This window comes from Cyprinodon variegatus, unplaced genomic scaffold, assembly GCF_000732505.1.
Source record: "Cyprinodon variegatus isolate N-32 unplaced genomic scaffold, C_variegatus-1.0 Scaffold51, whole genome shotgun sequence".
NCBI lineage: Eukaryota > Metazoa > Chordata > Actinopteri > Cyprinodontiformes > Cyprinodontidae > Cyprinodon > Cyprinodon variegatus.
Window position 1 is genome coordinate 955,554 of NW_015150504.1, and position 72,089 is coordinate 1,027,642.

Sequence of the window (72,089 nt, forward strand, 5' to 3'; positions counted from 1 at the left end):
TCTGCAGTGACTACTAAAGCCTTTCTGTCTGGAAAACTTAAGGAAGAGTTGGAGTTTAGCAGCTGAATTGAGCACAGCACCTGCTCTTCCACCATGTGACGAATGAAACGCTGATGCATGAAGGGTTATGGTGTGGGGTTGTATTTCTGCAGTTGGGCTCAGCCCTTTAGTTCCATTGAAAGGATCTTAATGCTAAAGCAGACTCAGGACCTCATAAGACCAGAGCCAGGCCCTCTGGCCCCACATCAGCGTCTGACCTTACAGGTGTTCTGCAGGGATGGTCACTAAGCCCCCTACATAAACCCTTAAACCCTTCTCGGAGGAGGTAAAACTGTTAATACTGCATGGGCGGGAGTACATCATATTAAACCTAATGGATTAAAACTGGGATTCAAATCGAATTAATATGCGTGTGAAAGCAGCCTATGGCATTCCTCTGTAATCCTTAAGGACACAGAGTTGAATCTGTTTTACAGCCCAGCATTGATTCTGTTTGGTTGGAGCTTGGGCTGCAGTGTAAGCCCGACCTTTGGATCTCTCTGCACATAATACAAAATTTACATCTTTGTGCCTGAAAGCAGTGCTACCTCAATCTTCACCCACCACACACTCTGCAGCAGCTCCCTGGATTTCAGTCCTGCCTAAAACTACCAGCCAGGACTCCTTCTGAGACGAGCTTTGCAGACAGACTGAGAAGGAGCTGAATTGTAGATAAACCAACACCCTGACAGTTACTAGAAGCTTCTTGAAGCCCTGAAGAAGATTTACATTTTGCACTTTCCTCTCCAGCATGAATGGGAATTTAGTCATCCTCCTTTGTAACACAAGAAAATGTCTCTAAAGTTGTTTCGGTGCGGGCCACGAGCGCTTTGTTTCACCGTGTTGCTTGAGCTTCACACCTCTCATAAATAATGAATGAGGACTAACTGTTTGGCTTGTAAAAAATGTCTCCCAGTAATGTAAGCACCATGCTCGGGGGTGTAGTCAGTGAGGGAGGAAAGTATCTGCACTTCTTTCACCTTTAGACCAGCTGTTCTCAATAAATGTTTCTAAATGCCTCTTTTAATATGCCTCTCCTCCCTGTTGCATCTGTGAATTAAACATTCTGTTCAGCTAGTTTGGTCTTTCTTTAAAAAAAAGCCGAACATATGTAGCTGCAAGTGCTTTTCAAGTGAATACAAATGAACTCCATTTGGTATTAACTGCAGCTTGCGAATTAAAAAAACAACAATAACAAAAAGACCCCAGAAGCTCATTACAGAACCAGTGAGGTAAAGCATTATGTTGTTTTGACTGAATTGTAGTTATCAGTGGGCCACCGTGATGAAGCACAATTAGAGCAGCATGCAGCGAGCTGAGAAAAAAAAGGTAAATCTCTGGGAGGACGGCAAATGAACATGGATGAGGAAGTTATATTCACACCGAACAGGAGGAATCAAGGGATTCGCTGAACGACCCGGAGTCGTGGAGAGCAGCTAATGAGCCTACATGATTCACGCTCGGTCTGCCCCCGCAGGGAGCCTGGTCCTGGGCAGAGTGGAGGTGTAGTGTTTGGGCCAACACATTCCATGACGCAGCCTGCTGGAGCCCAGAAGATGAAGGGGAATGGGGGGGGGATGCTTGCTGATGCAGGGTGAACTGAGATCTTCTGCATATTGCAGAAAAAAACTGCTTGTCTGTGAGCACAAAAAGACCATTGGGTTCATTAGGCCATACAGAGTAGTTAAGAATGTTCTACAAAGTCTTTGGAAGAAAGTTAAACTATCCTGCATTGTAGCACTACTTGTTAAACTTCTTCACATTTTGCATCTACAACCATCAATGTGTTGGGATTTGATAGATTATCCCAAAGCAGTGTGTGGAAGTTAAATAAATGGTGTTTTCTTAATGTTTTTTTTAACGTATAAAATTCAAAGACATGTAATGTTTTTGGCAATATATCTACTACCTAAGCAACTTTGAAGATTGACACTTTTACTCAGTCTGACCTAATAGAGATTATCAGTGAATCTCCTTATTTGAAGTCTTGCTGAAGTCTCAATGGAATTACATCTAGACACTGATCCAGGCGTCACTTTTAAATTCCTAAATCACTGAAAGTACCTCCATAGCATCATACTGCCACCACTGTGTTTTACTGTGGGGAGGATGTGTCCTCCAGTGTTATACAGGGAGGTTTATTTATTTTCTTTGGGTTGTATCCAACTGTGCAGGTATTCTCTGCCCCCTAATTGGCTTGTTACAAACTATGCATGTTAAAATGTTTTTTCTCTTTTAATAATGACTTTATTCTTGCCACTGTGCTATGAAGGCTGGATTTGTTGAGTTAACCACTTGAGCTGTAGGTTTTTGCAGCTCCTCCAGAGTACAGGCTGAAACATTTTCCATGTGTTACCTCTCTCAGAAAAGGAAGCTATAACATATGGTATCCGGAACCTGTGTGTGACTGAGGAACACTTGGGGTGGACCTCAATTAAGCAAAAACTTTGAAAAAGATTTAATTCTGCTAACATGTTTGAATCCTGGCCACTTTTAGTACTTGAGGAGGTGATTGCAGTTGATTTTATTTAGGAATGTCAGACCAAAGAGGCCCGAAAGCACAAAGCGTTTTCACAACAATTTTGTGAAAATTTGGAAAAATCAGGCAGCTTGCTTTTTAATTCACAACAATGCACTAGTTTGCATTAGTTGATTATATAAATGAGCATTTACCAAATGATCTAACATCAATTAAATAATTAAAGCTTTTTGTTTTTTTTTTCTGGGGGGGCAAGGTTCAATTTAAGTAATATGTCTCGTTTTGTTGCACTTTTGACATACATTTTGTTTACTCCGCTGAGCGTTGACACGTGGTTTAAGATTTTGCTTTATTTTAGTTCTTTTAGTCTTCTTTTTGGCTCTTTAAATCCAAGTTAAATAAACTTCAAAAACACATTAAGTTCTTCAACACAATAATAATTAACTATATCTTAAATTGTAGCCTCTCAGTCTGCAGGTCGTGAGAAAGTGTGGCTTAGAGGACAGCTTTGTCACATATCTCTAGAAGTTATTAAAATAGACGCTAAATATCCATGTAGACTTTTAAACCTTTGCGCGCGCTGATTGGCCAGCGCCGGTCACGTGCAGTCGGTCGCTGTGCCGTGCCTCGAGCCAGCTCTGAGTGGAGCCTGTCTGCCAACAGCTTCAGCAGCGGCTCTATCTGGATTCTACTTCACTCACTGACAATTAAAGGAGGCCCCCTTTTTCTTCTCATTTTCGAGGATTATTCGTCACCATGGGCGACAAAAAGAGCCCTACCAGGTAATGCGACCACCCTCGGTCGGTTTAGTTTCAGTTTCTGCCTTCTGGAATCGAGGTTTGGATGCGTTTCTCTCACGCAGGGATCGTTTCTCCCCTTTTTTTCAGTTGGTATGCCACAGCTAGCTAGAATAGTGCAGTCACTATGGCGGCTCGCGAGCCAGTCACTTAACAGACAAAGAGAATTTTTTCCGAGGAAACGCCTGGCATTCCCTGTAACGCTCCTCTGGTTCGATGAAACCTTTCGGAGGGTCACTGTCGAAATGGGCTTTGTTCTGTATGGGTTTCGCCAGCCGACCCACTAAGCTTCGGTACCGAATTTTTTTTTTAGCAGCGCTCCTCAGCCCGCTGCTAGCCTAGCTGGCGATACAGTTGGACGATGAGGACAGTCGCCCGGCCGGCTGTGGATCCATATAAAACTGCCCGGGACTCGAACCCGGTGTTAATGACAACCCCCGCCATGCTTTGTGCCGTTCCGAGCAGCTCGTATAACCGAGCAGCAGGTTCCATGTGTCACATCCTCCTCTGTGCTTTAATTACTGAAACACGTTAGTGGCATTCGTTAACCCTAATTTGACCTTAATCGTCTGTTTCATTTGTAAGGCCGAAAAGACAAGCCAAACAGAGCGCAGACGACGGCTACTGGGACTGCAGCGTGTGCACCTACAAGAACACAGCCGAGGCTTTCAAATGCAGCATCTGCGATGTGAGGAAGGGCACATCCACAAGGTAACCAAGCGCTCCGTCTTTCCTCTCGTTTCAGCCTCTATTCCTTTTCTTTTCCCTTTCTCCTTGCCTTGCTGCTGCTTTGCATCGCTCTCCATGGGAATGGCAACTTTGATCGACATGAGCGGATACTTGTTGATTGCAGAAACGATCCATCTACAGTTTGTCAATTTTGCAGAAAATCGCACCGATGTGATGCTTGCATGGCACAGTAGAGATGGAGGGGATCATATTTTTCAATGAAATCTGGAGCAGCATGAGAAAGTAAACAGTGAATATTCACCTGTTAAATTGCAGGGGTTGTTCAAATGGTGCGATTTATTGGATAATTGTCCGGTTATAGCCATGCATGTCCTTATTGGCATGTGGGCACTCAGTGAAATACTTTGAAAATCTAAATTTGAAGCCAGTAGTGTTATTGGAATCCAGGACAAGACCTTATTACTTTTGTAACATTCAGAAAATATGGATATTTTGAAGGCAAAAATGAATGTCAATGTAATGCCAACTTGTCATGTATAAAGAAAAATAAAAAGTGAAAGAGAGTGAAAAAAACACTTTTTCTTGGCATAACATAACCTTAGAGGCATTAAGGCTGATGCTTGCAATAACATTTTTTAGTTTATAAACCCAAATATAATGTTTAACTTTACTTTTCAACTTTGCGATTAGTTTTTTACCTTTTTTTTCTTTGCTTGTTATTTTTTTCATTTTTACTTAATTTACAATAGGTTATATATCATTCAAGGGTTCATCTAATTGGTCCAATTCCAAAATAAGATGTATCATGTAGCATTATCTTTGCTGGATGGCTGGATATAGATCTCACGATTTGTAAGGGGAATGCAACTGATCCAAAACAGTAACTTGCCCTATAATGGGTTAAACTTACATCTTCATGTTGCAGTCCTGTTTTTTTTTTTTTTTTTATAATGTTGTAGTCCCTTTATTCTGTCAAGTGCAGAGTGTTGTTTTAAGTTATATCACTGTCATGCACTTTCACTGAGGGGTTTTACTGAACTCTGAAGAGTTACAAGCTGTTTAAAAGGAGTTTTTTTTGTTAAGCTGTTTTCCTCACAGCTGTGCTGTTTACAGTCAAGGCTGGCTTAAAATGAACTTTTCCTTTTTAAAAATCTGATTTTAAGACTTTTGTTAATAATGAAAACGGGAGATTTCAGTTTCTAAGTATTATCTGAAATGGTTTGTTTATGGTAAAATTTCAAGAATAGTTATGCTTGTTGTGATTGGGTGATGCATTTTTACTTGTACATCTCATGATAATGATATGTTTTTGTGGTACCTATCTGCACAAGTGTAGTGTTATCACATCATAATCTCATTTTTCTGAAAACCGGTCATATTCCCAGAACTGCATGTGGTTACAGATTTATCGCCATATTAACTCAGCCTTGGATGTCCCAGGCTTTTCCCCTGAACTTGATGCAGAATACATGTCGTGTGATGTTAGCGTAGCGCCTTCTCTTATGGGAAACAGCTTAGAAAGCAATGCTCATCATGACGGGATTCCCTTTCAGTTTTGTGTACGGTGACACCTACTCCTCCTCTGGGGAATGTTTTTGGTGACGAGTTGCTCGTGGCTCGGTTTGCTCAGATCATCAATCGGATGGTGAGAGAGAAAAAAATAAGACAGATGACTCATTTGTGGTTTCGTCAGCAAGTCCCCCTTGCACTCTAACCTTTTTTAGCTGTGGTTTTTACAATAAGTGGCTTGACCTACGAGCCTGACAACATCACACAGATGGGAGACACCCACACAATTCTACTTCACGGCGAAAGCAAAAGATTGAGTTCAATCTTATTTGTCTGGCTCCCCTCCCCCTATGATCTCTTCCCAGCAGCGTGTAGCTTAAGACCACAGCTGACAGCGTTGGCTGAGCACGCTGCAGGAAGCATAAACTAGCGAGTCGTTGACATGTCGTCCCTGCGATTTTGCACCGGCCTTCTCCTTATTTTGGTTAGTGGGTGCACATGACATTATCGGAGCGCCTTTCAAAAATTCTGGTTTGATCTGAATTGTTAACTTTGGATTAATGCGGTTGTAAGGCTGCCTCTTATTCTAATGAGAACTAATTAGCCAGCTTTTCCTCACTGTTTGATGTATTCAGTTTAAGCAAGGTGCTCTCAGCTAAATGATTCACACTTAAGGCAGTGCATGTGGATTTTTTGTCCCCCTGCTCTTACATGAGGCTCCTTTTTGATTATGAATGTATGTATGAGAGCCACAAGTGAGCGCTGATTAAACTTTGTCGTGATCAATAGAGTCTGAATATCAGGAATATCTTGGTGGGAGTTTTCCTGCAGGTTGTCTTTGATATTTAAATAAATCGTCTTCATTCATGCCTAATGTTTGCAAGCTTCTCCACAGTCTCTATAAGTGGAACTGCACACGAAGGAGGAAGTTGTCTTTTGTGTCCTGTTAAGTTATTAAAATACACTGAGCTGTAGCCGAACTTTTGGCCACATCAGTCTTTAATTCGCCTCGATCTGTTGCTGTTACATCAGCTAGCATTTTTCATGTAGAGATCGTTATCCTGTGTCTGCCAGTCTCTCTCTCTCTGGTCATCAGCTGAATGTTTTGCTCTCTTTACCTATCAGACTTATTCAAACACCATGTGTTTCCAAAGCTGTTGATGCTGATGAAAAAAGCTGAAAAGATGCACGTTTATTAACACCTAGTAGCTTAAACTCTGAGGCTCCAATGATGCCTCCTGCTCTGCCAGCACTAGGTAAACCAGGTAAGCAGCAGGTATTACTTGATTTGTGCTAATGAAAGCACGAATGCGTAGGAAGGAAAGATGAACACTAACTGTGCATCAGCATGCATGAGGCCCCCTTTTTCTCCCAAACGCACCTGTTGACCCACTACGACTTAGTGATGAAACACGATACCCATGTCGGCTGAATCCAGCCTTTTGGACTTTTAAACCAGAGAAGTGCTTTGATATGTTTTTTGCCTGACTCCATGCAGTCTGGTTGTGCAGTTTCAGCCTTCAGAGGCTGCGTTTTTGTAGTTAATGAGGAAAGGAGCATGTTTACATCCCCAGTTGGGATGAATCATATTCAACTGTGTGAATGTGACGCTGCACTGTTTGGTATGCACCTCTGGCAGCTTCGGGGCAAGAGATGAACCATTAGGAGAACTTTAAAAGTGATTGATTGTGGAGATCACAGCATGTTTAGATGGACCTCAGCCTTTGACTGCTGGCTCTTATCTGCCCTCTGTTGCTTTGTCATTAGTCAGATCAAGTAGCTGACATCTGGAAAGTATTTTAAGCGGAACATGTTTTGTTTTTTCTTCTCATCTCTGTCCTTCGAGTGAGAAAATGTTTTAATTCTGGATCTGGTCGACATTTTCATTATGTCCATCAGTTTCCTCGGGTCATCACTGATATGTTGCTGCAGCAGCATAGCTACAGTACCCATCTGATAATCTATTGCCTTGAAAATGCAGATATTTATAAACATCTCCCTGACTATGGAAGTACAGCTGTAGCTCTCACAATACCGGTACATGTTTTTATGTACACCACTTTCCTTGATATTGATGATTTCACTCCATTTCAAAAATGACTCATTGTTGATGTGGCTCTTACCATATATGAATGTGGTTCTGGTTATATATGTGGAGAAAAAATTGTCAGAGGATTTGTTCTACGCCATAAACTGATCAATTCCTGTAAAAATTAAAGGCGAAAGCTTTTGTTGTCTTTGGTTCTGGGTGCTGAGGATATATATTTGTCACAAACAGAAACCTGTGGCTGCTACGGTTTCTTCTTTTTGACCGACCTTTTGTTGGATGAAAGATTTATGCATTTTTAGGGAAAACATTTTTTTTAGAGCATTTGAATATAATATGTCCATTATGTGCACACAATCTAGGCGGTTTTTAGAAAACTGCCCACTTTTAGCCAGAGCTGCTCATACAGGTCTGGCTGATACTTTGGATTGAATTCATGCTTCCCTAGATATTATCCTTCCATATATGTTCTAAGCTATGATCAGGGACAGGTAACGGATTCTAACCCACTAGATCTGAATGGTTACCTCCATAATAAAACAATCTCCAAAACAAAAAGTAATGAAGAAACCTAATAGTTGACCTCTTTGCCTCCTTCACTCCATTTGTTTTGTTGTTTGTCTGTGGCCTAACAAGAACCACGCTTGTGTTTTCCAGGAAACACCTAATGGTTCTAGTTCAGCTCTAACTGCAGACGTGGCGGGATTTAGATATGCTTTGATATTAAAGATGAACTCCGGATGACTTCCTAAAGGAGGCAGAGGTGTGAAGGAAGCGAAGCTCAGACAAACTCAGGATCATTTTAACGGCTACACAGTGAAGCATTACATGAGGCTTTTTGCCTGATGAGCAAACATTAAGGTAAAGACAACAGACACATCAGGTCTGAAGAGTTATTTCAAGGCAGCAACAGATAAATCGACGTTAAAGCCCACGTTTTCCACAGACAGAAGGAATAATAATAGACACAGTCCTGTTGGCTGTGAGTGAAAATGTGTCCCGACACATTTTACAGTTAGAAAAGTGGGTGAGTGAGTATAGTACAGAAATGAGGGGAGGGTGAAAATATCACGTATATAATAAGGCTGTATCAATATTTAAAGCCCCTGCCAGCACATTGCTTCGCATACAGTTTATCACCACACGCATTCATAATTAAGCAACTCAAGCTTTTTCCGAGCTTAACATTAGCAAACAATGTACAAAAAAAGTTAATTACCTTCTCACAGATGAACAACCAGTTGCTCATGTTTATAAATGTCTTGTTGAGCTACTCATGCTGTCAGCAGCAGCATTTTGTTCATGTTTCACATTTTTAAACACTCCTTTAAGCTCTGGAGATAGAATTTACTTTGTTCCATCCTTTAAATACTTCATGTAATGTGACTCTGATTTGCATATTCCCCACTGAAAACATTTAGCATTTTATTATTATAATTTTTTAAAAAAAACAAAATTCCCATGTCTGCTGTACCTTCCTAATGCATAATCCTCGTAACTGTCAGAGAGTGAGCCTGCAGTGAAAGGCCGTTTCACTTTAGTACAAATTTAAACCACTGATTAGTCCGTTGCTGACAAACGTCTAAGATTGATTGACAGCTGATGTGATGAATATTGAGCTATGCAACTTGAATAATTTAAGTTAGTCTGTGTCTTTATGCGAGTGAAAATAAGCCTCTTATTAGGTCAGCTGCTATGTTAGCAGTAGGATGAACCTCTAGAATCCAGATGGAAGACATGTAGGTCACCTTTAGTCTTTTACTATATTTATCAATATCCATGCTTCTTTTCTTTCACTTGTTTCTCTTCGTCCAACAGAGATGCTTCAAATGTGTATATGTGTTTGCAATCTGTCTTTTGCATTAATATAATAGTCTTTATAATCTGTGGATTTCACCACTGTCACAATAAGGCAGATTGTCTGGGGATAATGGAATTACATAAGAGGGACAAGCTGGCTCTCAATCTATATATGCACTTCCTACACCCACCCCCCTTTCAGACAGCAGCCCCCACTTAGAGGAAACGGCTTTTGCTTATCCAGCATTATCAGCATCTGCACTACAGTCCTGAGCACGAGCGGGTTGGCCTAATCTTTGTGTTAATTGCTGGCTTTAAAAGTTCTTAATTACTTCATGAGATTTGGCAGTATGTGAGTGATTAAATACAATAGCCAATTTGGCAATCTGACAAAACAAAAGGAATGTTGAGCGAGCTGTTGTATCGGGGCTCCACCCATTTAGGGAGGAAAAAATGAGACAAACGAGTGAGTGTGACAGGCAGAGAAGGGAGTCGAGGAAAAAAAAAACAGAAGGCGGCACATGAGGACAAGGAGAGAGGGGGTGAGGGTTGTTTTGAATGTGGACTGAAGGCTTTTGAAAGTGTACAGAAAGTAGGACAAAAGAGGAAAACCTGGAACGTGACGGGAGCGGGGCAGAGGCGTCTGAATCCCTACTGTTGAAGAGAGGAGGGGAGATGTGGGGTGCTCACTCAACCAAGAGTCCTCAGGGGCTAAATCATTGCTTCTCTGATCTCCTTCAACACCTCAACCCAACCATAGCTAAACAGGGACTTTTGCATGTCATTTGCTCCAGATGAGATATAAAAATAAACATAAGGTTCAGTATTACAGAGAATGCACTGTTAAGAATTAATCAAATCCCTTTGGTGCATTTGGATCATGCAAGTAGTAACAAGCACTTAAGCTCTCGGATTCAGGTTTCCTCCCATCTTACTTCAGCCTCTAGCCGCCGTGTGTAGGTGCCTGCTGTGATGGCACAGTGTCTAATGTAGCTCTGCATCTGGATTATTTGTTGAACAAATTCCAAAGCAGAAATAGTAAACAAATGGGCAAGAGCGCTATGAAAGTACAGCAGGATGGAACCATAGAGTTGTCTCTTTGACAGAAACACTGAAACTAATAGGGGCAAAAGCAGCAGGATGAAAGGAATATGATGATAATGATTCTGGAGAAGAAATGGTGAATGAAAATATGGGCGAGGCTGAGTAGCATGATGGCCTACGGAAGTCGTCCACAGGCGAACATTTGCATCATTACTGGCTATCCAGACGTCCTTTCTTTGCCTCACATCAGCCTCACTGAAATCAGACAGTCTGACTCCATCTCTACTCTGGAGAAGCACAGATAATGATCCTAGCAACCAGCATGTTGAATGGCTCTTACAGCCACACCATAAAACTGGCATATCTTTGAGAAATCTTATCTGTGTAAATATATTTGCTCGGTCCTGTGCGCCGTGTTACAGCAGAAACTAAATGCTACATCTGGATGTTCATATTCCCATATTTCCCTTCTGTTTATTTTTTATCTTAAAACTGCATGCAGAATATTTACCCCTATGGAGGTTAACACACATGTAATGGGATTTGCAATAGAGCAGCATAAATGAGAGTTATTTATGAAAATTTCCTTCTCTTGACCAAATGATTTAGTAGCTGCCTTACAAATGGTAATATTTCTTGCCTTCTGTGAAGTCCTAGGTATGGCGGTAGAGAAGTGACAGTGATATTAAGCCATCTAAATCCTGACTGCAAGGGGCAGATGAAGAGAAGTGTGTTTTAATGCCTCTGGGCAGTGGGAACGATTGAGAAGGGCTTATAGCCCCAGGCAGCTCTTTAGGTGCTGTACTCAGCCAGCCTCCCCGGGACTCGCTCACGTTCTCCACGCATGGCTGGAGCTGACAATACAGCTGGTTTGACCTTTCAGAAATGCGCTCGCGGAGATCTGAAGTGTCATAGCAGTACTTTGATATGGCAGTTTTCATCCTTTTTAATATTAATACATTAATGACAGGTTCAGATGTAGATGTTTTACTTTGACAAAATAAGTTTATTAATTGTAAACTTGACCTAGCGTAAGAGTTTTGTGCTTTCTTAATCAGATATGAGTTTTAGGCTGTTAAATAAGTTTAAATTTTGTTCGAAGTTTTAGAAATCTGTAGTTTATTTTAGGACTTGTTAGCGGTATACAGATGTTTTCCCCCTAATATGTCATTCAATCACTCCCTCTGTCTCAAGTTTTTCTTTTCTTTTTAATTAAATGCCAGAGGAAAAGCTGAAGCAGCTGGATAATTCAGCAGCTCTTCAGATCATTTTGTAAAAAGAAAAAGCATGGCCCCTCCCCCATTTGTTGCTATATGGTTGTTGTAATCCTACCTGTCCATCCCTGAACAGATTAGGGTTGTAACAGGTATGGACATAAAGAAATGACAAAGATTTGAAGACATAAATAAGAAAATAAAAATAAACGCAGTACAAATTGATCATATTTGAGGTATTTTCTTGTCAAAATTTATTATCAATAGTACCATGCCAGATTTTTATTGTTTCGGTATACAGAGTTTGAGAATTGATACTCCTTTTGGAGTATCAATATTTTTGGCAATCCCAGTAGAGAAAAGTTAAAGCACATTACTGACCAAATACTCAAACCATCACGTTGTTTTTGTCGTGTTTTATCTGTTCACTGTTTCTACACGTTTCTATAGCATTTTTTTTTTAAACTAAGCTAATACTAAAAATTTCTAACATTGATGTTTTTAGTGTTTAAAAAAAAAGTTTAAGGATATGTTTAATTAATATTCTGTCCAAATAAATAAAATAATTGAGCTCTCGTTCTCTAACTGTTCTCATGTCCTGCTCCAGAACAGTGGAGTGTGCGGATAAATGTACCAGCTGAGTAGTTAACAAAATCCGAGTGGGACAAGCTGCTCTGGGCTCTGCTCCATTATCCTCCTCGCCGTTGGAGGGGGGAGGGGAACACATCATGTGTTTCTACATATTGACCGAGGCGTAAAGCAAGTGTTGACACAGATGAATGCATGTTGATAGTCAGTCAGAGGGGCTGCCAGCGCGTCACAGGGAGCTGCTGTGTTCAAACTGATGCCCTGCGGCATTCTCACATGGTAGAAATGAGACATGTGCTCCAGGCTGAGGCTGCATTGTCTTCAACCGGCATGAAGCAGATTCCTCCAGATTTATGCAGACGGAGCTTGTGCTGCTAGACAAGTGTTACTTATTTCTATTTTTTTCCTCAGAACTTTCAAGATGGAGATGATTCTTTTTGTGCAAATTAGCTTTTTTTGGGGGGGGTTGTTGCTTCATTGGCTGTCCTCATGTGGAGAACATTAGCCCCCTTTTTTCTTTGCCACAGGATTTCAAAAGCCTGGGGCTTTTTCAAAACCCTGATAGTTTACTAAAGACATTTGCCCCAATAAATTCACTTTCCCATGGCTTTGATTTCTTGAGGCTTTGGACCCTCAGGCAGCCCAGCGCTTCATTCTGCTTTCCTGGGGCTTGTTGTCTTCTGTTTTGCCTCAAAAAACCGTTTCCTCAGAGCCCAAACGAGGTTTTAAAAAATGTTTTAAATTTCCTTACATTTATTGTAGCAGTGAACTTTAAAAAAGAGAAATTTTAAGTTTTCTATATAGTTTTTTTTAAAACAAAATGTAAAAAAGGTAATCTATCAATGCTGGTTTAAAATTATAAAATTAATGAATGAATGATACACAGATTTTTTTTTTTTTGCCAAAAAGCTGCTTTGCATATATACATTGTTTTTGCTGAACCTAAAGTTACAAGTGTGTCTCCATCCTTTCTTTAAAACCTTTATAAAGGCAGATCTTTTTACAAGTGAATACTCACATCTCTTAATACTATTTAAATCCTTGCTTTTAGAGTCACCAGAAAATTTTTTTTTAAATTAAAAGCCTATAGTCTGTAGGTGACACATTTTATTTTATTTTTTTACATGACATAATCACGAGGGACGCAATGGTTTTGAGGTGTGAACTTTATTTATGTACACTCACAGAAATCCCCAAATCTGGCCTTATTTTAAAGCAATAATGCTAAAACTTTTTCAAGTAGAGACCCATACAAAACTTGACAGTTATGTGGAAGAGTCGGCAGATATATTTATACTGCAGAGTTCACATACTCTTAGAGGTGGGCGTGCATCAAGCCCCTTAATCTTCACATTAGCAGACACCGCAGGGTCACACATATGCTACACAACAGTGGTAGATCAGCTCTCCATGAAACCATCCCTATTCAAATCTGCCATGTTTAGAAACGCAAAGCAAGCAACAACTATAGATTGGTTGTGGACAGATCACAATCATTACATCTCAATAAGCAACACCACCTGCCCTCTAATGTCCAAAAGTGCATTCTGCTGCTATTCTTTCTTTGGTTGTCTTGTTATTTTAGGCCAGCTACTGTAAGGTAAACCTTCCATTATCCATTAAGGGAATCACCAATAAGGTAGTATTTCATCCATTCCCAGAGAGGTTTTTTGCTTCATGATTCTGATTAACCCTCTATCCGCACCATCCTTCAGCCCAGAAAGCAGTAGCCTGCCTGCTGCTCCAACAGAAATATTCTAAAAGAGTACCGTTCCATACATTGCTGCCTGGACTATGATCGAGTACCACCCCTCATGATTAAAGTACTCTGTAGTACTAGTCCGGGTGAAGTATCGGAATCAGGGGCCCTCACACATTGTGCTCACATTCTGAATTAAAATATGCTACTATTTCCTTTTTTTCTCACTGCTTGGTTTTCCAAAGCAAAACAAAACCTAAGCACACCATGGCCATACCAATCCCAAACAAACTGGGAATGCTAAGAAAATGAATTGGTTGCCTGTTTCCATAGTGCCATTGCAATTCTTTTGGGCAAATTGACACAAACATGAAAGTCACTTTTCTGAATTTCTGGTTTCAAATGGCAACACAATTCAGGCATGTTCCTGGAGAATCAGAAGTTCTCCATCCACTGGGCCTCTGTCAACCAATGACAGTGGTTTCCCATGAGTCGATTGATCTGTTCCTCATCCACACACACACAGGGACACATGGCTTGACCTGTGCTCCTACATCTACACTGCAGAAAATATTACAGCTGGATATCTGCTGTTACCTTAACCTTTGTAATGAAACATTTCTTGATCTTGTCGTCTATCTCTAAGGGGAACAGACTCCACAAAAGTCTTTGTAACCTTTCGAGACGTAGTCAACTGATTGCCTGCAACTTCTCTCTCACAGCTCGCTGGGTTTTGGAGAAAGGGATATAAAATCACATGGCGAAAGCTTGCCTCATCCATCTTGCTAGTAAACAAAATGACCAGATGATGCGTGAGGGTAGTCAATGGGACTTAACTATAATACCGCAACCATGTTGCCATGGTGATTTGCACAACTTTCCTTGGGCTTTTGAGAGAAATGGAAAAAGCAGATGCAGAATTACCCTGGATTCCTATAACCCAGGTAATACAAATCCTGACACTTTAAATCCTGGGGTTTTCAGTGGAAAAGGGGCCGTAGTTCACCGTCAGCTGTCTCTCACTCTTCTCCTCACTCATCTGTCTGGGACTGAATTCATTCAGCCTAGTAGGAAATAATTGCTCGTCCTCCACACAGCACTTCAAATAAAAGAGCCCTCTTAATGTGGGCTTTCCTTCGTCGCTCTCTCTTGCTCTATATCACACTCTCCATCGCTCATTCACACTCCTCATAACTGTGTTTCCCAATGAAGCACTTGAGCTCATTGTTATGGGCTCAGTAGAAAGAATTCCCTCTGAAACAGCAGCTTCAGCTTTCACAGCCAAGCTGACGAAGAGAAGCGACAGCTAAGCAGAGGTACATCTGCCTGGGTCATGGCTCAGGCAGAGAGGAGCGCTTTAACCATGGGTGTCAGGCTGACTGAATTAGGAGCTTTTAAGCATGATGATAGTTATTTCAAGAGCGTCCTGCGGAGGGAGTCTCCCCACTCCTCTAACCCCTAGTTGGTGGGAATTTAGGGGCATGCATTTGAGGAGCTGTCAATCATGGCCTATTGTTGTGCAAAGGGAGAGGTAATACACTGTAATCCTTCACAGTGGGAATGATTCAACGCACACAAACACACACATTCTCCAGTAATATTTTGGCAGCAGTGGGAGGCTGGAGCAATTTCTGCAATTGTACACTTGGGTTCACTTCTGCTCCTGTGTCATTTCCAGCACTTCATTTGCTCCATAGGTAGCTCTTATTTGATTTGGCTTTATGAAAAAAGGAGGATTTTTGCTCTACGGCGAGTTTCTGTTAAACTGCAGCCTAATTGGTACATGCTTAGCTACACAGTGTTGGGATATTTTGGTACAAACTGTGATTTTCCTTTGTGTAGCCATGACTATTTTAAAGAGAAAAGAGCCACAGTTTAATAAAGACAAAGTGGAACACACATGCAGGGCAGGGTAATCAAGCTGTGGTAATGACTCACAGGCTAGTACTGTGCAAAGCCATTAGACGTGGTCACTTAATAAATATTGGTGGCTTTATCATGGGAACTGCAACTCGTGGCTAACTTGGCACTGAATCACTGCCCAACTAACAACAATTTCTCCACCACCCCCGATGCCTGCCGACACAAATCTTAATCCCTGGTCGGGCTTCTGGTTATCAATCACTTATTCACCCGCTGCCTCCTCTGCGCACAGCTCTTACTGCCAAACAAAATGATTGCTGGTCCGCTCGGCTGATGTGTGTTTATTCACAGCTGTGATTATTTATTGTTCTAGTTGGGCTTTTTTTTGTTTTTGTTTCCCAGAAACATTTGTTTTTTTACGAGGTGAACTCAATTAGAACTAGGGTTGTCACAGCACAAACATTTCAAAGCCAATGCTGATATTGAAGAATATTTGATGGCAGATTTGATACTGCACAATGTGTGTGTTGTTTTTTCCCCTCTTTTTTCTTGGGCTTTACTGGACATGTTTGCAGATTTTAAAATTTCCAACGTTTTTATGATCTGAAGTTGCAAAAAGTGGAGAGGCTGAGCCTCTGCTGATATATTGTGACAGTTTGGCAAAGAGCTTAGTTTATATACAAATAAGTATCTTACCTGATTAGTTTTTATAGAAACATTTATATGGCAGATTTAGAGAACTTATAATCACAATTGTAGCGTTTCCTGTTGCTCAGGCCACCTCTTTAAAAAAAAAGTTTATGCTTTCTAATATAGAGTTTAATATTTTTTTATCCTTCCATCTATTTTATTGCTCTTATCCATCAGTTGATGCTGATCTCCATCAGTGCATAGGCAAACGGCGAGGAACATCCTAGACAGATTGCTGCTTCTTTGCAGGGTAGAGACATCCAACCGCGCACACTTACTCACACCTATGGCCAATCTGGAGATGCCAATTCAACAGTCACGTATTTTTTGGACTGTGGGAGGAAGCCAGACTACCCAGAGAGACCTCAGGGATGCACGCACCCATGCACAAAGACCCTCGGCCAAGAATCAAAGCCAGGATATTCTTGAAGTGCCAACTTCAACTTCAACTCATGTTTTTATAAGTTCAAACTAGTTAATAATTAAGGTTTGGTTACTATTATTCATAACTCAAGGGTATTGTTTACTATGCCTTAAACAAGTGTTTACACCATTTTGTCCTCCATGAATTTAAAGGTATTTCAAAGTTTAGTGTCATTAAAACAGCTTATTGTTCATTTTTTAAGTGGAAATTAAAACAGTTAATTGTTCATAGCAACCCTTTTAGAAATAAGAATCTGAAAAGTGTAATCTGTATCTGGTAGGGGTGGGAGTATTTTAACTACTTTATGAGCTGATCCCAAAGCCAAAGATTACGATGCCACAGTAAATCTGACAATCCCTCTCAGCCCCCATTTCTCCCACACCCACCCAACTTTATCCCCATGCACCTTTTCCTACAACAAAATACACGGATTAAAAGCCTCAGACGAAAGAAAAACATTGGTTACTGAATACATGAAAGCAAATCTTTGCCAAGAGCCCTGAAGAATTTTGGACCTCTGCACATTCAGAGCTCACAAACAGCTGACCATATTCATGAGTTAATGAGTACAAGATCTCTGGCACCTGGAACTACTCATGAAACTAAAGATTTGGTGATGAACGCCGGTTCTCTGCCCGATTTCTGTAAAACCTATTAATATTTAGACTGGCAGGATTTTTCTCTTGCTAAGAAACATGAATTATTACTATAATACTTTAGTTTAACTTTTAAAATTGTCCATGTTTAAATCCTGATGCATGAAAAAAACCATCTGCCAAACTGAGCTTGGTGTGTTGAAGATTGCAAAGACCTAAAATGTGAAGGACATTGGTCACTAAGGATAGGATTATCTATCTAAACCATCCTGAATATATTTGTCATCACTGTTCAGCTGTAATAAAAAAACAAGGCACTGCCTTACGTCCTGTGCAGCAGTATTTCCTGGATTTATGCTATACTTTAGAGTGGCATCATTTCTCAGGTAATAATGCTCTACTTTCCCTCTTGTTGATGCTCTTATTCTCCGTTATTCTTACATGGACGCTTGTGCACAGTATTTCTAGTAAATAAAAGACATCTGGCTTTATAAACACTAAGATATAACATGGTAGACAAATGGTTAAAGTAGAAACATTTAACCCCTTTTGAGCTGAACAGGAGACATCTTGAATGCAAAAGTTCCAACTAGGATATTTAGCTCTGCGTTAGTTCGATCTGTCTTTATATCATCTCTGAATAGCTTCCACGTCTCTCCTGATCTTGATGTGGACTTATCCATTCTTTTGCTGTGCTGCTTGCATCCTCCACCGTGATCCTAGCTACCTTGGTCAGCTGAAGCCTCTACCCGTCATGGCACTGTTTCCCCAGTGCGCTTATTCAAACTTCTGCTGTGCTCCTTCGCTCTCCTCTTGAGTGCTGGGCTACTGGGGCTGCTACTGTCTACTCCTCTGGTTCCTTAGCTACAGAGGACCACACTGCTGGCCACTGTTCTCACACTGATTCCCTGCTGATTCTGTCAGAGCTCAGAGTCTGAGCTTAGAGGCTGTCTCCTCTTCCCTCTGTGGTACTTGTGATTCGTCACCTGTGTTAGGGAATTCTGACTAAACCAAACATGGAGCAAACCCAGGAGAAAGGTGTCTGACTCCGCTCAGAAAAAAACCTCAACAACACAGTCTGTCTTCATAATAACCAAACGGTTGCTGATCGTGGCCGATCACGTGAAAATAAGCGGAGGGGTGGTCTCAAGGGAGAGGCATGGTTGTGTATGTTCAGAAATATAGCTTGCTGGAACCATTTTTCTAAGATCTCCTACGGCACCTTTAAACATTTGGTAGAAGTATGTTTGCAAAGTTATAGAGGTCTGTAATAAATCGGTATCAGTTTGATGAAAATGAACATGAAACAGAAGAAAATCTCAATATTTCATTCTCATATCCCTTTTCCACAATGTTGATACGTTCCAAGGGGGTTTCACACAGAGCAACAGGTAGATAAACCCCTGAGGGCAGCATCTAATGGCTCAGCAGCAAAAGGCTCATTAGTATTCCCTACATCCCATGTATTGATTTTTGTGCAGTGTGAGTAACGACATGATGCTCTATTATACTCCCATTGATTACCTTCTGATCAGACGTGTCTCCCCTCCTTCTCTTAAGGAGGCTCTTTTCCTTTTGTGTGTAACAGAGGGGGGCTATCAGATAAGCGGTAGGGACCACTTTTTGGCTGGACTTTGAAATAAATGAGCTCAAAGAGGCAGAGTAACAAGAACAGTTTGTAAAAGAATTCATAAAGCTGAGAGTAAATTTAGTGTGCTGAACTGGGAAACTGGACAGCTAGTTCAACATTACCAAATCGAAACACAGAGGCTAACCACTTGAACAGCTGTTTTAATGTAACTCTCCACAGAAAACCAATTAACCACACAGATTATAGAGCTTTAGTTTGTTTAGCATCAGGCTTTGCTTGAGTTGGACAAGTTTCTTCAACTTCCAGCTCTTTGTTTGACTGCCTGTAGTTTAGGTGAAGCTGACTACATCAAGCATTCTCCTCTGCTCACATGGGTGATAGAAAAGTTCTTACTGATTACTAAACATAGAAATGGCTTCGCAAGGATTTGTTATAAACAGCTCCACATTTAGTTCCCCTGATAAGAGACAGCTACTTCGGCAGCCCAGAGGTGTTTGTTTGCATGCCAAACCTTTTTAAGTGCATGTTTTCATCATGCTTTCCCAGTTACTGGCTGCAGTTTGGTCTGTGCAGTCATCCCTTTCTCTCCCCCGAGGATCTCCACAGATGTTGCCAGCTGGTGTCCATTATGTTGCAGGTGTGTGTGTGTGTGTGTGTGTACGCGCGCAAGCCCAATTTCTGGATTAGATACTTGCAAAACTATTCCTAACTAGAACCTTTTTTTTTTTTTTTTTACATATTGCCATGTTACATCCTCAAACTTTTGTGCTTTAATGGGATTTGCTGTGATAGACCAACGTAAAACATACACATGACATGTAAAGAGAGGAAAACAATGTTTAAAATGTGTATAATTGTACATTAAGAAATGTCCTTGGCACATAAGTGATCAAACGTTATCCTGAAGACTAAGACGAACAGCAGACAGAGGATGATATCCCAAAACCTTTAAGCTTCTGATAGAACAATGCTCATCCCATCATCTGTAAACGGTGCAGCTGCAGACCTAAAAACAAGGTGATAAGTAACTAGGGAAATGGTTAAGCATCACATGGAGATTCTAGTGAAATTGACCTTTTATGCATTGCAAACTAAAAGATGTGTGGAAGGTAGCTAACAGTGTCAATCACCTTGTTGTATTGGCAGCATCATGTGGAAAAAGGTATTTGAAATTAAAATAATCTGTTTGTAAGTTGGAAAATATTTAATTTCTTCTGCCAGTATCATAGTAACTCCAGTCAATGCGAAATAAAACTAAAGGAGCTAAATAGATTCATTCGTCACACTTTAGGTCTGCAGTTATGCAAAATGTTTAAAAACATTCATTTCCCCTCTAATTCTCACTTAGACACTGCTTTGTGTTATTCTACCAGATAGAATCCATATTTATGCTAAGAGTGTTAAAAAAAAACCTGTTGGATTAGCAACGTGTTACATACTTTCCAAGCATAAGTCATCTCCATTGTGGGGCTGCAAGAGGGTGATGTCTTTACTTGTTTGTCTGGAAATGATCGGTGCATCGGCAGAGACGTTTGTGATTAGAGCGCTCTGTGGTTGCTCGAAAGCAAACACTACTTCTGACTAAATGCAAGTCTGTAACAAATGAGGCCAACCCTGTAGTAATCAGATTAGAGAACCTTACCGACATGCTCCCAATGTTCCACCTTGTGATCCTGAGCATTTATTTTATTACAGCCATGCTTTAATGAGATTAGTCTAGAAACAGTGATGCACCGCTAAGAACAGACTGTGCAAATCGCTGCAGCAGCTCCCTCTGTGTTTGTTCACCTTTGTTTGCTGTCATGCAACTGTATTAATGCATCGCAAGGGTCACCTCATGGTTCCACTGCACGAGTAATCCATGTTTGTGCCTCGAATCCTCTCCACAGGAAACCAAGAATAAACTCCCAGCTGGCCGCTCAGCAGTCGGCTCAGCAGTACACAATGCCTCCCCCACCCAAGAAGGATCGGAGAGAGAGGAGCGAGCGCACGGACAAGGAACGTCCACACAGCGAAGGAGAAAGAGCCGGCGCCGAGGGACGCCCTGAGGGAGAACGCCCAGAGAGAGTCGGGCCAGAGGGAGAAATTCCTGAGAAGGACAAGAGTGAGAAGGAGCAGCCCATCAAAGACAAACCCGACAGGGAAAAGGAGATCACCCCAGCTGTAACAAAGAAACCCAGCAGCAAAAAGACCAAGTCAGTGTCAGAATCACTTCTTGCTTGTGCCTGGAGGTTTTCTGTAATATCCTAACCCTCACCCGTTCTCCTTTTCTTGCAGACCCAAATCAGACAGCCATCAGAGTTCACCAAGTGACAAACAGAGCATACAGTCTGGGAAATCAGCAACCAAGTCTAACAAGAACTCCCATATTTCCAGGTCAGTAGATGTCCTCTCTTACGCTGCATTTTTCTGACACAACACACGACTCGCATCACTTTTTGATAATGCTAACTCATCTAGTAAAGTTGTGGAAAACCTCAAATGAATCACAATTGATCTTTTACACCAAACGCCCACTCTGTTTTTCATGCACTTGTTCTGACTCTTCATGTGTCACCCAGTACAGCCTGCGTAACGCTGGTAAGCTCCCTCTCATGCTCTGAGACTAGACGTGCTCCGGTTAGATTTTATGGCTGATTTAGAAAAGCTTTTCTCATTTCCATTAAAAGAAAAATACCATAAATTACATAAATCATAGAAAGTACTCCAAAACATTAAGCAGAAATAAGGAGACAATCTCATTTACTGAAATAGCAGAAATAGTGAAGTTGCCATAACTCAGGTTTCTATTTGTTTCTCAGAAAGAACATACTTGAGGGTTAAAAAGCTCAGGTTTGATGCAGGATATGTTAAATTCTTCAAACTATTAATTAATCCTAAATATAATGAATCCTTTCTGTGTTTATTTTTGTTTTGTTTTTGTGTAATCTGGACATTTGTTTTACCATGATGCCAGTGTGTATGTTTGAGAGAACAAACTCATGTCTCAAATGGAAGACAGCTGGAATTTAGTGGTGACATTCCAAAATGCCTTTAGCATCTCAGCTTTTAGTGGGTCACACTGAGCACCAGTCTGTGTGCACTTCCTGTTCAATGGGTAGACCTCTACTGTACGTTTTCCAAGGGCTGTCAGCATTTCTCAATCCAGCCGCTCCCAAGCCCAGTAGACTAGGATTAAAACTGAGAATTTTACCCGCCTAATTAAACTTCTACCATGCCTCTGTAGAAAATAGGTTTTTTCTAGAAGCTTCTTATACCAAGTAGTTGTTTGTTGGTATTTATGTGCATGTGTCGCTGATTTTCTGTTTTATAAATCTTGTTTTAATAATTTGTTTGGATTTTAAATCTGACCTGCAAACAGACTTTAGATGTTAATTAGTTTAAAGCTTTAAATTGTTTGGTTTCTTATACGGTTACGCCTTGGTGTTTCCAAATATATCCAACAGACTATTGATCTTTAGGAAACTTAACCACTAAAGGGTTTTATTGGTTGATCTGTTAGAGCTTTGGTAAAACATGACTGGTGGTCGGGTTCCACTCATCAGCCGATTTCACTGTAAAACTCTTGTTTGTAAATTAGTCTTTTTTTTTAAGTGTATTTCTTTTTCGTTTTTTCTGTTTGCACTCAGGCCCAAACTGAAGAATATCGACCGAAGTACCGCCCAACAGTTGGCCATCACCGTAGGTAACGTGACGGTGATCATAACAGACTTTAAGGAGAAGACCCGCTCCTCATCCACATCTTCGTCCACCATCACATCCAGCGCAGGCTCTGAACAGCAGCATCAGAGCTCTGGCTCCGAGAGCATGGACAAGGGCTCGTCACGCGCCTCCACCCCTAAAGGGGATCTCTCGGTGGGGCACGACGAGTCATTCTGAGCGCCATTGTTTGTTTTCGTTTTTTTTTTTTTGGCTGTCGTCGTTTAACCCCGTTCCCTTCCAATTCTTCACTCCCCTCTCCTCTCCGCCCATATTTCTGGACACTGTGGATCCCATGGGGGGGAAGAGTCGTCACCCTTTGCCATCGATGCCCTGCCCTTCATTCCATGTCCTCCCCATGATGCTGAGCAGAGCTGGCCGGATTAGAGACACAGCTGGCACCTTTTTAGGGGAGCACACTCCCTATGTAGTCTTGCCGGGGAGAGCTGGGCTAAAGGGAATAAGACCCTACACCCCCCCCCTTACGGTAGCATCCAGACACTTGTACGTATTGTTTTATATTTGTATGTGGATGTGAGACCAAGTCGACCTTTTTTTTTCTGTTTTTGTAAAGAAGAAATCTCCGCTGGGCACAATAACGCGCCATAGGAATTAACTATTATTCCCCTTATTTATTTCCTGTTGCACCTGTATACTTTGATATTTTTTTCTTCTTCTCTTTAAGTTCCGGCTTTGCAGTGTAGCTCTGCTGATTGATCGTTCCTTCAGTGTTTTCACTACAATGAAAATGTTAGGATAACCTACATGCACACACACTGGTGCTAGATACACTGTGAAGTGGTTCTGCAGATTGGGGACTGCCCACTTTCTCCATGTGACAAAGTTCTTCTGAATCAAATTCTGCTTCATGTTCCTCGATGACACTGCTTGACCACCTCCAGATCGGACCTTTTTTCCTCTCCAACCGGCTCCACTCTGATTTCGTATGCTCTCGCAGGTTGTACAGTCCCTCCCTGTCCTTTAACTGTACAGTGTAGGCTGTTGTGTAAAACACTAAAAGCTGTCCATGTTCTGCATTCCATGCTTCAAATGTTGAGTTTTCCAGGCTGCAGTTGGGAGCTGTCCTCTCAGCTCGGCAGCCATAGTTTTCGTTTTTTTTTCCTCAACGTTCTTATTCTGTGACTGAAGGATGCAGTTCTGCTTGGTGAAACCAAGTCGCTCTGTAAAAAAAAAACAAACAAAAAAAACACACACCTTGTGTCAAACTGTTCAACATTTTTTGTTGTTGTGTTCCTGAAGACAATGTTGAATCTTCGTTCTCTCCACACAGAAAATGCATGCAACGAAAATGACAAATTTTCAAAGATTTGACAATTCAATTGACTTGTTTTTATATGTATTAATTGAAAGACTCCTGTCACTGAAGGCAAAATATTACAGTACTTATTAGAATGCAATTGAAATTTTTATAACAGCGAGGCTTATGTAAGGGTTTTAATTAACTTTCACCTTAGCTGAGAATAGACCAACATAATTTCCTTTAAATGTAAGAAATTGTATAAAGAATAAATGTGTATATGATATCTTAGTTTTATTTATTGAAGGACCAAAGGAATTTCTTAATGACGTGATACATAGACAGATGGATAACAATTTGAAATGCAATTATCTAATGTGTGAGATGAAAAACAGTTTAAATAAAGTTTAATATAATCCATGTAAATGGTGTTCTTATTGTACACTCAGTGTCTCTGTGGGTGGCTAAATCAGGGCACAGGCTGCTGTACTGTGAGCGGAGTCTGAGTGCGTGGGGTGGGGGGGTGGCTAAAAGGAGCTCTGCCTCCAAGACTTTGGCCTCAGTAAAATAATAAAAAGTCAAATAAAACCTTCAGTGCCGGACTAGCACAGTACAGCAGAGGTACCTCCTCCAACAGAGCAACAAAAATCACTTTAGCTGAAGGGAGGAGGGGGGGGGCGGCTGCTAACAGCCTTCACTCCTCCCTTCCCAGGCACCATAGAAAGGAGGGTGGAATCTGTTTTAGCAGATTCACACGTAGGGACGATAATCATGTTGTGAGCAATGTTTTAAGTCCAGGAGTTATGCGTTAACCTTTCATTTAGTTTCCCCTCCATTTGAGCTCCGGCTCATTAGTTGCTTTCTGGCTTACAGATCCAGAATCAGTGTTAGACGCTGAGGAAAGGGAACCGAGCTGCAGAATAAGAGAATGAGGGGAGAATTGAACCCAGTCTTATCTAAAGCAGCAAGCCGTCTCCTCCACCCTGCCTGTGCTCTACGTTCACAGGTCTGCAGAGCTTTCATTGTTCAATTATTAACAGAAGGCCATTTGTTGGGGATATGAATTATTGCTTGTAAATAGAATTTTAAGAAGGTGCAAAGGTAAACACTATGAGTAATGACGTCAGAGCTGAGGTCTTTTATTATTGTTTTTTTTTTTGTTTATTTTCCCTAAACTTTTGTTTCCTCCCGCGCAAGCAGTTCTGTTCTTGTGTGCGACCAGTAACCTTAATTTACTGTGTAAAGATGGTTACATTATTTAGCTTTGTTTGTTCAGAGACCCAAATGGTAGAATGCTTGTTTTATTTACTGTATAACCTTAAACGTGAACTTCCAGTTAAGTGTATTATACAAACAAATTTTCTTCCTATAACAATGTCTTGTACAATGCTTTTAAAGTTAATGCTTGGTTTAAAAATGAAAAAAAAGCGACATAGATAAACATTTAGGGACAGTTCAAGTATCCATTGTTTGTTTAATCCAGTTTCCTTCCTTTTGTTTGACTTCCAGCTGATGTGTCATTGTTTCTTTGTGAAATGGTCACCTTATGTTCCTGGTGTGGAAATGTGTACGCAGCATTTTCAGCAGATCACGGCTCCTCATCTAGCTAATGATGTTGACTAATACATGTTTCTGGCATGTGCACGACTTTGCGCTTCTAGGCTAACCTGATCATTTTCCTCCGCTTCAGATAGAAATGTCTATTTATGAATTTTGCTTGTAGTTTTTCACAAATAAAACTGTCAAAGTTATCTGTCCTCTGACTGCCTCTTGCCTCTCATTGTTACCTCTCATATTGCATGTATGGAACGAGTTCTCTAAACATCAGGTTAATCATGATTAATCAATAATTGAAATAATTGTCAATTAATTTAGTAATAAACTGGTGTATAGAAACTCTAAAACATGCCTTTAGCTGACAGAGCAATCCACCTTTAGCACCAATTAAACCAACATTGAAAAATAAGTAATAAGATTTTTTTTTAAAAACGTGTTTGTCTGTCAATATGCTCTATCCAGACAGGAGTGGAAAAATTTAGGTTTCACCTGGTTTAATTTGATGAAAAAATCTTTAAGGAACCTTCTGCAATAGTTGCAGCCCTAAATCAGGTTCTAATTGAGGATAAGTCAATATTATGCATTTGGATGAGTTTCTTTGCTCAGATCACAGTAATTGCTGCACTGGGGTTTCCCAAAAAAATCCGAGCAAGTGTTTGATAAAGAGATGGTTAACTTCTTTTAGTAGAACAACACTGCAAAAACAATTTAGAAATAAGTCAAAATGTCTTAAGTTTATTACCCTTAATTTGAGCAGATAAATAAGATAATTTGCTAATGGAGTTAGTTTTTTACTATTACCAATTAAACTTTTTTTTTTTCTATTTTAGGTGTAAATTGTCATGTTTGATTGGCAAAGTGTCTCACTTACCTCCTCAATTCAAGAAAAATGCATTTTAAGAAAAAAAAAACACTTATTTAGATTTCAAATTCAAGTAATTTCCCTCTGGGATCATTAAAGTATTTCTGAATTTCTTGCAGTGGACTTGAAGACAAGATTTTTCTGTGATATCAGTGATCCACATTTTTTACAATTAAATTCTTAAATAAGATTTTTACATTTCTAAGTAATATTTCTGCAGCTTTATCTTTTGATGTATATTTTTTTAAATGTGCATTAGATCATTTTTGTTTATTGTTGCAAAAAAAAACAACACAGTTTCTAAAAGGATTGTTTGATTAAAATGCCTTCTACAAAGTAAACTTTAAAAACTTCCTAACAGAAAAGTTTAGATAGTAACCCTGCTGTCTCTTATATTTGAATGTTTTTATATATTTTCTTTTTTCAAAATTATCAGCTTTGATATGTTGACTTAAAATTTCCTTTTTTTTTTTTCAAATAGAGTTTTTCCAATACCTTTTACAGATTTACTTCAAGCCCAATACGAATGCTTGCTCTTGACCAATAAAAGTGTCATCACTCCTCACTATAGAGGAAAGCCCGCTCCCAGAAGGAACGAGAATTTGACCTGCGAAACACAATTTGAAAAGAATGCAGTTTGTTAAAACTCCATCTGAAAAAGAGAAATTTGGCATAGTAAAAATCTGTTGTTTTTTGTTAGTTTTTTTTTTTAAGGGAAAAAATTAGTGCTGCATGGGGGAGCAGTGGGTAGAACGGTTGTCTTGCAGCAAGAAGGGAAAATTTAAATCTGACAAACAGCATACTTATTCTCAAAAAACTAAAAATTTCCAAAGGTTTTCCTGAATTGCATTTCTTTGTCTTAAAATTTCCGTTTAAAAAATGTGCACTTTATCAGATTTTCATTTAAAAACCTTGTTCTTTGCTGCAATAATAATGAAGCAGAAATTACTTCATAAATGTGCAGCATATAGGATAATGAACTTTGGGCTTTTCAGCAACTTTTTTACCAAATAATCCAGGGCTTCAGCGTCAATATTGGGACCTTTGCTACATGTCTTAGTACTTTCAATAAAAGCCACAATTGCCAAAAATGAATAATCTGACAGGGGAAACAGAAGTATGTCTTCTACTGTAAAAACTCTCCTGAGAATTTTACATGAATCATCTACTCTATATAAGTATGTAAAATGAAAGTCATCCTTTTTTGCTGTCCTTCAGCACTGCGGTTTTGAACCAGGAGCTGCTTCATGTTTTGATCTCAGTAAATGTTCTTCTGATGAATATTATTAGTGGGACCTCCTAATTTCAGTATTTATGTCAGATTTTGTGTAGACGGCTCCCCAAAGCAAAAAGTTCAGAAGTTCATAAATATCATATCGGAGATATCTAATGGCATTTTTGATGTTGTTACTTTCAGCCTCCCTGACAATGAATTTAAATGTCTACTGAATAAAGGTGCTCAGGGGAATATTAGTTTACACCAAGAGATATTGAATAATTGTATTTAACATAACCCTCTAAAACTCCTTTAGATAATGTGAGGGGTCTATAGATTTGACCTCCTATGGATTGGGATGTTTCAGGCTGCCTCTGTGGAGGGATTCCTCTCACTTTCTTTAACAGTTTCCCTTCCTCACAGGCAAAGTTTCAGAAGCTTTTATGGGCAAGTATATCAAATGTGCACAAAGAGCCAGTCTTCCTCATAACTTCTATCAGACCCTCTGAATATCAGCTTCTGGATCTGGTCCTGATTGGATCCGTTCTGTCATGTTCTGAAGGTTTACCACAGTTAGTTTCTGCCTATTCACTCACATGTGGAGAACTGAGCTCATGTTTTCAGTAGCCTTAAGACCTGGAACGTGGTCTAAGATTTCATTGTTCTGGTCTTTAAACCACTTCAGCCTTCTGACGCTGTGCCCATCTTATGTACAAAGCTTATCAGAAAGTTGTACCCTTAAGCGTTGGAAGAAGATGTTCTCACAGGACATGTTGATCCCACTTTTTATATTAAAAAGCAAAACAAATTGGTATTAAGCTCAGTGGTTAAACAAAGAGCAGCCCCAAACAGGATCTGTAACTGAATTACATAATTAGTGTTCAGCTTTATTTTTAAGATGTCCTCAAGAATCTAAAGGAAGTTTAATCCCAGAGAGAGAGAGAAAAACCCAACCATTAACCTCCTTTTAATCCCTGATGAATTGCAAACAATAATCTTTTTCTAATTTTTAAACAGAAGTTGCTTTCTTAGGGTCCTGTTGGTTATAAAACAGTGTTTGCTTAATTCTGCTCTCTCATCTACTGAGTTTCAGGAAGCTTTGCTGGTGGAAACATCTGGACTGAAACTGAGTTGGACTTGAATAGGAAACTTCACATGTGTTGATAAAATAGCTAACCTAAAGGTAAGTTGGTGGAATGTTTTGTGAAAAGGAACAGTTTTTAAAAAGGCATGATGGAGTTCTCTATTGATACTGCCACCCGTGACCAAAACACATTTCAATCCGAAAAACCCACACGAAGAGAAATTTATTTATACAATTACTTTGTCTTTGGCGCCCAGACCTCAGCTGGAAACATAGTGCTTAATTCTGATAGATATGCATGAACAGGAGCAAAGAACATGGCAGTTTCCCCCCCAGGCCTGAAACTGGTGGTGGAGTGGAGATAGATGAAGTTGGTCAGTCTGTAGACTGCTGATTAGCGAGACGGTATGCTGAGCTTTATATGGAGATCCAGTGGACTGCGTGAGCTGATACTAGAGCTTCACTCAGGGACCTGGAAGATGGAAGTCCAGTTGGATAACACAGGTTAAGAGGACCTGTCCATGATGAGCAAGCATGGAGCGACAGTGGAGAGGAAAAACTCTCCGTTGGGAAGAGACCTCTGGCAGAACCAGGCTCAACATGGCGGTCTTCTGCCAGACCGGTTGAGATGAGAAAGGAACGCAGTAAGAGTCCAGGAGGAATGACTCTCTGATGAAGCTTTAGCTACAAAGGTGGAGGAGGGCCTGGAGGTGGGTTGAAATGCAGTCATCTGAATGAAGTCACAGCGCATCCACAGCCTGCGCACAGAGCAGACGAGTTGCAGATCAGAGGCCTTTTAGGATGAACTTTGGATGCCGATTGGCTTTCGTGGAGGAGTGGTTCAAAGCTGATTGGCTGTGTCACAGGTGGATGTAGGAGACAATGAGTTTCTTCAGCTGAACTTCTGCCTACGATCCATAACTGCAGCACTCTTCAACATGTTATCGTAGCTCACGCTCGTACTTGACAAAGTTCTACTGAGGTGTCAGTCTGCTCATCAAACCATGTTTTAGTTGTAAAGGCTTCAATAAAAAGGCTATTTCAATTACTTTTTTTTGTAAAAATGTACATAATGTATCTTTAATCTAAAGCTCTCTGGGATTGTTTATAAATAAGGTTGATTCTATTAAAATATAGATCATTAGCACCCCTCTAACTATGATTGGTTTATCCCTGGAAGGTGAGGCTACCCTTTTAGAACTGTGCCGAGATCGTTCCGAGCACGGTAACCCAGATAACCGTTACTGTACTGATATGTGTGATTCAATTTGGATTCAACACAGTAACCATCTGGAAAGCCTCCTTTGGAAAGTGTTTGCAAAAAGGAAGGAGATTCAGTGCAATTCTTTAAGCTGATTGGTTAAATCACCATGTGGCAGCTACCTGCCATGTTAAGCTTTTAGTCAATGGCAGCAGCAGTAGCAGCTGTGATGCATCACGATCATGATTTGTTTCACAACTAGCTGAGGTAACTGATAAAATCAAACTCTTAACAAATCAAGTTGGGAGAAATGTGCAAACATCTATTGCATCCACAAACACACAAATCATACCCGTTTGATTATTATTCAAAAAGAAATAGAGGTTATTCCAGCTAAAACCAACGCAGCCATCTTTGTTTTGCCTCAGCTGCTTCTGGTTGACATTATACCAACACTGCATTTCCTTGGTCCAAAACATTTCTCTATCCAGGCCAATGCATCTATTGGCTCCTGAAGTTCGGGAATTCAAAAATCTGAAGACAATTCATCTTGCTCGCAAGGTAAGTTGATTGCAGCCACTTTTCTGAAGCCCTTACACATCTTCAAGCTGATTCTTTGGCTCTATCTATAATTGAGTGATTAAAATTATTATGTTTTTTGAGATGATGTAGATCAGTAGTTCTTCTGCCATTATTGGGTACGCACCTCTGTATGATGAAGGAAGGGGTGCTTAGGAGATTGTGGGCAGGAACCAAGAAGGGGAATGAATATAAGAGACAGATTTCTTTGCAACAGCAGCTTCAATCTGGGCTCCATTTGGGAAGGTGATATACATACTATGTTCTATTTGAACACCTTGATGCAAAGACCTGTAATCTCTAATGGTGGGCATCTGCCATTTATTTATTTTTTATAAGGTGAATATTGAAATTTGATTGAAAATTAAAATAAGATTTTTTGGTTCAGATTACATTTAAAAGCTATTTTTTTATGAGAAACCAAGTTAAATAATGTTTTTTATTCAACTAGACTTCTCAGCTGATAAAATGTCAGAAATACTTAATTTAGCCGAAGACACCCATTTTTTCACCGCCAACATAAGTCACATCCTCAGTTTTAGTAATAAACAAAAACAAATCCAAGCTCTTTTTTTATTTTTATTGGAATAATAGGATTGGAAGTTATAATTAATAATTTATCCGTATACTAAAAATTAAATCCAAGAAAATAAGTTATTTTTGATATTTATGAGTATGAAAATTATATTTTGGATTATCAGTTAACAATTAATTTACCAATAAATGTGGACATTTAAAAAAAATTATGAGCCTATGTTTCAATTAACCAAACCTCAAAGAATGTCTTTATATAATCCAGCTGTTCATTCATATGAAAAACAGATAAATTATTTAAAATAACCCAAGACATCAACACTTTATATAGGCTTGGATTTTTTTTAAACAAATAATTCTGTTAAGAGTAATTCTGTTCTATAATACTACTAAAACACACCAAACGAATGAAAATTGGTGTTGTCAATCTATATGCTTTAACCGAGAGATAAGGAAACTAAGGACGCTGCATGCATGCTTGTTGGGACAATGACTTGATGAATAAGCTGGTTTTCCTTAGATTGAAACTTTAGACCAATCTGATTGTGTGATCTGACTGAACTGTCTGTAAAGTACCGTGAGATGAGATGTTTTGCAAACTGGCTTTCTATAAACAAGCAGTACTGCAGACAATCTGTTCATGCACGCTCCAAGCTTAAACAAGCTTCTTCAATGATGAAGGGGTGGTTTAGAGCGGTTACCACCTGCAAAATGCAGTTTGTTTCCAACTGAGTGGCATCCCACCCGGAGCAGTTCAGTTTATCATCTCTGGTGTGACGTCAGAGCTGAAAGTAGTAACAATATTTCTTTGGCACAGCAATTTCCTGCTATCCCTGTCTGTCTGTCTGTCTGTCTGTCTGTCTGTCTGTCTGTCTGTCTGTCTGTCTGTCTGTCTGTCGTTGGTTCCTAAAAACAATGCAACTCAGTTAGAGACATTAGAACAGACTCTTTTAGTTTAGAGAACACTCACTCAAGGAAAAATGTTATGTAACAAAAACACTTCAGACTGCTCCTGCTGTTGTTGGAATTGATTTCCTTATTGCTTGTTCCTTGTAGAGCGGGCAACACATGCTAACCTGCTTCTGTTGGTCTCCGTCCTCAAAAAATTAACGTTAAACTGGAAATGTGTGTTTTTTTTTTTTACAGTGTTCTCCCAGACAGTGTTACTGTTCTTTAAAAACAATTCCCCACCCCTTTATATTTTCAACATGTTTTATACACCATCAGAAGCATTGTATTTATTCTATGTGGTGCAATGTTCTAATTTCCTTTCAGTGAGCTTGCTTTCTTATACACCCACTTCTACTATGATTTACCTAAATAAGGTTGGTTCAGTTTTTTTCTTCAGATGTCACAAACTGGCAAATAAATTGCTCATATGTGTGATTCATTCTCACTGACGGTTATGTTAAGGCCTCAGATGTTTGCAAGATAATATTAGAGAACAAATCATCTAAACGGAGGAGCACAGAGGACTGGCTATGGGTAATATTACGCTGAACCATCTACAGCTGCAGAAGGCAACGTATCACTGAGTCAGTTTATATATTTTGCATGTTAAGTGGAGTTATGAATGGCCCCACCCAAAAGGAGAAATTAATGAAAGCGAGGGAGTGGGCTGATTTAGCATAAAATGCTAAGGAGAAAGAGATGATTTGAGCAAAGGAAGCCTGTGCGGGATGCAGCAAAATTGAAAATGCAAATGTCAGCATGACTAGAGGCAGACAGGGTAGGGAACAACACCAGGACTGAGCAGCAGGTTAGCAAAAACTCTAGATGTCCCTGTTAACACATCCCACTTGGTACAATACATGGAAAAACAGCCTATAAGCAATGTTACACCATAAATGCATAATTATTTAATGTGCTTTATCTATTATATGAGGGTAAATTCTGATAACTGATGATGTTTATCATCGTTATTGTTATTATTAACCGAAAGGCCAGTGTCAGTCTCAGTCATGGAGTCAATGCAGAAGGACAGGAAGAAGTGATAAGAGTGAGGAGATGGAGGAGTAGAAAGAGGAAGAGAAGGATGAGGAGGAGAAGCAGGAAACTAAAATAATCAGTGCCAGACAGAGGTTTGGTTTGTAGGTCTGGATTGGCAATAGATCTCTGCATTATATTGATCCCTTGAGATTTGAGGATTGTATATCAGATCCCTGGACTCTCTGAAAACAGAGACTAGCTCCAGTTTCAGGACTAGCCAGTATTTCAGGATATACCTTTGGTTTTTGTAACTTGTTGAGTTGCTTAGCTTTTTTATATTTGGAACTTCAATAAATTGAGAGAAAACATTTTTAGTTCATTCATTTAATACATTCGCTCACATGGTTTTTAATTGTTAAAATAAAAAAAACTTTCTCAGACTGTAAATAGTGTTCATATTATTTATTATAGTTCCATCATCCATGAAGTTCAACCTCACCCCTGGGTAGAGTCTAAGGTTACCCCAAAATACACGAAGCTGCCACTGCAGCAAATGTTTATGCTGCATAGAGTGCTGAAGTCAAAAGTTCCCACTTCTTACATTTTTATGTGTGAAGTAAAATGCAAAAAACTCCACACATGCAAATCCTTTAACATCTATTCACTACCTTCTGTTTAAAAGTTTAAATGCCTTGCCTGTGGCAGTGGTCATAGTCTGTTGGATGTTTAAGCTTAATTTGGTCAGTTTCATCTGCCTTGTTTTCAGTTGTTACTCCTCAGCTCCTCAGGTCTCTGCTCTACCACAGCTGTTCCTCATCACATGTATAACATTTCAGTAATCAACCTCACCGGCATAAATACTTCTCAGTCTGTTCAATCAGTGTTGGATCCAGTGACTGTTGCTTTCAGCCTGGTTTCCTCTTCTCCTTATAAAATCCTGTTTTCTGGATTTGGGTCCATTATTCGCATCAACTGGAGCTATTGTAAAGTCAACGAAGGAGAAGATGTTAATGAGGTGTTATTTCTTTTACAAGACACTAGATCTACAGTCAGTTGTTATTTAGATTATTATGTTCAGCCAACACTGAGCTTGGTCTTCCATAACCTTACAGAAAACAGGCAAGAGATAAGAACTTTACAGTGAATATGCACTCTAAGGTAAGAGGTAATTGATTGCTTATACCTGTAATAATATGTTGTTTGATCCTACTAACTGTGTTAGTCTGATAAAGCCCAAAGGGAGCTCTTGGAAGCCGTCGGAGCTTTTTCAGGAAGCCATTGCTTCAACTGTGATTACTCCCTACATGAGTGAGCCTCGCTCACCCACGAACAATATCACACTGATGCGATGACAGGCTTTAGGTTAACTCGGTGTACAGTGCTACATTTGTTTGCTCAGAGCCAAGGCAAACACAGAGGGGATCTTAAATCCCCCCCACAAGCTCACAGCATCTCTCTGCTGAGATCAGATCTCCCTATAAAAGCACGATGATAAAGGATTTATTGAGCAGCAGCCTCCCTGCTCATAAAGTGGAACAGTGAACTGCTGCGGCTGAAGTTTACTTGCCTTTATTTTTATTTTTTCAGATAGTCCAGGTGGGAGGGGGTCCTTTTTCTTACAGCTGCTGCATATTTTTTCCCATTTTCTGCCAAGAACTTTCCAGAAGAGGGAATGCTACTTGCAGTTGATTCTATGCATCTCTGCCCATCGAGGAGCCACCGCGTTCCTTTCAAGTGCAGCTCTTCAAGAAGATAGAAGTTAAAGAGAACTCAGTTTTTCGCTGCGTTCTTTGTGAGCTTGTAGAGGCGTACAAACCTTAACACACTTGTACAAACTGGACTAACATTATATATAATGGTAGAATGACCATTATTCAGACGTACGATGTTGAGAGGAACTACATTTCCTGATAGGCACTGAAATTATTAAAAAAAGTCAGTCCTTGTAAATATAGAAGAACCTATTATCATTGTATGGGTGTGGGTGTGTGGTTTGGGGCTACATATTAAGTGAAGTCTTAAGGACAGTGTTAACATGACTGTTGGTGCAGTAAATTAGAGTCAGAATCCTGGGGAGGTTTATAAAGATCTTCCACCTTGAGGTCAGAAACCTCATCAGCGTGCTGCTTCCTAACAGCATTCAGAAAGAATACAAATGTTGAAGAAAATCAAATTTCATGATTAGTGCAGGATTTTCTTCTTATTTCAGATCAGCACACACACATTAAATACTAAAGCACACACTTTAACTGAGAAATTAGACAATTACGCTGTCCTGATTAAAATAAATCCCTCTGTATGCATGCGGGATGCTGTGTCTGCAGATTTACCCCTCTGCCTTCCATCCCTTAATGTGGGTGTAATACTTTATCATTTGGGCTAATTACAGCTGAATAAATGGTTTCCCGCTGCCTGTCAGCCCGTATTGTGTAATCATTCTCGACCTACTCATTGAACTCCATGTTTTAAGCATGCAGTCTGTAAAGTACTGGCGCTGCTTAATTATTAATAGGATCAAACAGTGTGGGATGAGCTACTTATTTAATTTACTCTCGTAATAACTGAACTTCCTTACCCCATTTTCCCTCTGTTATCAGACATTTGCATTATTACCTCACAAATTTTATACATGAACAATTTAGATAAAAATCATCATCAAACATCTGAGAAATTCTTTTTGCAGTTTTCTGTAAGCATTGTAGGGGAAGGAGCAAACATCTAGAAGAAGGATCTCTGGTCTGATGAAACCTAACCTGACCTTTTTGTGTTACAGGTGAGACCATCAATCCGTAACACCCTTAAACACGTAAAATTAATTTGTTGGTGGCAGCATTATGTTGGGAAAAGGCTTTTCTTTTGCAGAAGAAACTGCCAGAGCTGCCTTACAGGGCAGGCGGGGGGAAGCACTGGGCCACCGGTGTCCAGGCTACCATCACTGGGTTGGGTTCGGTCGCTCCATCCCCAGCCCCGGAGCTCACGGCGTGGTTCTTCTTCACTGTAGTCGACCACAATCCCGGACGATTTTGAAATTCCCTGCTGGAAATTTTTTTAGGTATGAAAAGTAGGACATGTCCGGGAAAAAATTGACGTCTGGTCACCCTACCATATCAACAATTTCATGTTTCAGTGAGTGAGTGCTTGTTGCTATGATGCGTCGTTGCTCAGCAGCTTCGCTCAATGTAAACCAAACCAACAGTGCACAGCTCATCTAAATATTCATGTTCATACCATAAAACGAAAAAAACCTGCCTTTCTATTCTAGGGCTTTTAATCAGGCTTGCATTAGGGCTTATACAACAGCAAATAGGCCATTTTCAGCCCAACCATTGTTGCACACCCTATTCAGAGACCTTAAGGACCAGTACCAAATACCCTATATAATCATTCTATGACCCCTTTGAAGCTGCTGACGTGTCTGCACATCTTATTGCTGCTTGGAACATATGTGTGTCAAGCTTAAGGAAGCCTTTAGTTAGAAAACTGTTAACCAAACTGTCTGTTTGATGAATTGACTGTAAAGAGCCTTGAGATCATACATTGCATAAAATGAATGGATGTAATTTCAACCGGTGCTGCAAGCAAGTCTTGTGAATAGAAAATATTTTAAAGAGGCATTACAGGGTTTTGTAATGATACTGCCACCTGTGGCCAAAACACAGAACTGCAGCACCCTTCTGCTCATTCTCGTAGCTCGTGTTTGTGCTTCACCAGGTTTTTTATTTGTATTCTTTATTGATCTTTTTTATTTTTTAAGTTTCCTGTCTGGCAATGTGGCAATGAGAATAATTGTCTTGATGCCAAAAAGAGCCCAACAGATTTCACTTTCTCAAGTGGAGCAGTACGGCTATCGCCATAGTGTTCCGCTTGATTTACCCATATAAATAGCTTTATAATAATTATGCAGGGAGTTTTAGAGATTATTTGGACACTGCATTTTAAATAAAACAGGAAACGAAAAACAGGAAAAGGAGATAAAAGGGAGATGATGATAAAACCTTTTCAGTCCGCTTCATCACCTGCAAAGAGATGTAAGAAGAACAGCACAACCAACAGACATGGTACAAGACATACAATAAAGTCACATCTTGATACTATTGCTGAAGTCTAAGTAGTATTATTTATTCTGACATGTATACTGTGGTAGCTGAAGATAAGAATATGAGGCTTTCTGTATGGAAGTGAATCTCTAAGCACCTGGAACCAAGCACCTGTAGTTGTTTGTGAGAGTGCACTTGTGCATGTAAAGTCTATCCAAAGGAGAAATGATGATATTACTGCATATTTCCTGTTCTGTGTCTATCCAGGGCTCATCTAAGGGACTATTTTTTATCCATTTAGAGATATATTGTAGTCTATTTGCTAAGTAGTAGTTTTGGAAGTTAGGTAAATCTAGTCCCCCTCTCTTTAGTTTTGTGTAGTGTCTTTAGGCTGATACGAGGGGGTAGATCCTTCCAAAGAAAAAGAGATGGAAGAATCTAGAGATTGAAACCAGTCGGATCATGGTTTATTGGGGATCATTGAAAATAAGTAGTTAATTCTAACTACCCTACCCATAAGGGAGATCGGAAACGATTTCTGATCTCCCTTCCGATCTTTCTAGGTCCTCTTCTCTTTTTTAAAAGTGGGAAGTGGTTGAGTTTTTGTATATCAGCTAATTTAGATGACACATTTATTCCCAAATATTTGATATGTCCTGATTGCAATTGTAGACCTGAGGGATTCTGTAGAAAGCAATAAATTGGTAGTACTATAGATTTAGACCAATTTATAGAGTAATGAGATTTTTGAGAAAGATTCTAGTAATCTAATTACTTGAGAGAGGCAAGTGTTTGAGTGCTGGAGATAAAGTAATACATCATCTGCGTAAAGACTAATTTTATGCTATATTTTCATGCCTTTTATACCTTTAACCACATTAGTTTGTCTGATTGTAGCAGCTAGAGGCTCAATAAAAATGGCAAAAAGTGAGCGGGCAAGTCGTCTATTTGTCCTGACACAGGCTGTTGGGAAGCTGTATAATATTTTTAACCAATTTATAAAGGAATTGCCAAAGCCAAATTTATGTGTATAGAGTAGCAAATAAAAATGTCCAGTTTACTCTATCAAATGCTTTTTCTGCATCTAAAGATACAATATGTAGGATTTTATATTTTTTCTGTAGGGATACTCTATTAAATTAAGCAGTTGCCGTGTGTTAGCTGCTGACTGCCTTCCTTTAATGAAACCAGTTTGATCTGGGTGGATTATGAGAGGAGTGACTTTATCTAATCGTTTTGCTGAAGCTTTACAGATTATTTTAATATCCACATTAATTAAGGATATGGGACGATAGCTGGTCGGAAACATAAGATCTTTGCATGACTTAAGCAGGAGACTAATGGTGGCAGAATTTATATTAACTGGAAATTTGCCATTATCTTGAGTTTCCTGCAGCATTATGTGGAACGTTGGGCCAAAATGTCCCAGAACTCTTTATAGAACTCAGTAGGGAACCCATCTGGACCTGGCGCTTTATTATTTGACATGCTTTTTAATGCTTCCTGAACTGAGTCCATGGTCAATCTTTGACTATCTGATAATTTAGGAAGAGTTATTTCATCCAGAAATCGCTGGATATCATTATCTGATGGATTTAACTGTGATGTGTATAAAGATTTATAGAAAATTCGGAAGGCATTGTTAATAGCCCCCGGATCCAGTAATATATTACCAATTGAGTCTGTAACTGCAAATATAGTAATTTTTTTCTTTGTTTATTTTTAGCTGATTAGCTAAAAAACTTCCTGACTTATTACTATGTTTAAAGTTTTTTATTCAGAGTCTTTGAATAAAAAAAATTATTATGTTTTTGAATATATTTGTTTAATTCTTGTTTCATTTTATGGATTTTACCTAATCTTACCTCATCTTTGGAGCTTTCTAGTAAAATATTTGTATCATCTAATTCCTGGATCTTTTTTGTTCTAACGTTTTTTATGAGATGAGAATGAAATAATTTTACTTCTCATCACTGTTTACCTGGCTTCCCATAGTATAGATGCTGATGTTCCTGGTAAATCATTGCACACCAACTATGAGGCCCACTATTCCCTGAAAATTGTAAAAAAATCCTTCATTTTTAAGCAGTGATGTGTTAAATCTCCAGCTCTTGTTTTGTGGGCCTATTTTTTTTTTTACTTATTAGGGTTAAAGTAACATGAGCATGATCACTGACAGCGATAGGATGGATTACAGCATCCGACAGACAGCAGCGAGCCGCTGATTAAGAAATAGTCCAAACAAGAGTAGGAATGATGGACATTAGAAAAGAAAGTGTATTCCTTGCTGTTTATGTGGAGTTACCATTGGTGTATGAGCTGAGCTGGATGCTGGTATCTTTTGAATATCTACAAAATCCATGTAGAATGGATTTTTGAATGATGGATTGAATTAAATTGAATCCATCTTGGCTACAAGCTTATAGATTCAGTGGTGTTGAACTACTGAGATGTCACTCTGCTCATCAGATAATGTTTTAGCAGTAAAGGGTCAAATAAAAAGCAGTAAAAAATAACAAAATGTCTTTTTAAAATGGAACTTTACCAAGATAATTTGCCAACTAAAAACTTATCAGTTTTAATATTTTTCTGAGGTGGTAGTGCATGAAGCTCTTGAAAGGATTTACGATTCATAGAACAGGTATGTACTGTTTTCAATATTGTGAGGTGTTTCTCTTCAGAGCTACCACAACTTTAGTTTGTCCTCCCCCGTTTACACAATACAGGCACTAAAGTCCTAACCTGAGGTGAATAGAAAAGTTCCCCATCATATTACAAAGTATGTTATCATATCTAATGTAACTGCTGCTGCTGCTGTGTAGCGTCACAGAAACATGGGGCACCAAGGCAACAATCTCATTTATTTCAGTGCATAAAAAGTCACATGGTCAGCTCTCCATCTCACTGTATGAAAACCAAAATAAACCTTTTCATCAGTCAACTGCAAATATAATTTATATTTCATAAAAAGAAAAAATAATGAGCGATCTCTTTTCCTTAACCTCTCTGAACTAATTCAGGGGTTTAAGAGATGCATATAAGAAATCAGTGCATAGACATTGCATAGTTTTCTCCGGCTGAATAAAAACAAAACTTAAGTAATAATCTTTTGAGGAGGCGCAATCTAAAGTTAGTAGACAGGTTCAGTTAATTCAGCTAAAAACCACCGATCAGGCTACAATCTCTGTGGCAATGGAAAATGGACCTTCAGAGGCAAGAAAAGACATTGACAAAGTCGACACTTGAAAACACAAGACAGAAACCCCTCCTCCTTCCTGAAAAATATGTAAAGGAAAGCTCTGTGTTTACACCTTTAAGCTCTCTCTCCCCAATTCTTTCCTGAGAAGAGATCACTCCTTACAAATTCCTTAAATAACACTTCATATTGCGTATATGAGACATGACGACAGATTTTGACAAAAATTGTAAAAATATTTAGATAAGTAGAGTTACAGAAGGCAGCGCTCACCAACCGGGCTCCCATCTCATGAAGTGACCTTGAATCAAGGTTAAAGAAGCATTTTATACAACTCCAATATGCCACATCATCACATAATTGCATCATACACGCTTGCAGATGAGGAGACACCCAATTCTCCTCATTCTTATCAAAATATAACACTTTCTTCTTAGATCAAATCTTTGCCACATGCATGATGACGATGACATTTTATCCTGATGGAGGAAATGTCCCAAATAGATAAACTACTTAGGAAAACATATGTTTAGAAACATAACAGGCAGATATTATTTTGGTTTAACAGGCTCACACATCATCAATAAAAATAATCCTAGCAAGTATGAATGCCTAATATTGTGACATTATACACTGTAGTCTAGTTTCAAACATCTTTGACTTCAGTATTACAATAAAAAAAATAGTATAACAATAGTAATAGTATACAATAGTATAACAATGTTAAACTGCTCATATCTCCATGCTGTGAACATACAGCGAAACTGGAAATCCATATTGGAAACAAAAGGGCTTGGTCATTTTTGATGAACAAATGTCCTATGGAAACCAAAAGACTGCATTAAATATTTGGTTATAGATTCACTTTCAAGTGTATAAATACCTAGCCGAAGAAAATTATATAAACGGGAAGTAACCTTGAAGTTTCAAATACTTAATCGACTATTGACCAATCCAGGGTGTGCTGGTTCTTACATACTGGCTGCTGGAGAAAGGCAGCAGCCCCCCTGCAAGACAGGAATATATATATATATAGATAAAGGATGGCAGGAATGAGACGAATGCATCATCAAATGTTTTGAAATTGTTGTGGAAGGATGAGGTTAAAAAACATAGAACAAGCTATAGAAATGCTTTACCATGATGTGATTCCCTACATATCTAGTTGTGCAATTCCTTGCAACAGTACAAATGTTTCTGGATTTTCTAATTAACATATGTTAATCCTATTGGTTTGTATGAAAGTGAAAGGAAAACCATAAATGGCTGTATAGATTTCTAAATCTTTTTTGAATCTATAATGGTGTGACATGGATTTGTACTCTGCCCTTTTTTCCTCTGAACACCCAAGTAAAACCTTTATAAATCAAGTCACCCGATCTGTAAATACTCTGGATGATTTGATGCCAGTTTAATTCAGATTCTGGTCGTTATGAAGTAGGAAAATGTTATTGTAATTAGCCATAAGAAATGTATACTTGGAGATGTATAATGGGAAATCTTCGGGTCAGATTAGTTAAATTAAGAAAAAAAACTCAATAAGCCATCATCCTGATCTAATATGGTAGTGGCAGTATCATGCGGTAGGAACATGTTTCTTTTGTTTTTGTTTTTTCTTTGAGACTGGGCAGAGGGGGAGGGAAAGTTAAGGCTGTAGTACAGGTTCATCTTCCAGCAGGAACATTACCATTTCTTTTAGATTAGGGACTATTAATGTGTTGAAGTGTCCCAGTTAAAGCTCAAACCTAAGTGGAGTTTAGAATGTGTGGCAAGACGTTGTGTTGGTCTATCACATAAAACTCCAAATATATGCAGTATTGTTGGTATAACTATAAAAGGTAAGGGGACGTAAAAGCCTTCAGATCAAAGACATCTGTTATGTATTTAAATAAACCTCAATGCCTTCATTTAAATTCTGTGCAAAATTTGATGATCATACTGCTCTGAATGATTTGATCCATGGACAGTCCCAAAGGACTGCTGCACGCGAGCATTCAGCCATCATTCACACTGCAGCTCCTGCGCCAGGCTGACAGCTTGGCACAGCTCCACGCTTGTGTTTCCATTTGGGAGCTGTCCAAATAAAACCTTGAGAGCTCAGCCAAGCTCCTAATAAGCAATCCAGGGACTGTAGTTAGGCTAATGTGAACCCATTCACTCAGGGCGACCCAAGTAAGGGATTTAAGCTATTTTATTCCGCTTTTTTCAGCCCTGAGTTCCAATATCACTAAACTCTATGAAATTTGCTCACATCACAAAATCAGTTGGCTTTAAAGGATTTGAGGTGACAGCTTTGCAGTATAGTGTTTGAGGGATGAGATAAAAAGAAAAAATGCAGCTGCTACATGTGAATGTGGCTTATAGCTCATCTTCCAGCTGGGGTACCTGCTCTGTCGAGGAGTATTTGCAACAACAGTTTACGTCGCTTTTGCAAGTATGCCTGTCAAATGAACTTATAAGAGCTAAAGAACTGCTTCCTCTTTTCCAAGTGTAGAGACAACAGTTCACTGAATTTTTCAGTCACGATTAGTGCAACTATACTCTGCAAGAGAGAAGATTTAATAAAACAAACTATTCTAGAATGTCTTCAGCTCTACGTGTAGATGAAGAGCTTTTTAATTTGCTTAAAAGTATATATATATTCATTCAGATACATTAAAAAGGACAACATTCAACAACTAGAATTAACAGTCATTTTTTTATTTAGATAAACACATGTGGGGAGGTTTTGTCTGAAGGTTTATATGTTCATTACAATATTAGATGAATACTGTTTTTTATCTTCTCAAGGGGATAAACATTATAATGGAATATTTAGATTTTTTGTTGACAGGATAATTCTTACAGAATGAGACTTTGTGATTAGACTCAACTTTTTACTTCTTCATGTCAAAATAGATCATTTAGATTAAGGCAAACTGCATCAAAGAAGGAATGACAATACTTTCATCTACAGGGCAACATAAATCCCTCCAGACTGCAAATGAGTAGTCTTGGCAAAAATAATATTGAAAACCATCAGCTATCAAGCAGATTTGCTGACAAGTTGTTAAACAACCAAAGACAAGAAATTAGATTGTATATTAAAGTTATTGTAATTTAAATAATTTCATTTAAAGTGTAACAAACCCCAAAAATCAAACTACTTTTGCAGATAAACTGTATAAACTGGGTCTATACAGTAGGCAGCTGTTTGAATGGTTTCATTACTTTAAATTTTGGTAAGTGTTTTTATTATTTTTTTAAAGGTATATGCTGGTACATGCTTTTACATCACAGCACCATTTTTGGGTATAAATAAAACGTACGCCTCTATACTGCAGCTAGTGACCTGAACAGATAAGGCTCTGCCCCACTGGGGCAACACAAAGCCTCCCTAAACCTCAGATGTCAACAGGGGGCTATAAATCTCCACTTTAACACATCTATCCTTGTCATTATCACCAGCATTCCTCTGCTCTTCTAGGCTATGCTAAGCTATCTGCCACTTTCTCTCTGCCTAACCACACCTTTGTTTAACCTCTCATTTCTTTGGTGGCATTTCTCTAAATGTGCTTAGGAGCGTGTTTATACTTCTAAATGGGGTGAGTTTCATTTTAAGGGCCCTGTCACACCTTGCCGATTTAGACAGCTTATGCCTGACATCTCAAAATCTTCTAATACGCTGGCATGCACTGAACTTTATGTGTATTTGTTTAATTTTGGGCGCATACAAAGAGTATTCATAACAAGTCCAGAACTTATGTCCAACGACGGCCTAACTTATGCATAACGCAGGGCAGCGTAATTCCATAGGCATTACGAAGCATCAGTTAAAGCTTCTCCTCCTCAGGCGCCCGGTCTGCATAAAAATCTTTATTTTATTGCGGTACTAACAGAGCTGCTGTTTAAAAAAAAAAGAAGAAATAAAGAAAATGGAAGGTTTTTAGTCACTGCAGATTCAGCGTCATGTCTGCTAGGAAGTTTGTTGGCCGTGGCCCTGAATGCAAGGAGGATCCATCACACTCACCTTCTCGCTCATCCTCTAATGCAGAAGCAGTCTGGACGAGAACTGACAGTTTCCTCCTGTGAAACCCCTTTTATACCAAAACCCTGTCAATACGACATTAAACATTAGCTGTAAGTTAGAAACACATTCAGTGGTCATCTGGAGCACATCAAATACGTTGATATGCGTTGGAGATAAGTTCTTGATAAGCTACGCATAATTTATGTGCATGTTACTCATAGATTTTGAATAAGCTGGACCCCACGACTTATGAGTATTTTATACTTACCGTACGTCAACGATCAGATAACTTACCTGTAACTTATGGCCCACGTATGACCGTACGCTGACGTACTTGCCATATGTCGACATATGTGCGCTTATATGTCGAATAAATGTTTTGAAAAAAGCTCGTTTTCATGCAGCATATCACTGCTCAGTTCTAACCGGTCCAAGTATTAAGATTCTGAAAAAAAAAGTTTTTCAAATGTTGCCAAAGTCTCTTCCCGTTGTTATTTAGCACTTTCATGTAGCTTTGTCAAGAAGACAAAGCTGATTATAGCTTCCATTATTTATTGGGGGGCCTGCCCAAATAAGTAGACGGATAAAAGAGGAATAGAAAACTCACTCTGAACACAACAGAATTTTCTTTTTGGCAAGGACTAATGATGCCCCTCAGGCCTTGACGCCCTTGCCAGAGACTAATACAAGCCCCTAACCCCACCTTTTTACAAACCACCACTTTTTAAAATAAGTCTGATAAATGAAGCTGTACAGATGAAGCTCCATTATTGTGATCAAGCTTACAGTGTCACTAGAAAGTGAGATGGTTTAATTTGGTTTTGAAGAAAGTGTCATCCAACAGAATGCAAACTAATTGATTTGATATGAGTTTGAAATCAGAACATTGGGTTCTACCATGTGATTTTAGATCTCTTGATCCTAATGGAAGAGAAGCAGAAGCAAAGCCCCGGCTGGTAATAACGAATACGGATGAAGAAAAAAAGGAGGGAGGGGGATGATAAAATGGAGGGATTAGAAATCCTGAGAGGAGGAGAAATAAAGGGGGAGTCTGCCGAGACATCTAATTCACAAGTGAGAGGTTGTTATGCACTGGTGTGATGGAAAAGTGCCTCGGCTCCTGCCTGATTATTTGCCGAGGCTTATGTGTAGCTGTGAAAACCCCTCTCCTCTGCTGCAGGGATCATAATGAGATGTAGAGAGCAGATAGAGCTCAGTATGAATGAGCCTCTGTCTTATTTCAGGCTCTGCTGAGGAGGATTGTTTGGATTCAGGAGCAGAGGGTGGAAGAATGGAGGTGGGGATGTCAGGGTGGAGCTGATTAGTGGTGGTGGGGGACGGGGTGTTATAGGTTGTTGCAATCCTGTTGAAGAAGTCAGTACCTACATGAGCTGTGAGAGGTGCCAACTGACGGCGCCCCGCTGCCAACTGGCACGAACAGCACAGCATACTGAGCGAGTCTCCTGCTGCGCCCACAGAGCAGCCGTGGGCCCCTCGGAGTCAGCGAGCCAGTGAATCATTTATACTCCCGCTCCAACTTGCCAACGCTTCTATGACACACTTTTTTGCGAGGTACTGTAAAAGGAGATTTAAGAGCTAACACTAATATATCTGCAGAGGTAGGGGGATGCTGGTGTTCAGCTTTGTTTGCAGCAGTCATGAATCGAATCCTTGTTTTCATCACCAGTGAAGCATCCTTCCTTCTCCTTCCCAGCCTCAGTCAGGGGGGATGTGTTCATGGACTGATTAAGATGCAGAGAGAGAGAGAAAAAAAACCCAGCCCAGTTTCTCTGCGTCAGCTGCTGGCCTGGCTTTACCCCGACCAATGAGGTGAGGGAGGGGTCTGTTGGCTTAAAGATAGAAATTGCTTCTGCTCCGCTCATATATTTCATCAGCACTGGAACTCACCTCCATTCTGTGAATTAATGGTTCAGATTTCTATGAATGTGAAAGCAGGCAGTTGTGTGGTGATGTACCTCTGCTGCTTCCTGCTGCTGTGGAAACGGAGGCAGTCGGCAATGGCAGATTGGCCTTTAACCAAAAGATAAATAATGAGCAGACCCCCTTATTATGGTCAGTGTCAGCAGTAAAGACTTGATAACCTGATAACACTCTGGGTTTCAGAGTTACTGTATTATATAAGGTAAACAAAGCAATCTGGATAAAAATATAACCATCAGCTTAGGATTGTCAAAATCTTTGCTGCCAAAAAGCCATGACCCTTCAAGGCATGTACTTCATTAGCCCACCTGTAGGTGGGGTGGGGTGTCTGGGTCCAGGACACCTGTTAGGTTCTGTTCGGTTTATTATTTATACATCATGTGCATTGTTATTCTGTTAGCCAGATTAGACAGAGTAGAAGGCCTTCCTTCACATTGTGGATGTCACTGTGTGTACGGAGGTCATCTAATCAGGACAGCCTTCGTGTCTTTAAAAATACACAGGACATGGGCACATCTTGGAGCCGGTCTGATAGAGGAGAGCTATCTGTAACCCTGAGGCATAGAGGCAAGCTGCATGAAGTTCAAGACATGGATGGCGTGTCAGTTTCTGATACGAACAGCTAAACATCAACATGATGCAACACATAGACTCATGAGCTATAAGAAGCAGGAGATGATCTTGTTCGGGGCTCAATCTTTGCCCGACGCTCGCGGACGTGATTTTTGAGCCCGCAGCTGTGCAAGCTCCAAGCATTTTTCTCTGTCTTGTAACGACCTGATCTGGAATAAACTCTGTTATTTTTTTACTCCTGCTTTATAGTCCTTTTTTATATGTTTTTACCCAGTTTGAGTTAAGAGTAGTAAATAACTTGCTCCCAGGAAAAGAACCGTGAGGAAGCCCCCGAGGCGCAACAGCTTTTTTAGGGGACATAACTTCCTCATTTAACAGTTCAACGTAAAGCCTCCATGCATTACTAGTTTCAGGGAAACCATTATTCTCCTGAAAGTAGTTTCCACCCTGACAGATCTGAGGCCACAAAAACCTACAATGCAGTTCATATGCTCGCACCATCCTTTTAGACAAAGGTGCCAGAATCACCTTCTGTAGCAGCAATTGCTCGTTTGCTAAACCGGACCTCATGAGCCACTCTTTGTTCCTTATATATATTTATACAAATTCTGTTTGTGTTTAACTTATAGATCTGGGTCATGCTGTTCTGTAAGGGCAGGTTTCGTGTAAAATAACTGGAACTGTCAGTTTCTCTGTTCCAGAAAAAAATGTTTTTCTTTTGTTAAGCCTTTTTTATTGCAGAATGAGGCCTTAACATCTGCAGACACTGAGCTCTGACTCGTCAGATCGTAGCACTGCAAACCCATCTCGCTCACTCAAGCCCCTGAAAGAGAGAAACTGTTGAATCGCAGAGTCATGCTTTCCTTTAAGCTCACCTTTTTACTACAGATAATTTTGTCACCACAACAAACAAGTTAGAGACACTACAGCCTTTACACAGTGGTGATACTGGAACAAACTTTTGAGTGATGTAGGTGTAAACATGAGAGGATTTCACAGCATTTACTCTGTGATGCTTAATTAGTATCCCTTCAAAGTCAGAAGATGTTTGTAATGTACACCTAAGCCTAAGAGGCGTCTCAAGGGAAGATAAACCACACATGGCAGCCGCAGCTCGTTAGCTTTAAGGGATCCGTTAGCAAAATAAAGTGTTGTTTTAAAAAAAAAATAAAATTTAAATGATGGATTTCTGTCACTATTAACCAACAGACAATTGTAAACAAATTTAAAGCCTGTTAAAGTTGGCAGACAATCTGTGCTGTGGGCTACTTTAAAATAGCTGACACTCTGTATCTGGAGCTGGTTAATTACTAAGAGTTTCTGAAGAGGTCTTGCAATTTATTCTGCTGTCTGAAACCATAAAAGCAGAGTTCATGGTTATGATGATTTCTTTCTTATTTTCTAAATCACCTTTTGACCCTTCATTTCTAATAGATTTACCTCTGCATTGGTCAGAAATTTGCAATCTGGACCTTGTTTAAAATTCTCCAGTAGTACTGGAGCTTCTTCTTCTGTTCCTTTTTTCACCCGACTTGCAGATTCTCCCTCTGGGGTTGTTATTAATGCATTATGTTAGTGAGTACAAAGGTCAGGTTAAAAGGGCGTTGGGGTCACCTTCAAGGGGTCATCTGTAAAGTATGCTGCTGTTGAATTCCTAGTCTCTGGATACGTACCTCTGTCCTTATTAATCTATCACTGTTGATTGCTGCAGTTAACAGGAGGCCATCTACTAGTCCTTCTTCATAGACAGTGTGTCAGGCTCAGAACAAAAGGACCCAGTATTCGAGGTGGTGAGACAGTTTTGTTTATTTAGGACAGAACTGCAGAGAATAGTGTTGGTTTCTAAGGCAGGAACCTTTGCAGGAGGAAACGAGAGGTTAGTAACCAGGTCTATCTGGCGGAGGATGATAATAAACGTGTGAGTCACTAACCTTCTTAAAGTTCAGTCCATGCCCAGAGGATGAGGTTGGATCCAGCCGGTTGGCTTCTAACAAGATGTGGTGGGCGCCACCCACAGAGTCCCAGACGCTGAAGTCCCGGAGGTTGGAGGACAGGCAGGACAGGGGGAAGTCAAAGGACGTGATTAGGAGTCAGAGCCAGGAGATCAGAGGTCCGAAGAGGTTCCGAAGGGAAACCCGGGAAGGTGTCAGGAAGCAGATCCAGGTTTGGTATATAAACAGGGAGAAATCCAGCAGGAGTCTGAGAACCGGTCAGGCAAACATATCAGAACAGGGAAACGCAGGCTCAGAGGTCCAAGGCAGAACGGGTCAGGACAAGGCTATCAAAAACATTCACATACACTAGAAAACTCTCACCAAAGGCTCAGATAATCTGGCACTGATGATTGGAATAAGGCAGGTTAAATACAGGCTGAAGCAGGTGGATCAGATGAACAATAATGAGAACTGGACGGAGCTAGGCAGCTGAATGAAATTAGTTATTAGGCCAATCATTAGCGCTAAGATCATGACACAGCGTTTTCTATCAACCTGTGGCACCAGGAATACCTGGTATCCCAAAGTCAAGAGAATATTGAAGGTAGTTGGATCACTCTTACAGGTTAAGATCACTAATTAGGACACATGGGGCACCTGCTCCCCTGTCTGTTTCACTCAGTGTTTAGATTATTCCTGGCTGATAAACCAAACATGTCCTCATAGACGCTGTGTGGGTTGTTTTGCTTAGATGTCCTAAGGCGGAGGTGGTGTAAAGCCACCTGGGCAGATAAGTCAAGGCTGCAGGGTGTTAGAAAGATGAAACCTGAGACCACCTACTCTGTTTAGTGTTGCCTTGTTCACTCCTACCTCATGTAGGAGTGAAATGTAAGGATGTTTCTTGAGCCGTTGATCCTTCACTACAGCGGCTGTTTAGTATCTCCAATGTAAAGGTCAGAGCTTTCTTTGCTGGACTGTGATGCATATCGTGGCAGTGTTGGGCCCGTATTTTATTTTTTTTCTTTTCCTCTGGATGAAACAGTCTCAGTCTGACTGTGTTTTCTTGGAGAATATCTGCATTCATTTTTGGATACTCTGGGATCATACGGAATAAAAAAAATCTTCTATCCACAGTAATTTTAGCTCCTTATATTTCCGAACCCTAGAACGGTAATTGTTCTATTGTCCAACAGTGCCTCAAATGACCTCATCTATGACAAAAGCAGTGTAATGCAAATAGGCTAGTATCCTAAAAGCTTCTTAGCTTTCAGTGGAACAAGGCTGAATGTGGGTCAAGGGTGAATCAAGAGCTTTGCATAATAGTTCTCATTAGTTCTAATATATCTTAAATTTTAACAGTTTCCACTACTGGTATATTCTCTGGAGTCAAACTTTGTTAATGTCAGCACGTGCTTTGAAACTTTGGAATGGATCCGAATTGTTCCAAACCCAGAGGCTGGCGTTTTACCACTTCAAGGAATCAGTCCTTTTAAAGCCGTCTGGATGGAGGGATGTCTGGTTTGGAGCTGGAAGGAATCCTTCAATAAACTGGAAAAGAAAAAAGAAAAAAAAAAAGAGTAAAGGCAGTCCATAAAAAGTTTGTTCAATGCTGTTGGTGCATTTTTAGTGATTCCATGGCTCAGTTAACATGTTTTACCACCATAATTAGATGTAGCAAATGGCTTTCCATCCATTCATTTACAGCTCCATCTACGTCTGGGGTTTTTCTCTTTTTTTGGCTGGTGTTAAAGAGATAAACATTATACAGACAGAAAACCAGGCAGATGGGACAATTTCCTTCAGAGTGATTTTTTATTTTTTTTTAGATTTCTACCCATCAAGCTTTTAAGAGGAGGCAGACAATACAGGAAAGGCTCTGTCAACTCCACCTTGTCTCTGTTTAGCAGCCAACCAGTAATAATCCAGGCTCATTCTCGCCCGCACAGCAGGGGAGCTGCAAACACACTTACTTTGGCTTAGTGTGTAATCAAAGCCAGATGCCTGCACTACCGACATCAAACAAGATGGGATGAGCACTGAAACAATAAAACCGTCTGAAGAAACCACCCAAATAATTACACACATTGCATTCATGTTATTTTTTTAAATAAAGAACCCCAAACATAAAAAAAAATCAAAATAATTGAAAATTTTAACGCTGTATCAATACAACATCAAAATGTAATGTTTATTTAAGTAGATTTGATGGTGGCAGACCATAAAGCATTGGATCATTGTCAAATGAAAGGAAAATTCCACTTTCTTAATTCTTTTAATTTCACATTCTTTTACTTTAAAAAAAAATATTTTCTCAGGATTGGATATCTAAAAAGTGTGGAGTACATTTGTACCGGGGTGTAGAACCAAGAACCTCCTGTACTCTAGGTGGTGATGTGTGGAAGTTGAAACAGCACAAAATAAATGTATATTAAAGGTTCGTAACTATTTAAAACCTTAGTAAAACCTTGCAAATTTGAAATGCAAATTTTACAACTTTGGTTGTAAAATTTGCATTTCAGGAAGAAAATGATGAGACGTTGGTCGCAGCTTTTTATGATTAAAGAAGAGCCTTCAACAGAGAATGTGCAACAGAAAATGAATCGTATTGTGTTAATTCACAAACACTTTACACAAGATGTTTTAAAACTCTGAGAAGAATTTTATGTGTATTTTAATTCCCACATCTCAACGTCATTCTTCGCCTCACTAAAGCCCTCTGCATCCACTCTCATATCTTATAGTAGTTCTTATCTTCCATCCTTTGTCTAATATATCACCTTTCCTCATAGCTAAGAGTTTTAAAAACCAGACTCAGAACTAAGTGTCCTCTGTTTTTAGCTTCAGCCTGTATGATCTATAATATACTTACAAGTAAGTTAAATCTACCTGTATGGCTGTGACACCATCCTGGAGAGAAATATCAGCTGTGCTGCTCCCATCAACACCCTTGTTTATAGATGATGGAGATTGGCCTGTTTCCAGTGTAGTCCTGTTTCTTAGACTGTGACTGGCTGGATGTGCTCTCTTCATCCTCTGACATGGGAGCTGGCTCAGAGCTCGTTTTTGTGTCTCTGCTTCTGTCTCCTTGAACCCCAGTCGGCCTCAGCAGATGGCCACTCACACTGAGCCTGGTTTTGCTGGAGGTTCCTTCCTGTTAAAAGGGAGTTTTTCCTCTCCACTGTCGCTACAAGTATGCTTAGTGTGAGGGATTGCCTTTGAGCCAATGAGTCGATGCAATCAACTGGTTTTCCTTAGATAGAAAACTTTTAATCAATTTGACCGTATGATCTGGTGAAGTGCCTTGAGATCACATGTGATGTGAATTGGCGTTATATAAATAAACTGAATTGAAATTGAATTATATTAATGTTTAGAGCCTTAAGTTGCAAATGTTTGTTTGAAAGTTCTTATAGTGGACCCTCTGTGGTAGCCTCTGTTCTACCCAACAGTAAAGGTCTAGCTTTGCCACTCCCTCAGAATCAATGATTTTAAGACCACCTATTGGCAGGCTCAGGCAGATTGCTTTTAGAATGTCTGAGGATCAGTATGAAATGTGGCCACAGATGTTCAGTTTAAGACTTTGATCCTAAAAGTGATGCTTTCATCTACAAACATTATTCAATTGTAGCCATGGCTGTAAACTGAGGAACATTACCCAGATGTAATATTGTGGTGATAATATTAGATTAAACAGTAGTCTGTGACCCAACCTTACTTTAAACTTCTACACTACCTGAGTCGTCTGCTGCAGCCCCATATCCAAGATGCTGTTTCTTCACAAGTAACTACCAGCAAACCAACTGGTTTTACTGGTATCAGAATAGAGAAGGTTAGATATGATTGCGGGAGAGATGTTCAGATTTCAAACCTGCAAATTCCTTTCCTTCTACTCTACAGTTATACTGTACAATACCCCAATAAAATGCATAGGTATCCTTCTTCCGATTGAACCATTTAATCCAAGCTGCAGGGTGCGCTGATAAGTCAAGAGGCTATAAAGTTGTTATTCTTCCACACTTCTAAAGAAAAAGCTTCTTTATATACAAGTAATATTGCCGAGGTGTCTTTATGATGAAAACAAAACCCGTCAAACTCTAAAGAAATGCTTAAAAAATATCTAATAGTGTATCAGTCACCAAAATTAAACCTGTCACCATCAGCCTTCAGAGATTGACGAGGATTCATAAAAAAACTTTATGGTCTGCAATAAAAAAAAGTTAAAGACAAAAGCCAAGCAGAAAGGTGCAGAGAGAGAGAGAGCAGGCAAACACCTTTCATGGTCCGACTGTGCCATCTTGTGGTGAAACAAGTCCTCCTGGAGCTCCAGCTGTAAATCATTTCTAATCTCTGGAGGATCACCAGTGGATATTCTGGGAGCAGAGCAGCCTGTTGTGCCACCATCCCAGGTCCCAGAAATGTATGTGCAGTGACTGAGCTGTCAGGTGGTGGCAGGGAACGACAAGAGGATATGATCACTAGTGACACCCAGTGAGAACAGGTCACGCCTAGTTCTTGGTCCCCAGTTGGCTCCTCTGTTTTCCCTCACTTAATCAGATATGACATGCTCCCCAGGGCCTCCATTTATGAAGCAATCTCAGGCCAGCGGCTGATCCGCTCTCGTCCCCCCATGCTTAGGACTGGTGATTAGGGTGGATAGTGTGGCTCTCTTTGCTCATTTGAGCATTCCTCTTCATTGTAAACTCAATGGCCTTAGAAATACAGCAGATGTGTAAGTGTTGTGTTAATTATGGTTATGTGCCTGTCATGATGCTGTCGGCGGAGCTCCAGCTCTCCACTGACGCTGCTGTCAGATGGGTTTATAGTTGTTGTTTTTTTATTGTCAGCTCTGGAAACATCTCCAATAAATAAATATCCTGGCATGACAGCAAGTAAGTAAAAGAAAAGCAGCATCACTTTCTATGAAATGATTCTTTTAGTCTGACTCTGTGTGACACCATGACACATTGGAAGTCATCCCTCCTTTTAGAAAGCAGGGTAAGGTTTTGTTGGCAGCTCAATGTGGGGTATCAGGCTGTGTTGGCTGCTGTCTGTAGAAGGCACTTCATCCGGTTTCCTCTTATCCTGTGTTTTTCTGTTCTCACCAGTAGAGGAAGCACCCTGTCACCTTCTGTCTGCCAACCTTCACCACTGCAGGGAGAGCAGGATTACATCAGACAATTCATCAAATGGCTCAAACATGAAAACAGGCAGGGATCGGGCACAGAGGGAATATGGAAATGTTATTTTAGAGGTAAAATATACCTTATTGCCACATATCTCCCAAAGAAAATAAGTCTGCTTCTTAAAAATTACTGGGTTAAAGCTTAAACCTGTAGAACTGAATGACGCTGTTACAGTAGAAAAATGTGATTTGTGATATTAGAAATTTAAACTGCATTTTATTTTACTGGCCTTTTATTTGCTATATAAACCATATGTATTTGCAGTAGGCAACACTTGGAGAATTACTTTTTGTTGCATTTGCCACAGCCTTATGGGAAAGTCTCTATCATCTTTGTATTGGTCCAAAAGCATGACTGTTATGTCTAAATTCCCCTCAGGTGTGTGCGTGAATGGTTGTTTGTCTCTATGATGTGCCTTTGATGGACTGGTGAACTGTCCGGGAAGTTCGACGCCTCTTGCCTGTAGACAGCTGGAGATTATCACCAGCACCCCTTGTGACCCTGCTTGGGATAAGCATGAAGGAAAATTAATGAATCTCTAGTGTTTAACTATGATCTGTTCTTCTGTTTTGTTGTGCCATATATATGTCTCTATTTTTCACTGAAATGAGCTTTGTCTGTAAGGTGGCTGGGCTCTCCCTTAGAGAGAGTGCAAGGAACTCAGTCAGCCAGGAGAGCTTCGGAGTACAGTTGCTTCTCCTCCACATCGAGAGGACTTAGCTGATTTGGCTCAGACATCTGCCCCCTGGATGCCTTCTAAGGGAGGTGTTCCAGGTATCTCCCACCGGGATGAGGCCCAGGGGATGAACCAGGACACTCTAGAAGGACTATGTTTCTCACTTGGCCGGGGAGCAACTCAGGCCTCCCCAGCAGAGGAGGAGGAGGTGTCTGCAGAGAGGGGGTCTGGGAGTCTTTGCTGAGACTACTGGCACCGTAACCTGGTTTCAGGTGAAGCAGAAAATGACTTGTATGAGTAAAAGTATTTTCCTTGTGCTCAGTTATGATCATTGAAGGTTAAGCCCAACATTTTTTATTCCTCTGGTAGATGTAGGGTAAAGATGTCTGATTATTTTATCTGTAGGTCATGACATTTTTGTCAATTACATCACTGTTTTATCATGTGAGAGACGTCTGTCTCATTTCTCATTAAAAAAAAAATTAAAAAAAAAACTGGTGTTGAATGAAAATGATTTTACATCCAACTCTGCCAAGGGTATAAATAATTCAATCCAATTTAGTTTAATTATAAAACGAAAATTCACAACACTTGTCATCTCAAAGTTTTCTATCTAAGGAAAACCAGTTAAATGCATCGACTCTCATTGACTAGAAGGCAGTCCCTCACACTAAGCATGCTTTTAGCGACAGTGGAGAAGAAAAAAAACTTTTAACAGGAAGAAAACTCCAGCAGAACCAGACTCAGTGTGAGCAGCCATCTGCTGGTTCAAGGAAACTGAAGCAGACATGAAAAAAAAAAAAAAATAGAGATACAAAAGGCAACTGTAAACCAGCTCCACAGGGGGCCCCGTCCAGGAAACACACAGCCAGGAAGATGAGCTCCATGCCAACTCCCATGTCAGAGGATGAAGAGAGCACATCCAGCCAGTCACAGAAAACAGGACTACACTGAAAAACAGGCTGATCTCAAATATCTATAAAAAAAAAAAAAAAAAAAAAAAAAGGCATTGATGGCAGCCGCACAGCTGATGTTTCTCTCCAGGATGGTGTCACAGCCAAACAGGAACAGACCAGATGAAGCTGCTATGAGAAAAATCAGAGAGAGCATAGTGTTAGAGATTGAACTGAAAAATTCTGCTGAGTGGGAGACTAGAGATAGAATGAAGCAGAATGATGAAATGGGGGTCCCTATGCCGTCCAGAAGTCTAAGCCTATAGCAGCATAATTATAGAAATAGATCAGGAAAACCTGAGCCTCTATAACTATAAGCTTTATCAAAAAGGAAAGTATTAAGCCCAACCTTAAAAGTAGACACGGTGTCTGCCTAACGGACTAAAACTGGTAGCTGGGTCCAAAGGAAGGAAAAAGGAAATTCCAAAAACCTCTTTGATATGGGTGTTAAATGACGGGTCCTGATCAGAAATAACACCAAGTTTTTTTTACTTTATTATCTAATATCAATTTAATCCCATCCAAATGAAGTGACTGACTAATCAGCTTCTTTTTCAAAGTATCTGGTCCAAAGACTATAACTTATAAGGCTTAGATGAAGACAATAATTTTGCTAACTCTGAAACCTGGTTCAGATTCTGTGGCTACCTCAGATGCTGCATTACCTTGTAGAGATAAACCAATTATAGTTAGAGGAGTGCTAATGATCTAAATTTCAATGAAATCAATCTTATTTATAAAGAATAAAATCCTTACTGCTAAGAGCAGGTGGGATGGAAGGTTCAACAGGGCTATGGCTCTGGGTGAGTTTGGTAACTGTATTAATAAGATATCTAAGATTATTAATATTCTCCTAGCAACTATTCTCTTAGAGAACTTGTCGTCTGCAGCACTGCTCAGCCACACAGAGGAGAGAGAAAGTGAAACAGATTCTTTAAAATTGATAACTGCACTTATAATAATCTGATAATTATCTGCTGAAGGGAAACCTTATTTTGGGGAGGAGAACTCAGTTAGACCAATCCTGAAGGTTATTAAAAAGTGGTCTGAGAGGACAGGGTTGTGAGGAAATAATGTTATTTCTTTACATTCAGCAATGCCATATGTCAGCACAAGGTCCAAAGTATGAAGATGAGAATGTGTGGGACTATTCACATTTTGAACAAAGCCAATAGCATCCAAGATAGCATTAAAGCTATGATGTTAAGATCCCCCATTATGATGACCCTGTCAGTATTCAAGGAACTGGTGGAAAATACAAAGTTAAAGTTAAAAAACGAAGAGGTTTTCTGGCTTTGCAGTTTGAATGAGGGAAACTAAGGGTTAAATTTTCAAAAGACTTGTAATTATTAACTGCCTTTGGATTAGTAAGTCAGACTGAAAAATTGTTGTACTCCTCCTTGCCCAGAATTTCTAGGTATGTGAAAATTTAAATAACTAGAAGGAGTTTCCTAATTTATGCTCACGTAATTCTCTTGCTGCAGCCAAGTTTCTGTAAGGCAACATAAATCAATGTGATTATCACAAATCAAGTCATTGACTAGCAGACTTTTTGAAGAAAGAGATCTTATGTTTAAATAAACCTCATTTAATTGTTTTAACTTTTTTTTCCGAATGGTAGTTATTTTTATCTTTTTTAATTTTCAACTGTTTGGATGGAGTAATGAGTGGGTAACAGTAGAAAAGCTGCAGAGAGGTGTGTTAAACTATGACTGCTTCCTGGTCTGCACCCTGGGTTGTCAGGGTTTTGTAGGTCTTATAAATTTGGCCAGATTCCTAGAAAGAAGAGCTGTACCATCCAAAATGGAATGGATGCCGTCTGTGCGAATCAGACCTGGCTTTCCCCAAAAGAATTGCAAATTATTAATAAAGCCCACATTGTTTTCAGGACACCACCTAGACAACCAGCAGTTGAATGACGACATGCGGCTAAACATGTCATAACTGTTCAGATCAGGGAGGGGACCAGAGAAAATTACACTCTGACATTATTTTGGCAAACTTACACTCCGAAGCAAGACTAATTTCCGATCCGATCTGTGTAACCAGGTGTCATTAGCACCAACGTGAATAACAATCTTACTGTATTACTGTAAGTTTCAGGTAGGATTTGATTTCACCCGTTCTGGCCCCTGGCAAATATTTGACTATGGTCCCTCGAAAACGTTTCTGACTATGGGGCTGCCAATTACTAGCCTGACGTAGTCCGACTCAATTCTAGTCAGAATATGAGTCTGATACTGCTCCATAGAGCTGTGATTATGGGGCGTGTTTCGAACGAACCAGGAAAAAAAATGCCTCTGCACCCAATTGGATAGATCTACAACCAATAAGAGCAACGGAGTGCGTGACGTATGTTAAGCGAGGCATAGTTGTTGTCCACAAAAATCAAAGCGTACAGTTTCACGCCTAGAATAAGAAGATGAGACTTGATCGCGTTTCTCTGTTCCTCTTTTAAAATTAATTTGCTGTCGATATCTTCTAGAACAGACCTAATAGCAGAATCTACTCAGCCAAACTCTCCAGCGGCAGCCATTATTGTTGTCACCCAAGCGCGCTTTGGTCACGTGGTTGATTACGTTACTCTTGATCATCTGTCCATCATCGTATAAAGCCCGCCCTGACAATTTGATTGGATCGCCTGACAGTGGGCTTTAATACTCGCGCTACTATGGAGCAGAGCCAGACCGAACTTCCCCGAACTCAAACCTTGTGGGCGGGACTAAGTTCAGACTGGCACCCAGGCTAGCCAATTACCAGAGCTGGCTTCTCAATCAGTGCGTCACTACGCTTTCTGCGTACCGTTACACAATCACCTGGCTGCTCAGGCACTTGTTAAAGGACAGCTATGTTTGGGTGTCCCTGGTCTTGTTGGCCTAACAAGTGGGCCTACTTTAATTCCTGAATGTTCCAGAGCCTGAAGCCTGGATTCTACCTCTAACACCCTAACCTCTAAACCTAAAAAAATACTACACTTATTACACATACCATTACCACTAAAGGAGGCAGAGAAATAATTGAACATCTGACACAGAGAGCAGGAGAGAGGAGAAGAAGAAAGAGTCAAGGTAGCCATATTTGTAGTTCTCAGTGACGCCCTCTAGATTGCTTCCATGTTGTCTTCTCAAAGGTTACACAGCATGTTGTAATGCTCAATTCAAACTTTGAATCTGATTAATTTATTTTTACTTGTCTGGTCATTCATACTAATTCAATGCAACCCTATAAGACTGCAGTCTGAAGAGTTCAAAAAGGCAAAATGGCCCCCATGTGCAGAAAGAATGCAGCTGTTAAACAGCAGTGGGCTGTGTTACAGTAATAATGATGGGTGGGACGGTCTCTGGAAGTGTTCAGTAAAGCTTTGCTGAAGAAAAAAAATACTGAATGTTGTTGCCTCTTGGTCATTATTAAACTGTTACATTGTTTCATGACGGGATCATAAAAAAGAAAAAAGGTAAGAAAAAAACAGCCATGCCTTTAGAACAGTCACTGATGATGCTGCTGCACTGACGTCTTTGTGATGGGATCATGGGCCAATAGAAGAGATCAAATGCGGCCGGCCTTTCAGACTGGAGACCCTTTGAGAACTGTGAGATACATGTTTGATTTAGTACAGCATACGAGAGTGGCTTGAATCTATTTATTTATTTTTTACATGAAAAGATCTGAGTTGGACCATTCAGACTGCCACAAAAAAAACAAAAAAAATAAATAAATAAATAAACCAGTTTCATACAGATAAAAAGATTAGACTTGGTTGGATATACCTGCTGGGTGATTGTAGCCTTAGTTACTGTCACAGCCCGTGTCATCAGCCAGCTTCACTGTGTTCTGTTTATTAAACTCAGCAGGTTCCAGTGTCACTGATCACTTCTCCCGCAGTCAGAAGCCAATTTCCCCTGCCCTTCTCAGATCCTTCCATTGGCTTTTTTGTGAATGCCCTCCTTATTCCTCAGTCCCCACTGTTCCGGCGTATCTTCTTTGAATAGGTTAACACTGTCTACATGATATGTATGTTCTTTTGTCTCTTTCTGACTTAACCAACAAACTATTTAAATTTCTCTTTTGACAAAAATACTTTTACCCACATTTTTATTGTTTTTGCAAAGCTGCTAAGGTTGTGTTAATCACTTTATACATTTTTTCTCTCATTTCCTTACTTTGACTAGGCCACTCTAAGGCATGAATATATTTTCTTTTCTGACCCATTTCACCTGTAGGAATAGGTGCTTCTTCGGGATCATTGTCCTGTTGGAAAAACTTCTGCTGTAGTCCTGAGTGTCTCTGCTGCCCTTATGGCCGCATGCATGTTGACACTGCAAGCTTTCTTGGAGTTTCCAAGTTTAAAGAGGCAAATTTTATGTGCATTTAACCAGGACATTTCCATATGTTTGCTGTGAGTCCCCTAAAAGCTTGGGGCCAATTGCAAGCAGCTGTTCTTAAATTAATTACCTCCATCAAGCAATTGTTCAGTAACGCTCATATTTGTGAAGAGCACATCTAGAAGGCCAGCCAATTGTTTGTGTTCCTTGGTCTTGGTGATGCTGTTTGTTCACAATACTCTCTATTAAACAACTAAAGGCTTTACCTATCCACTCAAGTTTAGATTACAGAATTTAACTATTAATAAGGTGAGTTCAGGACCTGGGCTTAATACAAACTATCCATCATTTTCAGCTTTTAATTTGTTAACATTTTTGAAAGGCTAATTTTCCTTGAACTGCAATCATTTCCCACTTAATTTTGGACTATTGCATAAAATCTGAGTAATATAGAAGAACATTAGTGGTAAAATTGGACACGTTGTATGCAGGTGGTATGAATGCTTCTGCAAGGTGCTTTATAATGATCAATGTCAGTAACATTGTCTTTTTCCTATCTTTTGATGTTGGTGAAGGAGACAGCCGCATGACACACTGCTTAGATCTCCAATCTGCTTGCGACAGCGTTCAGCTACATGGAGGTGATGCTGAAGGCCTTTCAGGAAATGACTCACCTGTTTTTCATTACTTTTAATGACCTTCTACGGCTCTGAATTAAAAAACCTTCATTTCCCTACTAATCAACCTCATAAGTGTTTCTGTGATGCTCTCTCATCACTGCCCCATGATCGCAAGGGACAAAAAAAAAAATAAAAGCCAATACAACTCTTAAATTTCACTGATTTCTAAATATAAAGAAATAGTGAAGGTTACCAAAATGCATATAAAATGAAACTGAAATACTCTTGATTCATGTCAGGGCAATGCAAAGTTTTAGTTTGTAACACGGCAAAGATTTCCAGCATAGAGGAGCAGAAATGTTGGCAGCTTGGGAGACATTTTGTTATCAGTTTAGATAGTTAAAGTTTACACAATGACACGTGTGTGTATCATTCCCCTGCTTGGATAAGAGAAGTAAAACTGGTGAGACATGAGTGAGAAGTTAGTTGCATTGAATGGTATGAAAGCACTCTAAACTGCAAAGTTTGAGATCCAATACAATTTTTTAGATGAGATATATAAAATGTGTTATGATTTTTCAGATCTGATCTGCTCAGATGCTTTTATTTTAAATGATATCAATGTCTGGGGTAGGTCAGCCTCTGGTAGTTGGTGTATTGTCTCTGTCAGCCAAAGCCCCTTCTAGAAATGCCCTTATTTTTTGCAAAAGTACTAAAAAAAATACTAAAAAAAAATTATATATATATATATATATATATATATATATATATATATATATATATATATATATATATATTACAGAAATAAAGAGCCTCACACAACATGTTTGTATTCTTGTCCTACATTTCTCTTACATGTTCTCTTTCAGTAGGCTTTTATGAATGCACCATATTAGATTCAAAAAACATTCTTAACTTCAGTAAATAATCATAAATGATCCCTGTAAACCTGATACAGTTCACCTATATGGAAGTGAGCAAAGAAAATCTGCATTATTACTGCCCCAATAATACCGTATAGGGCTGAGCAGCAGAATTAAAGGACCAGTAAAAGCCACGCAGTGAAATAAATCAAACGAGCCGTAAATGCCATGGCTGTGCTGTTATAGAATTAAAAATAGCATTTAAAAAATGATAAAATAAAGAAAAATCATTGATCCGAAAACAATCAATGAAATCTACTGATGGAGGCAAGAGGAGCAACATGTGATCTAAATGGTTAATACAAGTTCAACTTCAACGATCACGACATTCTGCAAAATCTCCTTTTAATAAATACCTGTACTTATATGTCCAGACCACATCAGTCATCCCTTCATCACACTCGCTTAAACATAAAACTATTAATTATAAAACTAATCTGACGACGTCAGACAGACCCAAACCCAAACATCCACATTTAGTGTCATAACAAGGAGCTGCCATGGAGTGAAATTAATGCAAGTCTGTCCATTATGCTGAACTTTCTATTTTCTCATAACAGAGCTCACCGACTGCATTTTCTCTTGTCAATATAAAAACAAACTAAATTACCATTCCCTGGATACCGTCATGTCAGCTGCAGGTGTACTAACCAATTGTTACATAATATATAATAATGTACCTAATAAAATGAACAATTCCTTTTAAATGACAACAAATTTGGTCATTTAGTGAAAGACAAGGTTTGGATAACAGCTGATTGATTGAGCAACAGTCCTTAGTCATGTCTGGAGGACTTGTAAAATTTGTTTGTAGCTCAGTGGCGCAGTGGGTACCACTGTCTTTCTGCAGGGAGTTTGCATGTTCTCCTTGAGCATGCATGGGTTCTCTCCGGGTACTCCGGCTTCCTCCCACAGTTCAAAAGCATGACTGTTAGGTTAATTGGCTTCTCTAAATTGCCCTTAGGTGCGAGTGTGTGCGTGAATGGTTGTTTGTCTCTGTGTTGCCCTGCGATGGACTGCCGACCTGTCGTGGGTGTACCACACCTCTTGCCCGGAGACAGCTGGAGATAGGCACCAGCACCCCTCATGACCCTGCTTGGGATAAGCGTGATGGAAAATGGATGGATGGATGGTAATATGACATTTTCTCCTAAATCACTTGTATGAACGATTAGTGAGATAATCTGTTTATATGAAGGCCTCTTGCATCAGGTCTTGCATGTTGTTTATCTAGTGAATCTGGGCCCACCATCAGAACCAAAAAGTGCTTACACCTTCTGCAATGCGCTTCCTGCTGAAAAGGAGACATCGCTGATGTAGCTCTGTGTCACCCCGGGACTTTGCACCACATATGCCTAACCTTAAGCTTTGCATTAGAGCTACCTAAAGCATGGTAGACCAGCTTTCAATATTTTTCTACACGCACACAAAAAAAAAACTTGCAAGATAAAGAATCAAGACTTTTTTTATACATATTTTTATTCTATTAAGGAGAATGTTTACTACCTGCTTAAAGGTTGTTACTGTAGGTTCAAAAGGGAAATTTAATCTCAACAATGAGTCACGTCAGAGCACTTATTCTGAATTCTTCCATGTAACAACACATTTAAAATGTTTATGCATTTGTTAGACTGGGGATGGTTCAGAATCCCTGAAATCTAATCTGTGCTTTTTATAGACGATAATGAAACAGCAGAAATACTCCATTTAGCTCGTGTTCAGCTGTTCAAGGTTTGTTTTGGGATGTTTTGACTTATTCTAAACACGTCATTGTTTTTTTTTTTTTTATCCTTAACAGATAATTATATAAAGTTAAGAACTGATTGCATAAATAAAACCATAGCATTTAGGATATATTAATTCAAATGGAACACTTTTAAACTGAAGGGCATTCTACCTCTTCTTTAATATTTTGAATGTTTATTCTATTGTTCCTGTCTTAAACATAAGAGTCTAATTATTTTCTTTTCATTCTTTGTTTATTTATCTCCATGTGATTGTCATGAAAATATTACTTAGTAGATTCTCTATGTGTTTGCCTACTGTTGTTTAGCGTAAATGATTATGTTGTGACAGTTCCACATTTTCAAGAAAAACAAAGCAAAACATTTGGATCAGGTAATTCGCCCAAACACTTCCAGATTCAGCTGAAACAATCAGAATATCTTGGTTTGACTTTGAGGTCAGGTCCGGATAGTTTCTCTCACATGGGAACAGTCTTCAGTCTCAAACTCCTCTCACACCATCAGATTTCTGATCCAATTCACTCTGCTACCACAGCTACCACAGACGGATGCAATCTTTCCCAAACTGGGAATCATGGGTTTAAATCTGGCAAAAACTAGTGTATTGTGTCTCCAGTTTAAATGCCTCTGGGAGATTACCTACGCACTGTTTGTGGGAATGACATACAAGTAGGAAAATGATGCAGACACAGAACCCAGTGAGGTGGACCATGTACAACTGAAACCAGAAGGCGATATAAAGAGTCTGAATAACTGCTGACAGATTAAACCTCATTCCAGTCCATTTGAGCTGCTTAAGCCTGAGTGCTGCTCCAGGAGTCCTCTGGCTTTTATATCAAGTAACACTGTAACAAAAGAACTGCTGTTCAGTTCTTCTAAATCATTTTCATAACAATCTGTCTTGATATTTAACTTTGTGTTTTCTTTTTTTACTTACCTAAATTGTTTATACTATTATAGCAGTGAAGCCAAAAACGCTTTTTTAACTGCAATAGACAACAAATATGTATTCCCTTCTTATCCTCGGCTGTATGTATCCAATGTTTTGCCTATTCTTACACAAGCTCTCTAAACCATTGGCTAGAATGTGTTCTCCCATTATTCTGAACAGAACTGTGTTAAAAGTATGCGTGTTTAGGCTATCTTGTTTTAAAGCAACCGTTTATCTTATTCAGTGCTATGTTTAGGTTCACAAACAAACTGAATGTATAAATCGCCTTTCTGATCAAACAGCTCAACCTCTCAGCAGCTGGGTGACGACTCTTTCTGCTAATACACAGCTGTCTGCAGAATTATTTGCTACTGTCATAGTTTTGTTCTGTTTAAGTTTTCTTTTTAGTTTTAATTCGCTTTATTTCAATTTATTATTCTGGTTGTTTTTGGTTGTTTAAGTTCTTTTGAGTTTTTGTTTACCCTCTGTTCCCTTCTTGTGTCAGTCTCTTTCTCCTAGCTCCCTTCTAGATTGTTCCATCCACACCTGCTTCCAATCTGCTGATTAGCCTGGTCTTTGCTCAGTCTCCTGACTTCTGTTACCCTTTGGATTATTAAACCTGCAAGAAACCACTTCTGCTTTCATCTCTACATTTGGGTCCTCTAAAAACCTCCACTTAACCTGACTGCTACACTTTTGTGTGTTTGCAAAAAGTGGTCCAGCTTTTTCTCGCTCACCTTTCTCAGCCCATGTCACTACAAAACACACTCTGTGAACATAATCAGCTCGCATCGTAACTGGGATAACAATGACAACATTTTCAGTTTCTGCTAAACATCCACGAGCCTGCTTCACTTGGCAGCTTGCCAGCATAGAGAGCTGGGTTCACACAAGGCTAGTGATAGAAGGCCTTCTCACCTTCACTTCTCCTATAATAACTTAGAAATGACTCTACCATTTTAGTGTTGGATTTGAACTTAAATGTACTGAATTTTAGATGCAGACTCTCAAAAAGCAATATGTCTTGAACAGGTAAAATTACTTTTAACATGAAATATTTTGTGACACTATGCAGAACCTGGTCATCCAGCCCCTTTAGCAGATAGATATTTATAGGACAGCCATCTGAATAATTGATTGAGGATTTCAAGAAGCAGGGCCAATTCGCCAAGGGTGCACAAAGAAGAGCCTGATGGCTGGGCTGACTGGAGTCACTGGAGATTCGGTTTCTGACAAAGACAGATGAGTGAGTGGTGCACTCTGCTCCACTACTGGTTGCTGATAGCCTCTTAAAGATATGTACAGCCTCATTAGATTTCAACAGGTCCTTCTAAAATGCATATTTTCATACATTTTCAATTAAGACCACAAAATAAGTGCTTTAATTGATAAATGATGCATGTAGAGTCATTTTTGCACACTAAAAGTTTTATTTTGCATTCTTTTGGAGGTTTTTTGGTTACCACCTACATTTTGCTAAATAATCAGCTAAATAAGCCACAAATAACCAGAGCCAATACAAACTTTTCTAAGGGAGATTTGTGTTTCTAAGTAAAAAAAAAAAATCACCTAAACCAGCTTGGTGCAATGTGAAAGAGGAAATCTCTTTACTTTCCGTGGTATTCTGTGCTCTAACAACCTCTATCAACGGTATTTGATAACCAACAGTGAGCCTTTTATATTTTTGATAATTCTTCTTGCCAGGGTTCAGTTGTGGTTTGAGGACCCAAATGCAGAGGCAGAGGCTGAGGAGATTTCTTGCTGCTTTAATGAAATAAACACAGGTAACAGAGGCGGTAATCCCAAATCCAACATTAAAAATATAAAGCAAACCAGAACTATGGAGACATCTGGGGAAACATACGAGGAGCCAGGGAGAGATGAGGTAGGTGGACAACAGCATGGGAGGACAGCAAAGACAAGGAAAAGAGTGAGAGCAGAGGGAGAACATATATAGCTGACAGAGACAAAGGGAGGGCTAACGAGCTGACAAGGAGCAGGTGTGAGAGGAGACAACGAGGGAGCCAAGGGGAAAGGAACACACACACAAGAGGGCAACAGAGAACAGAAAAACATGACTCACATAAATCTAGAAATTACAACCAAACTGGAATTAGACCAATAAAACTAGAAAACAAGGAGCAAAGTAAAGAACAGCAGAACCAAGACCATGACACTTCTTTAAATAATTTGTCATAAACACTCTTTTTAGGGTTTGGCCCTAACCTTTAAATTGGCTTCATTCATAGTTTTTGTTCCGTTAGTAAAGTCCTTAAGCAGCAGAACAGCACCAGATCATCCCACATACACAAATATATCTGACTTTAGGTATGTCGTTCTTTTTCTGAAATTCTGTTTTACGCCAGATGTAATGGGACACTAAACTTCCAAAAGGTTCTTCTCTTGTCTGGTTATCCAACATATAATACATATGTTTTCATGTTTTCTTCATTTAAATAAAAGAGCTTCTTTTGGTTCCCCAAAAACAAGTTTTATCTTTTGATTTTGAGACCTTTTTAGTCTTATTCATGGTATTACACTGGTTCTATTTCAGTGATTTAAGAATTCTACTGGATGATTTATGTCTTCCAGTGCAGCAGGGATTGTTTTGACTCTCATTTTGGAAACACCAAACAAAAACTACACCAATACATGGAGCATCACATGAGAGCCAGTAGTTCGCGACAAGAATCAGCTGTACATTTGCACCTGAAGAACAAAGGCCACAACTTTGACGACTAAATTGTTCATATTTTGGAAAGAAAGGACAGATGGTTTGAAAGAGGAATGAAGGAAGCTATGTTTGTTAAATGGGAAAAGCCATCTCTGAACAGAGGGGGAGGATTTTGACTTCCAAGCATCTACAATTCAGTCATTCAACCAAAGTGTTTATGTAATTTCTGGAGAAATTACATAAACACTCTCAGCATGGTTCAATAGGCATAACACAGTCGATAGATAGCAAAAGACTCAAACAGAAACAGCGGATGATGGGTCACTCATGGATTTGCCTCTGTCTTAGAATTTGCTTAGATGGATTGACGTCCATGCTGATCAAATACATCTGCGCTCCAACTACATCACTCTGGCGCGGACAGAAATTACATCTAGATAGGAATCAAAACGTTCAGAAAAATACACAAAAATACACAATACACAAATAGTTTTAATAGTCATCCGTGATTTATATTAAAATCTCCTATATGGATTCCAATAAACAGAACATCTTATTTATTAACAATTAATAATTATTATGACATCCAACATTGGCGGCTACTTTTATTTTAAACTAATTAATTAATTTGGTTGCAGTGACGGTTTTGACGTCATTGATGATTTATGGCATTGTTGCTGCTTGACAAAAATAGTAAAAATGAACAGTGGTTTGGTGCTGCCTAAGATGGACAACAGCAGCTGTGCTTTTATATCTTCATCGACATCCCCTCACATCATCCTAACTACAGGGATATGATAATGGTGCATCTGCTGCCTGGAGTCAGAGCTGTCGTCTTCTCAGGGGCTTTTTCCGACACTCTCCTACCTCCTGCTGCATCTACAACTCTTTGCTCTCTGACTCGTCAGCTTAGTAGAGATGGAGTCAGCTCCCTCCACAACATTTTCCACCACCATTCAGGAAAGCATGTGAACATGAATACATGCATGAACGGAATAAAAAAGGAAAAAGTGATGCATATTGATTCTCATCTGTTTTTGTGAATTCCAAGATGCACAAATCCAGCATACAGTTAGAAAGAAAATCTTTGCCTTTTTTAATTGGTTGAAGACATCAGCTGGAGCTGTGAATCCAAGTCAATTAGAAAAACAGAAAATTCTCAGAAAGCAAATATCCACTACCTCTGTTGAGCATATAATGTACCAAACTATGAGAGAGCTTGAGATTTAAGCATTGGCAGTGAATCAAGCATTAAATCCCGGCTGGCTATGCGTGTGCCAGGCAGGAAGCTGTGCTTTGTAGTAAAAGGTTGCTGCAGCAGAGGTTGTTTGAGGATCAGCATTACAGAGTTATGTCAGATGCTATTTCACAGAGAAACCAAGTGCTGGAATGGGACTTTATGATAGATGCTGAAGAGACTCTCCAGTGTACCGTCCCGATGGAAGGCAGGTGTCTGTGGGTACACCACAAAGCAGCATTTTTATCTCCTTCACAGCTGGGAAACTCTTTTAAGACTGTTCAAAACGCAGATCAAAGCTGTTCCAGGTGGAAAGCACAACTGTGAAGCAGGATTCTGACGTAAAGCTTCCAGTTTTGCATTTAAAGTGTTGAAAATAAGCTTTTTCAGATTCTGTGAATCAATGCTAAGTTAGGATTGTAACTGCAACAGAATCTGCATGCTAATCCTTAGCAGCCAAAGTCCTATCAGGGAAATGTGAGAACGGTCAGCAATCACCCTCGGACAACCAAAGAATGTAGTTAGAAACCCTTAAACTGAAGGGATCTATGCAGAAACTTTGGACGATTAGATTAGATTAGATTAGATTAGATTAGCTTTATTGATCTCAAAGCGGAGAAATTCACTTGTCACATATTGGCATAGAAGTCAAAGAAGGTGCAAACAAGGAGTAAAAAGGTGCATTAAGAATAAACAATAAACAATATATAAAGTATATCCAGGTATATACAGAATATCAAGATAAATAAGGATTAAGGTGCAAGTGTACATGTATCGCACACAACGGACGGATGGGCATTGCTAGATAGATTTCTATTTGTAATATAGGTTATAGGCTTATAGCATGGGAAAAACCCTGCATAGGAACACGACTATAGTTTTAAACATTATTAGTTAATGTAGGAGCCACCCTCCAACACCTTAGACAGCCGTCTTTTTTGCCTAAAAGATTACAACTCTGTCACTGAATATGCATGCTTTTAATAATTACTTGTATTAATTATTGCACAATTGCTAGATAGAAGGTGACTGTGTTGCTCTGTGTCGCTTTGTGTCACAATGTTGCATCACATCCAAGAGATGTTGTTGTTTATTCTCCTCCTTTTTCTCACATCATGTTTCCACAGACTGAAGTCTATTTCTAAAGTCTGCTTTACAAGCGAGTTTCTTCTATGAATAAATCATTAAAATCAAACACAGAGGCATGAAAGAAAGAAAGCAGCAAACAGAAAGAAGAAAACAATCAGTCAGTCTCTTGTCACCTTGAAGCTGGTAGACCATCAATGAAGTTTACTGGAAACAAACAGGAGAACGGATAACAAAAACCTGTATGATGAAATTATTATTACACTAGAAACTGTCTGCATCGTATTGTTTCATTTGATTAAAGTAAAATATAAGAAAACAACTTTTGTTTTAAAGGATTAATTTCCTGATCTTTTATAATTACAATCCCTCTAAAATGATCATTTAAATTCACGTTAAAACATATTTAGGATAAAAATAGTGAAGTATAGTTCATTCTGACATATTTTCATTACCCTGTTTTATCTTGTGAGGGTATAAACGTGACTGTGTATATGTGCCTGTGGATGTAGCTGTAGCAACATTAACAGTTTGCCTTGGCTTGATTACCATCATTTCCTGCATGAATAAACAAGCAGATGCAAATGATCAACAAGCAGCAACACTTACCGACTGCTTTCAGGTGAGTCTCTTGTTAACTGCAGCCAAACACCAACACAGTTTTGTTCATTTTATTTGAAGATAACTTTAAAATTCATATGAAACCACACAAACACTCCCAGACCAATGTAAGGAGCAGAGAGAAGTGTACTAATATATCTACCACTCATTTCATTTTACAACGACTTTAAATAATTTCTTTGCTTAATCTTTTTTACAGTATTTGCAAAACTCTTTTCAGTTTTTAACATGAAAAAGTGATTTCTTAGTGACAACTCTTTTAAACTATTCAGCCAAATATCAAATGATGAGAAAGAAGAGAGTTTACATTCATTTAGCACACCTTTAGTTTAACTATTTAGATAAACTATTTAAATTTGTTGTTGCAGAATTTTAGAGCCCAAGTGTGCAAAGGTGATGCAAATGCATGATTATGGAGCAAATTTACAGGTAATGTCATGTCAGTTACTCAGAATTATTCCCGTGGACTAAATGTAAAAGTGAAACATCATGCAAATTTCTTTATGAAAAAAATACTTATTCAACTAAACATTAAAAAAACAATCTTTCTATTATTATTCATAAGCAATATATAATTGAAGCCTTATAATATAAATCTAGATAAATAAATGTTCATTTACAATATTCAGATTTTTTTTTTTTTTTTACAAAGAACCTGGGAGTAGCAGGAGGATTGAGTTAGAATAAATTAGTCAACTAATATTTTCACCAAGAGAAAAAGCAACAGCCTTTCAAACTGATTTATTTAATAGGTCTACACCATTTTATAGCTTAAAGTTATTGTGGAGAATTTTCGCAAATATTTTAAAGACCCACCCTCTCCACAAAAAAATGCACGTGCAGGAGCCATTTCTCCTCGTGCACGCTCTGTTTAAAAGTTACTGTTCTCATAGCTCATACAAGCTTACTGTGTCCAGGTGTCCGCCCTAAATCCCTCAATTACTATATAGAGCTGGGACTGTATAGTGGACTTTATAGGAAACTTGGTTAACTGACCATTTGGACAGATGATCACTACTTTTTGCTCCATTGGTCACGTAACTCCTCCACCAGCAATTAAGCCAGCATCAGGACCAAGATCATGACACAATAGGTTTGTGTATGTCTCACCAGTCCTTGACAACAGGGTAAGTGGGTACAAACAGTAGGTTGAGGGAACAATAAATCCCCATCAATACAGCAGTTAGTATGTTTTATCTACTTTTGTAGGGTGACATAAAATCAGAGGAACACAGATAAATAATACTTTTATCATCTGCCTTTTCTCATGAGTAATTGACTTAATTTTAAGTTCGCAGACACACTTGGCATTTTTGACAAATTGTAAGCCGGCAAATTCTGATAAACACCATTGTCTATTTCCTTTCTAATCTATACTATTTTAATTCCTCTCCTCTTCTCTCCACACTGCTCTGAAAGAAACCGATCTTTCCTGCTGCAAAGCCTATTTAATTAGTTGCAGCATGGAGCCTAGTTTGCTCTGTAAGTCTTCATTAAGTATTCCTTTGATTCATTTTGACTCATAAAGACATTAAAAAAAATCCTGTTTCTTTGCTCAGGCTTTGCAATGGCTTTGTAGAATCAGGTTTTTTTTTCTGATATTGAAAAATTAAATAGCTTTGAAGTGGAAACCAACTCAGTCTGACGCCTCCCCTCTTTAAAAATCACTTTATCTAAAGGGCAAATAGGAGTTTTTGTGTGCAGCTTCTGTTCCGCATGATTTCATTTTTCAGTTTCATTTTTCAAAAATCTCCTCTGTTTACATCATCCCTCTTTTAGGGCTTTAAAATAATCTCTATTTTCTTCAGATTTTCAGTGAAAGCCCACAGTTATTTTTTTTTTTTCTCATGCTGTGTGCCACATCCTCACAAGCTCTCAGCTGTGTCCTATTTTTAGGGGAGCTAGAGTTCCATCTTCCTTTCTGTGCTGGTAGGTGAGAAATTGTTATCCACATTTGAATTTTACGATATGAACTGAAGCCACTAATCACATTGCACTAGATAATTATCCAAAAATAAAATGTGTTGATTGTATAAACAGATCAGAATGTGGATCAGATAATTTTCATAAAAACTTGATAGGACACCTCTAATATTTACTGGTGCATCCCTTATCTACATGGAAAACAGGTCCTATCTAAAGCTCTCTACACTCAGACTGCTTTGCATTATTAACAGCATAGCTGGGTTAATTAAAAGAAGGTCTATTTTGTACTATTATTCAATAAAGTTTCAAGCTTAATTAACTGTTTAATTAGAAGAAGGACTTGACATGAAAAGTGAGATCACCCTGTTAGCCAATACAATTTAAAGATCTGATAGCAACAGGACTCACACAAGAAGTAATGTGTGAACATACAAAGAAGGATAGAAACTAGTCATTGTTTAATTATAAAATGTACAGCTGCTCTTAAATATTTGTATCTTTGATGTTTGTGTG

The 72,089-nt window shown here is 39.3% G+C and overlaps 1 protein-coding gene across 1 annotated transcript; it reads left to right on the top strand.

Moving 5' to 3' along the window:
* The first annotated feature begins 3,166 nt into the window (after window positions 1-3,166).
* Window positions 3,167-23,968, top strand: rybp (RING1 and YY1 binding protein). The gene is made up of 5 exons (XM_015370996.1): window positions 3,167-3,300; window positions 3,901-4,026; window positions 20,960-21,265; window positions 21,348-21,446; window positions 22,700-23,968. Exons 1-5 carry the CDS (start codon window positions 3,275-3,277, stop codon window positions 22,947-22,949), a joined length of 807 nt encoding a protein of 268 aa, XP_015226482.1. The 5' UTR covers window positions 3,167-3,274; the 3' UTR covers window positions 22,950-23,968.
* Window positions 23,969-72,089: the final 48,121 nt, after the last annotated feature.

Excerpts from the sequence above, each read along its gene's own strand:
- rybp (XM_015370996.1), top strand. The coding sequence starts at position 3,275 with ATGGGCGACAAAAAGAGCCCTACCAG. Across the intron at positions 3,301-3,900 it reads GACAAAAAGAGCCCTACCAG|GCCGAAAAGACAAGCCAAAC; the intron begins GTAATGCGACCA and ends TTCATTTGTAAG. Across the intron at positions 21,447-22,699 it reads AAGAACTCCCATATTTCCAG|GCCCAAACTGAAGAATATCG; the intron begins GTCAGTAGATGT and ends GTTTGCACTCAG.